The sequence below is a fragment of the Jaculus jaculus genome, chromosome 19, assembly GCF_020740685.1.
Source record: "Jaculus jaculus isolate mJacJac1 chromosome 19, mJacJac1.mat.Y.cur, whole genome shotgun sequence".
Lineage (NCBI taxonomy): Eukaryota > Metazoa > Chordata > Mammalia > Rodentia > Dipodidae > Jaculus > Jaculus jaculus.
Window position 1 is genome coordinate 61531180 of NC_059120.1, and position 72089 is coordinate 61603268.

The 72089-nt window shown below is 37.9% G+C and overlaps 1 protein-coding gene and 1 non-coding gene across 2 annotated transcripts; one reads left to right on the top strand and one right to left on the bottom strand.

The window, feature by feature from the left end:
* Positions 1-15980: 15980 nt before the first annotated feature.
* LOC123456131 lies at positions 15981-16085 on the bottom strand. Its single transcript, XR_006634349.1, has one exon. It is a non-coding gene; the product is annotated as a U6 spliceosomal RNA (small nuclear RNA).
* A 16264-nt stretch (positions 16086-32349) lies between these two features.
* Positions 32350-53858, top strand: Spaca1 (sperm acrosome associated 1). Its single transcript, XM_045138830.1, has 7 exons — positions 32350-32587; positions 39706-39762; positions 42514-42615; positions 43348-43454; positions 44306-44441; positions 48950-49070; positions 49614-53858. Exons 1-7 carry the CDS (start codon positions 32350-32352, stop codon positions 49768-49770), a joined length of 918 nt encoding a protein of 305 aa, XP_044994765.1. The 3' UTR covers positions 49771-53858.
* Positions 53859-72089: the final 18231 nt, after the last annotated feature.

Sequence of the window (72089 nt, forward strand, 5' to 3'; positions counted from 1 at the left end):
GATCAGGAACTAGAGACAAATGAGCATTGGTGCACAATTTTCTCTGTCCTGTTTATGCAGTTTAGGAACCCAGTCTGTGGAACAGTACTGTCCACATTTAGGGTGGACCTTACCACCTCAGTTAACCTGATTTAGACAATCCCTCACAGAATTGCCCTATGACTTGTTTCCATGCTAATTCTAAATCCTGTCAATTTTATAACCAAGATTAGCCATTAAACAGTTAGAATTCCTTCTTCTAGGCCTTAGGGTCTCAATGTCCCAGGGCAATATTTTTTTCTTAACATTTTATTGACAACCTTCAACATATAGAAAATATACCATGATTACCATCCCCTCTCATAACCCTCTCCTTTCCTCCAACCAAATCCCCCCTCCATGGAGTCCCTTCTTTTCAATTAGTCAGTTTTCTATTTTGATAGCATCACATTTCCCCCTCATGTTGTGCAGGTCTTGTGTAGGTAGCATCAACCACTGTGAGGTCATGAATATCATCATCACTTTGTGTCTGGATGACAGTATGGCAAAGCACTCCCCTTCTTTGTCTCATATTCTTTCCACCACCTCTTCCACAATGGTGTCTGAGCCCTGCAGGGTGTACTAGAGATGTCACAGTGCTGAACACTCCACTGTCGTTCTTCTCAGCACTATGGTAAGTTTCGAGTCATCCTAGTGGTCATTGGCATCTGAACAGAGAAGCTTCTTTAACCAAAAGTGGGAGTAGGACTAATATATGGACACAGACACAAATATTTGGAGGGAAGTTTGGTGGACATAATAAAGCCATTTATCCAAACAACAGTAGTAGTTCCCACTCTAGGTTCTATGACCTCCTGGGTGCAATGTTTAGACCTGTTTCTTGGCTTAGAGCTCCCCTACCATACAGGTAGCATAAATTTGAGTTATACACACAAACAGATTACAGAACTTATATTTTGATTTCTGATGATTGTTTTCCAATCCAAGGCTCCAGAAAGATAAGGGCTCTAGAAAACCAACCTTCTAGGGTTGCCTGGGAAAATGAAGCATTTTCTTGGCTTCATTCTTGAGAAGGGCCAGTGCTTTGTGGGTTGACCTTCATGCTCAGGCCTCTGGTAGGCTTGCGGTCTCATATGAGCCCAAGGCTAAACTCAGCCCTTCAGCCTGTGAACATCAATCCAAGGGTGTCGCTGTAGGCTGCTGCTGGTTGGGGTGCTGCTCTGGCCTTACTTTCTGTCCTTAGACTGCCTACAGTTTTATTATTTGTGTGTGTGCTTGTGTTGTTTGAAAATTGTAGTGTGTTCTTGTCCCCTTTTATTCTCCTGCATATATATGTTTGGGGAGCTGGTTGTAAGGAAGTGATGCAGGGAAGGGGGTCTACTCATCTCAGTTAATTCTTTAGAACAGTATAAAATTCTGTTTGATTATGGAAGTGGTCACAATTATTCTTGTTACCTGATTTAAGTAAATAGAAAGATCCCAAGTATGCTTCTTGTGTAATGGCACTTCTTCTCTGAGATCCAGATACTCAGGGCTCCTGCACAAGGCAAAGTCTGAAGGTTTCCAAGGACAGATCCTGGTGAGGAAAGGCTATGTCACTAGGAACATCTGGGAGAAAAGGGTCAGACCAAGAAAAATTTTATACATATAAAAATGTAGTCCATTTTCAATTAATTAGGAAGATGGCTTTTGCCAGAATATAAATAACCAGGAGTATACAGAATGGCTCAGTCAATTGGGTGTCAAAAATATTTAAATTTAAATGATAATTGAGCACCTAACACCACAATTTCATCACTTTTCATATAACTAAAATGCCTGCTATAATTAGTTAGACAAATCATTTATACTGCAGGGTTTGTATTTGTACTCAATTGTATGTTAAAGGCTGAATATGACTTTATAGGTCAATGGACTAACCATGAAATCTCAGCGAATGGCACAATGGAGAAATAACACTAGGCAGATTCACTTCTAAACATGCAGCTACAAAATACTAAGGCAACTTTATTTGGGAATACTCATCTTTTAGCTATCAGAACTATATATGTATACATAAATTTGGAATTAAAAATATCCTTAGTCTCTATAATAATAAGATGGAATGGGAAAAAAAACTGAGTTAAATTTTTAACAGACAAGGTGTGTTAACTACCAATTTCAATGAGAACAGAGAGTATTTCATGATATCAGCAAGAAGCATAAAAGTGGTACAAGATACTGAAGGAAAATGAAGGGACACCTGATTTTATTCTTTTTCCTAAAGCCCTAGGGTTTTATAGTCAGATGGAGACTGGCTGTTAAGTACAGCTCTATCTTTTTCACACATTTGGGAGAGGAAAATGATCATATGAATGAAAGCAGACAGCAGCTGGAACCCAGGCCTCTTTTCTTCCAGCTCCTCAGAAGCACATTCAGTTTTGGGCTAATTTGAGGAGCTTTTGGTAGCAGTGCTAGAAAATAATGTGCTTTTATGGAATAAATGTCTTTCTTTTGGCCTGCTTGTGTGGCTTTATGCAGATATATAATTAGTATATTTATATATATTTTTTTCTTCTATCCCTTGATTCTAACCTATCTGAATGTTTTAAACATTCTGTATAAGGAATTATACCTCATGTTTTGTAGAAATGCGTGGGTGCTGAGATATTACTTATGTGGGCAGGTTGAGGAAGCTCAAGGGGAATCAGACAATGAAAAGAGAGACACTGAGGTCAATTAGACAAGTTTTGAGATATTGTAAGGAACAAGTCAGAGTGTACCTTTTAAGGGACAGTGGGACCCTCTGGTACATTTGGCACTTCACTTCACTTTGTATCCACAGGCATGCAACTCTTGCATTTGACATTGTTACTATTGTTTAGTGTCTAGCCTAGTCTTCTAACTGAGAAGAACTCACAGGGCACTTGTCCATTGATTGACTAATTCTTCCCAGCACACAACTACCTAGTTGTGAGGAGAATCTCAAAATCTTTATTCTATAATTAAGCACATAAACAAGGGTGGAGGTATAGCACTAGACTCACAAATTGCAGAGACAATCTCAGTTTCTGCAAATATAATATTGATCTAGGAGTATTCTTAAAACATTACTATGGCAACAACCCCAATTCAGTGGTGGAAAGCAATACATTATTGGTGCAGAAAAAGAAATGAGAAAGAGTATTTCAGTTGATGCCATCTACTCTATAGATGGATGTGCCCTGACCCCTTAGCATTATTTTTACTTAGGACAGTGTCTGTAAGATAAAAATCCATTGACAGTTATACTGTGACTGTAGACGATATCATTATTTCAAACATTATGTCACAGAGAACATCTCATTTATTTAAGACTTCACAGAACTGAATACTGTAATCATACTCGGAGTCCATCAGGTTATCGTGAGAAAACCACGAAGGAACAAACATTTTCATCCAGTAGTTGAAAACTGCTGCATAGGATACATTTCAAAGATATGGCTGCAGGTGTTTGCAAATTTGTCCATACAGCATTTATTCAGCATAATCTATGGGAGAGAAAACTGCTAGATGCCAATTCTTTAAGCAAGAATTACTAGGGTTTATTGGTGCTTTTAAAACATTTACAACCAGATTTTGCCTTTATTATTAATAAGCCAAGCCTCTGTGGAGCATAGCATAACTCAACAATGTTTCATTTATTTCCTTTTCTCCCAATAGAATCTAGAAACAACAGATAACTGTTATTAATTATCTTTATTTCAAAATTAGAGTGCTAAGGAAGCCATGCTGCCTATATAGCATAAGTGTGCAAATGAGACATTTCCTCCAACTTGTTTCATGGCGCTGGTCAACATGGGTCATGTTGATAAACCTGACAGAATCCCTGTGTGTGTATGTATATACATTTGTGCAAATATATGAATATATATGAACACATACATGTATATGAGCTATCTGGATTTACTGCATAAGAACTTGCTCAAATAAATTTCTTACTCAGTTATGGTCCTTGAACCAGCAGCATCAGCATCACCTGGGAGCTTGTTAGAAATGAGGAATCACAGGTTCCACTTCAAATCTACAAAATCAAAGTCTGCTTTTAACAAGGTCCCCAGGTGATTCCTGTGTAATTAAACCTTGAGAGGTATTGCTATAACCAATTTTAACCAGCCAAGAGGTGAGACAACTGTCTAAGGGGGTATATTTCAATTATCTACATGATTTTTAAAAGTGATTATTTGAGAGGCAGAGATGGTGATGTCAGGATGTTGAATTATCTTGATAAGAATCTAAACCTCATTTCTCAGATATTCCTGCAACTGTCAACATGGTGGCTCAAGGGTAATTGTTCAAGTTGGATGATTTGGGGAGGATTTAGAAAACTTTTCTATTATATAAACAACAGAAATTTAAATGTTAGAAAGAAAATCATTGCTGTGTGTGTTAATACACACCTACAATCCCAATCGCAGCACTGGCTGGGTGGTGATACACACCTACAATCCCAGCACTTCTAAGGTAACACAAGAGAATTTTGAGCCAGGTCATTCTGGGCTACAAAATTTCAGTTTCATATGCATTCATACATAATATTTATATAGCAGGTTTTATATGCCAGTTCATTTACTCCAAGCCAAGGGATGATCATGGGCAAAGCTGTGGTAGTGAGATGGGGGAATGTGGTTCCTGGAGCTTTTGCACTCATTCCTTTTGGATAGTGCTGTGTTTCACTGATTGAATTCTATCAAACCTTCATGGAAGAACTCAAACCAATTTTTCTCAAACTGTGTCACACAATTGGAGAACAGGGAAAGCTCCACAACTCCTACAAAACTATTATCACTCTAATACCAAAACCAGGCAGAGATACCACAAGAAAACTACTGGCCTATTTCCCTAATGAAGTTAGACACAAAGATCCTGAACAAAATCCTCACAAACCGAATCCAACAACACATCAAAAGCATTATCCTCCTTGATCAAGTGGGATTCATCCCAGGAATGCAGAGGTGGTTCAACATACGGAAATCTGTCAATGTAATACACCACATAAACGAGGTTAAACACAAAAACCACATGATCATTTCAATAGATGCAGAAAAGGCCTTATACAAAATACAACATCACTTCATGACCAAAACATTGGACAGAATTGGCATTGTCAGTTTATATCTTAACATAACAAAGGCTCCTAAAGCCCAAATAATACTTAAGGAGAGAGACTGGAGGAATTCCCATTGAGATCAGGAACAAGACAGGGGTGTCCATTCTCACCTCTGCTCTTCAATATAGTACTGGAAGTCGTCGCTTAAGCAATAAGACAGGAGAAAGAAATAAAAGGGATACAATTTGGAAAGGAAGAAGTTAAGTTAGTGGTATTCACAGACAACATGATTCTGTATGTAAGAGACCCAAGAGCCTCCATCCCAAAACTCTTGAAGGTGATTTACTCTGTCAGCAAAGTCACAGGATATAAAATCAATGCAAAAAAAAATCAGTAGCCTTTTTATATGCAAATGACAATGATACAGAGAAAGAAATAAGTGACATTATCCCTTTCAATAGCAACAACAACAAAAAAATTACCTTGGAATAACATTAACCAAGGAAGTGAAAGATCTATACAATGAAAACATAAAAACACTCAAAAAAGAAATTGAGGAGGACTTGAGAAAATGGAAAGACCTCCCATGCTCCTGGATAGGCAGAAGTAACATGGTGAAAATGGCAATCCTTCCAAAGGCAATATACAGATTTAATGCAATTCTAATCAAAATCCCAACATTGTTCTTCACAGAGATAGAAAAAATGATTTCAAAATTCATATGAAAAGGCAGAAGGCCTCAGATATCCAAGCATATTCTCAGCAAAAGAAACACTTCTGGAGGCATCACTATACCTATTTTAAAGCTGTATTACAAAGCCAAAGCAATAAAAACAGCACAGTACTGGCATAAAACAGGAGTACAGACCAATGGAATAGAATCAAGGACCTGGACTTTGGGTCAAGTAACTACAGATACTTGATATTTGAAAAAGGCCCTAACAATATAGGCTGGAAAAAAAGACAGCATCTTCAACAAATGGTGCTGGACAAACTGGATAACCACATGCAGGAAATTGATTCTTGATCCAAACATCTTGCCATACACAACACTCAAATCCAAATGGATCAAAGACCTCAATATAAGACCAGAAACTCAGCTACCACTGGAAGAAAATATAGGAGGAACTTTCCATGATATAAGAATGGGAAAGACTTCCTGAACAAAACCCCAGTAGCACAGGATCTTAAGCAATAATTCAACCAATGGGATAACATGAAGCTGAAAAGTTTCTTCACAGACATGCAATAAGCAAAGCCAATAGATTACCCATAGAATGGGAGAAAATATTTGCTGAATATCCAACTGACAGAGACCTAATCTCTAGAATCTACAAAGAACTCAAAAACCTAAACAATAAAAAGTCAAACAACCCACTCACAAAATAGGGCAAATAACTGGACAGGCAGTTCTCAGAAAAAGAAATATAAATGGCAGACACACACTTAAGAAAATGTTCATTAACCATAATCATCAAGGAAATGCAAATGTAGTATGTAGGATTTTTTTTTTTTATGAGAGAAACAGAGAGAGAGGATTGGTGCATCGGGGCCTCCAGCCACTGCAATTGAACTCCAGATGCATGTGCCACCTTATGCATATGTGCGACTTTGCATGCTTGTGTCACCCTGAGCATCTGGCTTATGTGGGACCTGGAGAGTCAAACATGAGTCCTTAGGCTTAGCAGGCAAGCACCTTAACTGCTAAGCCATCTCTCCAGCCTAGCTACATGATTTTTATACGTTTCATTTATGATGTTGAGATATGTTCCCTCCATCTCTAGTCTCTAGCATTTTTTTATCACGAAAGGATGATATTGGATATTGTCAAAAGCATTTCTTCATCTATTGAAATTATCATGTGATTTCTGTCCTTGAATTTATTTATGTAAATATTTCATATGTTTATGTAATACATTCCATATGTTAAACCATCCTTGCATATCTGGAATAAAGCCAACTTGAGGTGAGCAATCTTTTTTAAAAAAAATTTTAAAGGTAGGAATGGTAGCTCATGCCTTTACTTTATATATTTATTTATTTGAAATTTGAAGAAAAATGGTCGAACCTGGAACAGATCATTCTCAGTGAATGCACCCAATCACAAAAAGATAATCACCACATAGTCTCACTCATCCACAGCTCCTAATCTGAATTTACACAAGATGTTAACACACCTAGCAAGCATCACAAGAACCAGACACTAGGGTGCGTGGGGAAGGAGGGTAAGGAAGGGTTGGGGGATACAAGCCTGGACTCAAACTGCAATGGTACCATAAAATTCTATATCCTGTAATCATAATTAGAACAATAATTCCAGTTATGGTCAGTTTCCTGGGCATGATTGGCAGTCACTTCACCATATCCCGCTGAGTTGCTGTGTGAGTACTACTTAATCACTTTATTGTATGAGCATTCAAATGATTTTATTGTATCATTAAAATAATATGGTAATATTTGGGGGCTATTTGACATTTTTTTCATATATTTCATTATACTTTTATTTACTGAGACTCAGAAAGTATAAGCATGTCATGGCCTCTTGCTGCTGCAAACAAACTCCAGACACATGCCACTTTGTGCATTTGGTTTTATGTGGGTATTGGGAAATTAAACACAGACTGCCAGACTTTGCAAGCAAGTGCCTTTAGCCACTGAGGCATCTCCTCAGCCCACATTTCATTACATTTTGATCCTGTGTACCCTACATTGTCTTCACTTATCTCCCTCGGTTTCTTTTTTCTCATCACTTACCAGTGGCTATGCCACAGTAGAAAATGACCCTCCCCTATTCCTAGAACCCCTTAGCTGTCATTAACTCATTATAGGGGGAGTGGCCTCCCAAGTCCCTGCCCTATTTATATCAGAATGTTGTCTGGCCCCATCATGTGCAGGTCTTGTGCAGTAACCACAGCTACGGTGAGTTTATGAGTTAATGGCCTTGTCATGTCCAGGTACTAGAGTTCCACAACATTCTTTCCTGTCCTCTAGTACATATATTCTTTTCATCCCATCTTCTAGTGTTCCCTGAGCCCTGGAAGAGATGAAAATTTTCTATTCTTTAGGGTCCAGCACTTACTAGTCGTTTATTTTCAAGTCTTGTCTAGTTACGATTCTCTCAATTGGCTGCCCTCCACTGGGGGAAAAAAAACAAAAGCTTTTCTGGTTAGGGCTGAGAGCAGAGCTGGTCTGTAGATATAAAGTTAAATATATGAATATTTAGGAGCATATTAAACAGCATTGATGTTTAGCAATACAGCAATAGTAGGTCCTACATTCTCCATGCTCTTAGGATTTTGATCTGGTTTTCAGTACAAGGCATGCATTCCCTCCTGTTAGAGCAGGCCTCAAATCCAGTCATTGGGCTCTTGGTTATCTCTGTAAACTTCTATGCACTTTTGCACTAGAGGGTATGTTTTGCCTGGTGGGTCAGCATTACAGACTGCAGCATTCACCCCTGAGTGGTATCACTGATGGCTTTTCTCTGCCAGCAGCTTGCATAATACCTTCTGGCACCATGAAAACTAGACAGCTTTCAAGTCAGCTCTAACTGGATTTCTCTATGTCCTGTACCCACTGGGTGTGATGTCTTTAGTCCTGGCGTCTTTCCTTTCAGTCTTGGTAGGCATGAAGAGCCATGGCCAATGCATGATCAGACGCTTCCCTGACCAGCAACTCATTTGGAGGTATCCCATGCCCAGCACTGATGTTACTGTTTCATAGCCCATGGCTGCTCCATTATCCATTAGTTTCATTATGATCTTTTCCTGTTTCTTTTTCCTAAGGATAGTTTTGGCTATCTGGGATCTTTTGTGTTTCCATAATGTGACTTTTAAGACATTTTTCATTTCTGGAAAGAATGATGGTAAGTGGGATTTCATTGGAACTACATTGAATCTGTATATTTCTTTTGGTAGGATGTTTATGTTCATGACATTAATTCTCCCAATCAATAAGTGTGAGAGATTTTTTCCATCTTCTGGTGTCTTCCATAATTTATTTCTTCAGTGTCTTCATTATAGAGAACTTTTGCTTTTTTGGTTAGGGATACTCTAAGGTATTTAACTTGTGTGGCAATTGTGGACAGAACTATTTTCTGATTTGTTTCTCAGTACGTTTGTTGTTGGCATACACAAAGAGCAACTGATCTTTGTGTTAATTTTGTATTCTGCCACCTTGCTGAAAATGTCCACCAACTCTAGTTCTTGGGTAGAGTCTTTAAGAGCTGTGTGTAGAGAAGCATGTCATTGGCAACTAAATGCTACCTGGCTCCTTCCTTTCCTATTTTAGCCTTTTCGTTGTTTTCTCTTCACTTGCTCTAGGTACTATATTAAATAATATTATTCCTGATCTTACTGGAAATGTTTCACATTTTCCTTAATGTAGTATGTAGGATTATTATTATTTTTTATGAGAGAGACACACAGAGAGAATTGGTGCATCGGGGCCTCCAGCCATTGCAATTGAACTCCAGATGGATGTGCCACCTTGTGCATATGTGCGACCTTGCATGCTTGTGTCACCCTGAGCATCTGGCTTATGTGGGACCTGGAGAGTCAAACATGAGTCCTTAGGCTTAGCAGGCAAGCACCTTAACTGCTAAGCCATCTCTCCAGCCTAGCTACAGGATATTTTTTTAAATATTTTTTGTTCATTTTTTATTTATTTATTTGAGAGTGACAGACACAGAGAGACAGACAGATAGAGGGAGAGAGAGAGAATGGGCACGCCAGGGCTTCCAGCCACTGCAAATGAACTCCAGATGCATGCGCCCCCTTGTGCATCTGGCTAACATGGGACCTGGGGAACCAAGCCTCGAACCGGGGTCCTTAGGCTTCACAGGCAAGCACTTAACCGCTAAGCCATCTCTCCAGCCCTAGCTACAGGATTTTTATATGTTCCATTTATGATATTGAGATATGTTCCCTCTATCTCTAGTCTCTAGCATTTTTTATCATGAAAGGATATTGGATATTGTCAAAAGCATTTCTTCATCTATTGAAATTATCATGTGATTTCTGTCCTTGACTCTATTTATGTAAATATTTCATATGCTTATGTAATACATTCCATATGTTAAACCATCCTTGCATATCTGGAATAAAGCCAATTTGAAGTGAGCGATCTTTTTAAAAAAATTTTTAAAGGTAGGAATGGTAGCTCATGCCTTTATTTATTTATTTATTTATTTATTTGAAAGAAAGAGAGGAGGAGAGGCAGAGAGAAAGAGAGAATGGGCACACTGGGACCTCCAGCCACAGCAAACAAACTCTGGATGCATGTACCCCCTTGTGCATCTGGCTTATGTGGGACCCAGGGAATCAAACTGGGGTCCTTAGGCTTCACAGATAAATGCCTTAACCACTAAGCCATTTCCCAAGCCCAAGGCAAGTGATCTTTATGATATGTTTTTGAACTTGATTTGCAGGGATTTTGTTGAAATTTTTTTGTGTGTGCCTAACCATCAGGGATTATTATTTGTCTATAGTTTTCTTTTGTTGCTGTGGCTCTATCTACTTTTGCTATTAGTTTAATGCTGGATTCATAAAAATGTTAGGAAATGTTTCTTCCTCCTATTTAAAAAAAATTATTTTTATTTATTTTTTGAGAGTGAAAATGAGGCAGAGGGAGAAAAAGAGAGACAGAGACAGAGAGAATGGGCATGCCAGGGCCTCCAGCCACTGCAAACAAACTTCAGATGCATGTGCCACCTTGTGCATCTGGCTTAGTTGGGTCCTGGGGAATCAAACCAAAGTCCTTTGGCTTTGTAGGCAAGCACTTTAATCTCTAAGCCATCTCTCCAGCCCCTCTCCCTCCTATTTTATGGAATAATTTAAAAAGCATTGGTTTCTATTCCTTTTAAAGGTCTGATAGAATTTTGCAGTATACCTCTCTGGGTGTAAATATGTTTTAGCTGGAAGATTTTTTATTATATCTACAATATTTTGCTTGTTATAAACCTGTTTGTCATATCTCAGTTTAATTTTGGGAAGCTTTATGCAGATAGAAGTTCATCCATTTCTTTAAGGTTTCCAACTTGATGGGAGATAAATTTTTGAAGTACATTTTCATGGTTCTCTTAATTTCAGTGGTATCTGTTGTAGTGTCTTCTTTTTAATTTCTACTCATTGATTTCTATTTCTTTTGGATAATTTGGCCAAGAGTTTGTCATTCTTCTTTACCTCTTCAAAGAACCAACTCTTTCCTTCCTTAATTCTTGTTTTTTTCTAATTCATGTCTATTTCATTGAGTTCTGCCCTGATCTTAATTAGTACTTAATCTAGTACTTTGGGGTTTGGTTTGTTCTTATTTTTCCAAGGCCTTCAGGTATGTAATTAAGTCATTTATTTGTGATATCTGTTTTTGTAATGTAGGCAATTAGAGATACAAATTTCCCTCTTAGGAGCACTTTATTTGTGTCCCATAGACTTTAGCACACTGTATTCTTATTTTCATCAAGTTCTAAGAACTTTTTATTTCCTTCTTTATTTCTTCAGTGACCCAATCATTTTTCAATATTGTGCTATTTAATCTCAAAGACCTTCCATATTTTCTGTAGTTTTTCTTGTTGTTAATTTCTAACTTTGTTGCATTATAGTTAAATAAAATATAAGGAGTTATTTCAATTTTCATAAGTGGGCCGATACTGTCTTTGTGTACTAATATGTGATCTCATTTAGATTAAGTTCCATGGAGTGCTAAGAAGACTATGTGTTCCATAATTTTTGAGTAAGAGTTCCATTTGATCTATGAGGTCATTTAGCTCTAATATTTCTTTATTAATTTTGTCTGGATGACCTGTCTATTGGAGAAAGTGGTGTGTAGCAGTTAGCTACTATAACTGTGTTGGGACTAATCTGCACCATCATGCACAATAGTACTTGTTTCCCTTAGTTTGAACAATATTTTCCAGTTCCATACATTGTCCTGCCATTTTCTTTACAGCCGAATAAAATTCTACTATATTTATATACCACGTCTTCATTATTCATTCATCAATTTGTTTTAGATTTTCCAATTTAGTGAAGCATATGCTTTTCAGGTATGTTCTTATGATAATCTGAATTTCACTGGTATCTGTTATAACAGCCTGCCATTAGAAGTGACTTGGTGTTTCCCTCCTGTCAATTTCAAAACACACACACACACACACACACATACACATACACATACATACATACATATATACATATATATATACATATATCAAATACATACATATATATATATATATATATATATATATGTAATATATATATATATTAGAAGTTTCTTGTCTTGTCTGTTTGGTGTTCATTTAGATACCTCCTGCATCTGGATTGAAATCTTTAATTTTGGGAAATTTTCTTGTATAGTTTTGTTGAAAATGGTTACTTTGACTTTAGACTGAGATTTGTCTCTTCTGTGTCTTAAAATTTCTGCCCACACCTTCTTATTAGTTTATCTTTGTCCTTGTTAAAATGCTCCAATTTCTCCACTTCATTTTTGAGCTCAGATATTCTGTTCTCTCATTTATCCCATTTATTTATTTATTTAATTTTATGTTGGTTTTTCAAGGTAGGGTCTCACTCTGGCCCAGGCTGATCTGGAATTAACTATGTAGTCTCAGGGTAGCCCTGAACTCAAGGTGATTGATCCTTCTACCTCTGCCTCCTAAGTGCTGGGATTAAAGGCATGCACCGCCATGCCTGACTTTATCTCATTTATTGATAGGACTTCCTAGAGTTTTTCATTTGACTTCTGTGTTTTTCATTCCCAGTATTTCAATTTGGCTTTTCCTTGGTATTTCTATCTCTTTACTTAATTCTTCTTTCATATATCAACTTCTTTATATCATTCAACTGGTGTGTGTTTGTATTCTCTTAGAATTCATCCAGGAGTTTGTCTTTTTGTTTAATTTCTTTTGGCCATGTTCTAATCCTTGTTGTAGTCAGCTCCACATTGCTGGGATGATCATCCAAACCAGACATAAGTTATGGGAGTAAGGCATTTATTTCAAGCTTACAGATCCAGAGGAAGTTCCATCAAATGGCAAAAGAAGCTGGCTCACATTCATAAACAAAGGCAGAGAGACATCACCAAACATTCAGCCCCACAAGCAAGCACAAATGGGCAGTAAACAGCAGGGAACTGTATCAGGGAATGGTATCAGGCAGCAGGCACCCAGACAGAGCTAAAAACTTCTTTACATACCTTTGGCCTGGTAATCAGATTCTCTCGAATCATACATTAGGGCTGTACCCCAGAATCTGCCCTCAGTGGCATTTCTTCCATCCAGGTGGTTGGAAATTCAAGTTACAAGCTTTAATAAAACAACTGAGTCTATGTGGGGAGAACAGGCATTCCAACTATCACAATCTTCTTTTGTATGCTCTGATTTGGATTTCATCTAATTCCCCCTCACTGGAGGCCATCACTATGGGATTAGTCTTTTTTTGGGTGAGTTGCTTTGTTTTTCTTGTTTCTGTTATTTTATTACTACTGGAGTTTTATCTGCTTGGATCTTTTTCTTCTTTTAGTTGAATTATTTGCAGTAGACAAATGAGGTTAGGTTGTGGTAGAGTTGAGATGCACAGTTCAGAATTTACAGACTTACTATAGGACTTCAAGATGCCTGGCCTGGGCCTCTTTTATTACTTCTAGTATTAGAATATTAATTATAGAAGAAACCTCAGCCAGTGGATATCCTCACTATGCAAATATCACTAGCCAATTAACAACAGTGGTCCCTTTCATGTCAATAAGTATTGAAATATATGGACGAGGATGTTATATTAGGCTAAGTTTAGGAGTAGGAGTAAAGTATGGTACTGAGGATAGGCACTAATGTTAGATTAGTTTGTTTTCTTTTGCACGTGTGTGTGTGTGTGTGTGTGTGTGTGTGTGTGTGTGTATGCTCATATGGCACCCCATGTTCTCATCCACTGTGGGGTGGGCTCACCTGAGCTGGCCAGAGGGGAACATTGGGTATATCCGTACATTGCGTTTCCACCCATTCGTATATAAGCCAGAGTCTCTTACTGATTCTGGAGCTTGCTAGTTTGTTTGTTTATTTATTTATTTATTTATAAGACCCATAAATTCTCTGGTTTTTGTTCCCTATGGGGCTAGGGTTACAAACCTCTTTGGCCCTGCCAAACTACTTATGTAGGTCCTAGAGATTTAATCTGAGGTCTTTCAAACATCTTCAGGCCCTCATGCTTACACAAAAAATGCTCTTAACCTCTCAGCCATCGATCAAATTTTTAAAACTCTGCATGCATGCATGCATTTATGGCATATGCACATGTACACATGTTCACATGTGTGCATGTGTGTATGTAAACCTCAACTGCTCTCCACCTTAGTGTTTGAGACTGGATTTCTCACTGAACCTAGAGCTCATTCCTTTAGCTAGACTAGTAGCCATCAGACCTTAGGGATATTCTTTTGTGTGTGTGTGTGTCTGAGTGTACTCTTTTTTATTGTTTTGGGGTTGTTATTTTTAAAATTATATATATATCTTCTATACTAACAGACAACAAACCCTGGTCGTTCCCTCCCCTTCTCTCCCCTCCCCCACTTTCTTGTTCACAGCTCTGCTCTCTATCACATCCCTTCCCTCTGCCCATTAGTCTCTCTTTTAATTTGATGACATCATCATCTTCTTTTTCTATTATGAGGGTCTTGTGTGGGTATTTCTAGGCACTGTGAGGTCTTGGATATCGAGGCCAAATTCTATCTGGACAGTTGTATGTAGAGAGTGGTACCCTTCCTTTGGCTCTTACATTCTTTCCGCCACCTATGCCGCAATGGACCCTGAGCCTTGGACGGTGTGAGATGTTTCAGTGCTGGACACTCCTCCATCCCTTCTTCTCTACTATGTTGTCTTTTGGAACATTAGGGATATTTTTGTTTTCATCTCCCCAGTGCTAGGGTTAACGTGCATACCACTGCATCCAGAAGTTTGTGTGTGTGCTGGGATCTCAACTCAGGTTCTCATGCTTATAAAGAAAGCACTTTAGGGGCTGGAGAGATGGCTTAGTGGTTAAGCGCTTGCCTGTGAAGCCCAAGGACCCCAGTTCGAGGCTCGGTTCCCCAGGTCCCACGTTAAACAGATGCACAAGGGGGCGCACGCGTCTGGAGTTCGTTTGCAGAGGCTGGAAGCCCTGGCGCGGCCATTCTCTCTCTCTCCCTCTGTCTGTCTTTCTCTCTGTGTCTGTCTCTCTCAAATAAATAAATAAATAAATTAAAAAAAAAAAAAGCCGGGCGTGGTGGCGCACGCCTTTAATCCCAGCACTCGGGAGGCAGAGGTAGGAGGATCGCCGAGAGTTCGAGGCCACCCTGAGACTACATAGTGAATTCCAGGTCAGCCTGAGCCAGAGTGAGACCCTACCTCGAGGAAAAAAAAAAAAAAAAGCACTTTATTCACCAAGGTATCTCCCCAACCCATGGGTCAACTTTGAACAAGGTTAGTATGAAGTATATGAGGGGTGTACTTAACAAGATTAGAAGAGTTGTCGGGTGGGTAAGGACAGGGACTAGTATTATATCAACTTTGAGAAACATGAAGATGGGAGCAGAATCTGAGAGTAGAAAGTTAAGATCTTGTTTGGGTCCACAGATTTTAGAAGTTGTTAAAGCTATAGCATGTTATAGTTATGAGATCTAAAGAGGACAAAATAAGGAAATGAAAGGAAAAGAAGTTAGAATAGGAGGGAAAGAATATGATTTTAGTGTGGGAAGAGTGCAAAATTGTAAACTAGATGGTGAAACATACAAAGCAACCCTAAAATCTAATTGATTAATATACTAACAAAAGCAAAACTGCTATGAATATAAAATACACTTATTTAAAAATAGACAATAAAAGATAAAAATACCAAAATGATAAAAGTTAAGCATAACATACAATCAATAAAATGAAATATAAAAGTACATTAAATTAGAAAAGAATTATATTGCATAAAATATGAATTTTCATGACATTCTTGTGCATGCACCATGCTAATCTTCTCTCTCATTACATTGTTAATATACATGCTGCCGAAGCAAGCACAATGCTTTCCTTTAAGAACTGGTAGGAAGAAAGCAAGGATGTCTGTTCTCACCACTCCCACTCAGCATCATTCTGGAAAGTCCTAATTAATGTAACAAAACCACCAAAGGTATACAAATAGTGAAGCAAGAAATAAAACTGTCACTTCACATTTTTTCTAGGACATCTGTGGACCACATCAAAGCAAAGACTTGGAATTACAACACCCAGAAAGCTTGTCTTATCTGTCAGGGCAAGAAAAATTATAGTTGATTGGCATAACAGTCCTCAAATGGTTGCACATTTTACCATTGCAAGTAACATTGCCAACTAGCACATCAGCTTATTTAGCAAAGCAAGACTGAGTTAGAGGAGCAGCACAGTTTCCAATAAAAAGCAAGAAAAGATGCATGGAATATGATCCAGGATTAAGACACTATATGAGAACCTGTAGTCACCTTGGATAGTCAGGCTAAAACAGAGGTGAGATAGAAGAGTTTCCTTCATCAAAAACCAAAATTTATGAAGTACAGAGTTACCATTATGGGGAGGAGAGAAAATGTCCCCCACTGTTTCATATGTAACTTCCAAGCTATTTATACAAGGCATCCTGCCATATACAGAAAGGTGCTTCCCCTAAAATAGAGCTGTGACCTCACTCTGAGGTCCACATGGCTACATTAGACTGCATGGAAGGCCACAGCTGGCTGTGCCTGGAGAGCTTCTGGAAAAAGGCACTGGGCACTGGGATGCCTCAGACACTTGGCCTGTGAGTGCAGCCTACAAGCTCCAGGACACTGGCTGGGCAGCCCTTCAGTGTAGCGTACCAGGGCCATACCCTTCCTTGTAACATGGCCATGGCCAACCACTGTCGTGTCCTAGGGTCATTTTGCCAAGCTCTGGGGCCTCTCTAGGCATGCAAGCCATGGCCACAGTCTTCCCTTTGCATCTCATCTCCTCCTGTTCTCTGAGTGAAATAAATGTGTAAATGAGTTCCTAAGTTAAAAGAAAAATGCTGTCTGTTTGTAGATGATGTAACTGTCTAAGTGAAAAATTTTAAACTATCAACAAGAAGCCCTGAAACTAATGTTGTAGCGAAGTTGCAAAGCATTGGGATGCAAGGTTATCATAGAAAATAAATTCTTTTCTTACATGTCAGCAATTAAAAATAAAATTTAAAAAGAAATACAGTGCCAGTTACACTGGTACAAAGAAAAAAGAAGGAAGTATAAATATAACAAAATATGCATAAGATCTATCCAAAATCAATGAAGATCTAAATGCATGGAGAGAGAATACATTTATGTGGATAGGAAGAGTCAATATTTTCAAGCAGTCAGTTCTTCTTACTTTTATCTGTAGAGTCAATGTAATCACAGTATATCTCTCTGCAAGTTACCTTGTGGATATTGACACAGTAATTCTGAAGTTTGTATGGGAAGGCCAAAGACTCAGAGTGACCAGTTCAGCCTTTAAGGGAACAGCAGACATAGAGGCTGACATAACCTTTTTTTGTGTAGCTACACTGAATAAGATAATGTGATTCTGCCAGACAAATAATTCAAGTGAACAGGAAAGAGCACAGAAATAGGCCCAATGAAGCAGAGTTAACTGATCTTGGATAAAGGAGCAAAACAATTCATTAGAAAAAGGGCAGCCAAAACTGGGTGTGGTGATGCATGCCTTTAATCCCAGCACTCTAGAGGCAGAGATAGGAGGATCACCTTGAGTTTGAGGACACTCTGAGACTACATAGTGAATTCCAGGTCAGTCTTGGCTAGAGTGAGACCCTACCTTGAAAAACAAAACAAAACAAACAAACAAAAAAACAAAAAAAGGCAGGGGGAGCAGCCTTTTGAACAAATGATGCTTGAACAATTAGCCATTCATATGCAAAGAAAAAGAAAAGGAAAAAAATCTAGACCAAGACCTGTGTGTTTCATAAAAATTAACTCAAAATGAATAACAGACTTCAATCTAAAATACAAAACTATAAAACTCCTAGAAGACAAAATTTTCCACTTAGAAGAGTCTAGGGAATTTTGTGTTTGGTGAAGCTTTCCAACAAAAGAGCAAAAAGCTGGCTAGAGAGATGGCTCAGCAACTAAAGGCACTTGCTTGTAAAGCCTGATGGCATGGGTTCAATTCTCCAGTACCCACATAAACCCAGATGTACATAGTGGGGCATACATGTGGAGTTTGTTTGCAATGGAAGGAGGCCCTGGCACATCAATTTTCTCTCTCTCATAAATAAATAAATAAAATGTTAAAACAAGGAAAATTGACAAGTTTAGCTTCATCAAAATTTAAAATCTTAGTCAGGCATGGTGGTGCACACTTTTAATTCTAGCACTTGGGAGGCAGAGGTAGGAGCATCGCCAGAGTTCGAGGCCACCCTGAGAATACAGAGCAAATTCCAGGTCATCCTGGGCTAGAGTAAGACCCTACCTTGAAAAACAAAACAAAACAAAAAACCATTTAAAATCTTTCTGGGCGTGATGACAAATGCCTTTAATCCCAGCACTCAGGGGGCTGAGGTAGGAGGATAACTGTGAGTTTGAAACCAGCCTGAGACTACATAGTGAATTCCAGGTCAGCTTGGGCTAGAGTGAGATCTTACCTCAAAAAAAATAAAACAAAATAAAATAAAAGGATGGGGTTTGGGGCTGGAGAGATGGCTTAGTAGTAAAGGTGCTTGCCTGAGAAGACTAAAGATCCAAGTTTGATTGCCCAGTGCCCACATAAGCCAGATGCACAAAGTGGCACATGTATCTGGAGTACATTTGCAGTGGCTAGAGGCCCTGACATGCCCATTCTCTTAATCTGCCTCTTTCTCTCTCTCTCTCTTTTAAATAAATACATAAAATACAATAAAAAGAATGCTTGAGCTGGAGAGATTGTTCAGTCGTTAAGGCACTTGCCTGCAAAGCCTAACACCTGGATTTGATTCTGCAGTACCCAAGTAAAGCTAGATGTACAAAGTGGCCATGCATCTGGAATTCATTTTCAGTGGTTGTGGCTCTGGCACATACATTCTCTCTGTCTCCTTTCTCTCTACCTGTCTGCTTGCAAATAAGTAAATAAATAAAAATTTTAGTCTTTTATTCTGCAAGACATGCTAGTATAAGAATTAAAAGAAAAAGCATATACTAGGTGAAAATATTTGTAAAACACATCTGTTATAGGATTAGTATCCAAAGAAACACACACATACCTCAAATTCAAATAACAAACTAACTAAAAAGTGGGCAAAACTTCTGAACAGATAGATATTCTCATCAAAGAATATTTACAGATGGCAAGTAAGCATATAAAAAAGATGCTAAACTCTATGCCAGTAGGAAATGCAAATTAAAACAGCAATGATATGCTACTATATAACTAAAATCACAAACATTAAACACCAAATGTTGGTGAAGATGTGGGGCAACAGGAACTTACATTCATTGTTGAGAGGAATGCAAAATAGCATGGGTACTTTGGAGGCAGTTTGACAATATTTACGAAACTAGGAATACTCTCCCTTGTCATGCAGCAATTGTGCTTTTTATTATTTTGCAAAAGAGGCTGAAGAACACAAAAACTTTCACACAAGCTAGGTGTGGTGAAGCACACGTTTATTCCTAGTACTTGGGAGGCATAGGTGGGAGGATTACCATGAGCTATCTCAAGGCTCCCCCGAGACGACATAGTGAATTCTAGACCAGCTTGAACTAGAGCAAGACCCTGCCTCAAAAAAAAAAAAAAAAAAACCCAAATAAAATAAAATAAAATAAAATAAAATGTGCACACAAATGTTCATGGCAGTGTATTCATCATTTCTGGCCTGAAAAATGGATAGGCTATAACACATATCTACAATGGAATATTACCAATTAAAAGAAATGCACTATCAAGCCACAAGAAGACATAAGAAAACTTTTTAAGCTAAAGAATCCAATGTCAAAAAGATACATGTTGGATAATTAAAACTATGTGATAATCTGGAAAAGGAAAAGATGTAAAGACTAAAAAAATTACTGGTCAGTAAGAGTTCAGAGGAGTGGAAAGTGGGAGAGAGCAACAGGTAGAGATCTGGTGATTCCTAAGGCAGTGAGATCATTATGTGTGGTACTGTAATGGTGAATGCAGATGGTTGTCAAAACCCAAAGACGTATTCAACACAGAGTAAACCTTTAAATGTGAACTTTAGTTAATGGTAATGGGTTCACCATCAGATATATTCAAGATGCCAAGAAATCTGAAAGGATGGGAGTGGAGTTGACAAGAGGTTTACTATGCTAACAACAGAAACAGAAATGTTCACCAATCAATAAATCTAAGCTCCTACATTATGGGCATAGACAAAATAAGCCCAAAGTAAGCAGAAGTAAGTAATAAACAGAAAAGAAGAATTCAAATACACTGGGAAAAAAGGAATTTACTAAACTCAATAGGGCTCACTCTTGAAAGACTGTGAAAGGACAGACCTCCAAAACAACCTAACAAGGGAAAGAGAAGAGCAAGATAGAAGTAACTGACAGTAAGGATGAAAGGAGACATCACTACAGGTGCTACAGATATGGAGTAATAATAAAAAAGTACCACAAAAATAATTCTGCATCCTCAAAATTAACAACATAGGCAAAAACTACCATAAGACACCCAATATAAAGTAAATCTTTTAAATAACCCTATGATGCATTGTGCAATTAACAATTTCCCCCAAAGAATATTCAGGACTGGATGGTTGTTTTGGAGAATTTTACTAAATGTTTTAAGAATTAACACCAATTAACTATATGACGTCTTCCAGAAAACTGAGGTGAATACATCCCAATCTAGCCCAATCAACTACTTTCACTCATATACTCATAAAAGACACAGTTTTTAAAAAAGCAAAACCAAAACAAATCTATATGCCAATATCATATATTTTAAAAACATTACCTCATCAGATGAAAGAATATTATACCCTTTGGTCAATTAATGTTTATTTCAAGGATGAAAAGTTGTATAAATACTTAAAATGAATCAATCAATCAAGTAGTCATATAACAGTCTAATGATAAAAGCCACATGACATATCAATTAATACAGAAAGAGCATTTGACAAAAAATCAATTCCAACTTCCAGCAAAAGGAATTTTCTGAAGGGAGTTTCTGAAACTAGTTAAAAAAGCACTTATTTTTTTTTAAAAAATCTACTATTAACATACTTAAGAGGTGGGGGATTAAATGCTTTTCTCCCAAGGTTTGAAATAAAGCAAAAATATCTGCTGTTAGCATTGATATCTAACTCAGCAATGAAAATTCTAACCAGCACACTAAGACAAGCAAAGGAATTAAGATGTATATGGACTGAGAAAGAAGAATTGAAGCTGAGCCTACTTGCAGATGACATGATTTTTTGCTTAGAAATTTCAAAGTAATTTTCACAGAAAACCTTACAACTAATAAGTAACTCTACTAAGCTCAGAAGATATTATGTAACACATGAAATCAAGTTTTTCTTATATGAGTAATGAACACATAGAAAACAAAATTAAACAAAACTATACCATTAATAATTGCTTGAAAATAAATATTTTGGTGTAATCCTAACAAAAAATATAATGCAAAACCCTAAAGAAAGAAATCAAAGATACAACAAATGGAAATGGGAAAAATACACATAGTAGAAACATCATTATCCACATATTAATAAATAGGTATAATTTAGCTCCTATCAACATTCTCAATATAAAATGGCAAAGAAGGTAGGAAGATCACTGTGAGTCTGAGGGCAGCCTGAGCTACAGAGTGACTAGATAGTCTAGGCTAGAGTAAGACCCAGCCTCAAAAAAAAAAAAAAAAAATGGCAAAGGAAGTGTAGAAGTAAAAAAAAAAAGAAAAGAAAAGAATATAGTAGGGAAGATTCTATGCCATTTCAAAATAGATTTTGTAGTTATAGTACTCAAGAATTAGATTCACCTAAATATGCCCAACTGATTTCTGACAATAAATAAATAAATTCATACAACTGCACAAGTAATTTGATACCTAAGGGAGGAAAGTCTAAGTTATTTCTTTTATATAGAAATCAACTAACAGTAGATCATAGACTTAAATGTAGAACAAAGGTATGTCACTTCTAGAAAAATTATGAGATAATATTTAGGATCTAGGGTGAGGCAAATAATTTCTACACTGGACACTAAAAGCATAATCTATCAAAGGAAATTCTAATATATTAAACTTCATTAAAATTAAAAATATCACACCATTAAAAACTCTGTTAAGCGGGTGCAAAAATATACATCAGTCTAAAGAAAAACATTTGCAAGCTTCATGTCTGATAAAGGTCTAATATTTAGAATATATAGCTTTCCTTTCAAAATAGCTAAAATTAACAAAATCACTGGTAAGGATATGGATAAACTAGAACATCCACATGCTGCTGGTGTGCACCATTCTAGAAAAGAACATGTCAAATTCTAAACATGCACTTAGGCAAACTCATAATTGTTCTGTAAGCATTTATTCAAGAGAAAATAAAAACTTAGCCTTCACTCAAAAACCCTGTGTATGAATGTTTATAACAACTTTACTTGTAAGAGTCTAAAACTGAAAGTACCCCAAATGCCCTTCAGTGGATGACTGGTTAAACAAGCTGTATTAAAAAGGAAAAACTTACCAATATACACATTATACTGAGAAATATACTGAGTTTTATAAAGTAAAGGTAATCTCAATGAGTTACCTTCTGTGTGATTCTATCTATAATTGGGAGATTATAGAAATAAACAATATTGGTGGTTGCCAGGGTTACTGGGGACAAAAGGGGGTGTGTACATAAAGGGAAGCAAGAGGTCCTTGAGTGGAGCTCATGTTCTGTAACTTGATTGAATAAATGTCAATACTTTGGATGACATCGTATTATATTTTTATAAGACTTTACCATTGAAGGAAGTAGACATAGGATTTCTCTGTATTGCTTTTCAGAACTGTTTCAAAAAAATTCAATACACAGGAAGTACATGCTGTCTACCCCAAATCCAATTTAAACTCAGAGTTATAAATGTATTAAAAGTAAAAGGAAGCTGGGCATAGTGGTGCATGCCTTTAATCCCAGCACTAGGAAGGTAGAGGTAGAAGGATCACTGTGAGTTCAAGGCCAATCTGGGCTAGAGTGAAACCCCACCTCAAAAATAAACAAACAAACAAATAAATAAAAGGATAAGAGAGATATGTTAACATTAATCAAAAGAATGCTGGACTGGCTGTTTTGATATAAAAGGTAGATTTCAGGGGCAGTGCTGCTTTAAGAGGATGATTTTAGAAGACATCACCAATCATAGCATAAAATCCTGAATGGTATGTACCTAATCACATAGCATCAAGATGAAGTAGAAAGTGACAGAGATTTAAGGGGCGATATGTCAGTACACAATATAGTTGGAGATTTCAATACCTTTTTCCAGTAATTGATAGAATTATTAGCCATAAAATGAGCAAGGAGACAGACAACACAGTTAGACAGTATCAGTCAGCTTGATCTAATTGGCATTGGTAGAGCCCTCCACTCAACAAGAGCAAATTACACATTCTTGTCATGACATAAAGTCAATATTGTGGACTATAAAACTAATTTCAACAAATTTAAAAGTATTCATGTCAGACTGGAGATATTGCTTAGTGGTTAAGGTGCTTGCCTGCAAAGCCTAATGACCCAGATTGGATTCCCTCATATCCACATAAATCCAGATGCATTGGGTGGCATATGCATCTGAAGTTTGTTTGCAGTGGCTAGAGGCCCTAGGGAACACATTCACTCCTCCCCTCTTTCTGCCTCTCAAATAGGTAAATAAATAAAATATTTTAAAAATTACTCAAGTCCTAAAAAGTATATTATTTGATCATACTACAGTTAGAAAATTAATTATCTAGAAAACTGTCAAATATTTGGAAACCAAATGACATAGCTCTAAAAAATTCATGATTTAAAATGAAATGAAATCAGAAAATGAAAATACTTTGTGCTGAATAAAAAGGAAATCATAGCATATCTGAAACGGTGGGTTCAGGCTAAAGCTTCATAACAATAAATGTATATATTTAAAAAATAAGAATGAGGCTGTATAAATGGCTCAGCAGTTAAGGTACTTGCCCACAAAGCCTAAGGACCTGGGGTTTGATTCCCCAGTACTCATGTAAAGCCAGATGCACAGAATGACTCATGCATCTGGAGTTTGTGTGCAGTGTTTGACTGGAGTCTCTGAGGTGCCCACTCATGTCTTTCTTCCTCTCTATCTTCTCTCTTTTTTTTTTTTTAATATTTTTTGTTCATTTTTATTTACTTATTTGAGAGTGACAGAGAGAGAGGGAGAGAGAGACAGACAGAGAGAGAATGGGTGCGCCAGGGCTTCCAGCCACTGCAAACGAACTCCAGACGCATGCGCCCCCTGGTACATCTGGCTAACGTGGGTCCTGGAGAATCGAGCCTCGAACCGGGGTCCTTAGGCTTCACAGGCAAGTGCTTAACCGCTAAGCCATCTCTCCAGCCCTCTATCTTCTCTCTTTGAAAATAAATAAAAATATGTATTTAAAAAACAAGAATGGCATCAAATCAATGACCTCATTTCTCATCTAAGGAACTAGAAAAAGGAAAGCAAATTAAATCTCAAATAGCCATATAAAAGGAAATAAAAATCAAAGCAGATACCAGTTAATTTGGACATCAAAAACAAGAGGGCATAATGCATGAGCCACAATCCCCATGGGGTTGACCTGCATCCCCAATGAGGAAGGCCTCTTCAGAAAAGGGGCAGGAAGGAGGGAAAGGATGGTACCAACATGTGATGTTTACATACAAAATATGTCCCTATCTAATAATAAAAAATAAAAAATAATGAAATAAAAAAATGGGCATGGTGGTGCACGCCTTTAATCACAGCACTCAGGAGGCAAAGGTAGGAGGATTGCCTTGAGTCAAGGCCACCCTGAGACTATATAGTGAATTCCAGGTCATCCTGAGCAAGAGTGAAACCCTACCTTGAAAAACAAAAACAAAAACAAACAAAAAAATAAATAAAAAGTAAAAAATAAACAAAACAAAGCAACAGCAAACAAACAAACAAACAAGGGGGAAAGTCATTGCATTACAGTTGTTTCTTAAAAATTTATCAATGAAATGGATAAGAAAATATCATGAAGACTGTTATTACTATGAATTTTACAACTTAGTTGAAATGCACAATTTCTGTGGATGATACAAAATATCAAAGCTTACTCTACAAGAATCAAATAATCTGTACAGCATTACATATTTGAAATAAATGTACTTTGTAGCTAAAAAATCTTCCCCAAAGGAAAAATTCTAGACTATTATTCATAAGTGAGTTCTACCAAAAATTTAAAGAAGGATTGATTTGGCCTTTCCAAATAATTACATAAGAACATCCCTCACTCATTCCATGAGATCAGTGTTACAGTGAAAACAAAACTAAAAAAAGGTACTATAAAAACAAACAAATAACTACAGGCTAGAGAGATGGTTCAACAGTTAAAGGTACTTGCTTGCAAAGTCTGAAAGCCTGGGTTCATTGCCCCAGTACCCACATAAAGCTAGATGCAAAAAGTGGTGCATGTGTCTGGAGTTTGTTTGCAGTGGTAAGAGACAGACCCTGGTGTGCCCATTCTCATTCCCTCTCCCTCTCTCTCTTTGCAAACAGGTAAAATTATTTTTAAAAACTACAAAGAAATACTCTTCATGAATGTAGATGTAAGCTTATAAATAGTCAAATGAATGCAAGAATATATCCAAGGTTAATAAATATATCAGGGCTAAATGGCTTTCATCTAGTGAATTCAAGTTTGAGTTATAATTAAGAAATCAATATAATTTATCATATTAACAAACTAAAAAATCCTCTATTAGCACAGGAAAAAACAACTGACAAAATTCAATATTCATTTTGAATTCTTTTCTAGAAAACTAGTAATAGAACTTCTTCAAACTAATAAAAGTTCCTGAGGTTCACACATTTTCCCTCTATGATCAGAACAATGACAAAGAATTTAGCTTATCTGCTTCATCTTAACTAAAGGTTTATGGTCATTGCAGTAAGCCAAGAATAAAAAAAATTGCAACTAGTTTGGAAGACCAGACGTAAAAACATATTTATTAGTGGATGACATTGTCTATGTAAACAATCTGAAAGAATCTACAAAAGGTCTTTTAGAACTAAAAAGTGATGTTATGAATCTTTCATAATGCAAGATAAACACACCAAAAATTTTTACTGAGAATTTTAATACATAACCATACTGTAATTTGATCATAATTCCTTCCTATTACCCTATTCCCCCCCCCATACTACCACCATCTTAGTGAAACCCTCATCTTTTCAAGTAGTCCTTCTCTTTTAATGTCTCTCTCTTTTTTTTTTTTTTTCGAGGTAGGGTCTCACTCTAGCCCAGGCTGACCTGGAATTCACTATGGAGTCTCAGGGTGGCCTCGAACTCACAGCAATCCTACTACCTCTGCCTCCCGAGTGCTAGGATTAAAGGTGTGCGCCACCACGCCCAGCTAATGTCTTATTCTTTTTGTCCTCCTCCATAATTATGCTATCATGTTGATGGGCTCAATATTGTGCAGGTCTTCTGGAGGTAATGACACCCACTGTGACATCATAAAACACCAGTCAGCTCATATCATATCTGGGGACAGTGCCCAAAAGTACTCTTTTCTACCCTCTGGCTCTTATATACTTTCTGGCCCCTATTCTGCAATGTTCTCTGAGCCTTGGAGGGTGTGGTGATGTCTCATTTAGTGTTAAGCTCTCAGCAGCCTTTTATTTTCAGCATGTTGATGAGTTTTTCAGACTTGTTAGCATTCACAACTCTCTCTCTAGAGACACTTTCCTGGCCAGCAGTGAGAGTAACACTAATATTCCTTCTGCCACCTCCTCCACAATGTTCCCTGAGCCCTGGCAGGTGTGATAGAGATGTCTCACCCAGTGCTAAGCACTCAACTGTCACTACTCATTACCTTGGTGTTGGGTCTCTCTGGTAGTCACCACCATCTTTGCAAAAAAGAAGATTTTCTAGCTGAAAGCGAGAGAAGTTCTAATCTATGGGCATAATTATAGTCATTTAGAGGACAATTTGATGGGTACAACATATCCATTTAGATTCCCTCAGTAGGGCCTATGACATTCCAAACTATAGGCTTTGAGTCAATTTCAGGACCAAGCATGAACCCACAAAACTTACCTTGATATTTATGGAGTAACAATAAATAATCAGATACTGATATAAAATGACATCATTACTTTTAATTACTATTTTATGTAAAATAATGAGGGATAATTCTGACAAGAGAAATAAAAGATTCATGATCCTTATACTAAGAACTACAAACCATTGCTGAGAAGTACTAAGTAAGAACGAGAAGTATTAAGGAAGTTATTCTGTTCATGAGTTCAAGTTATCACTAATGCAAATCAATCTATTTTTCCTAAATTAACCTAAAAATCTTATGTATTCCTAGTGAAAATCCTAGAAGAATTTTTTTTTTGACCTGACATATGAACTGTACAGAAACACAAAGACTTAGAATAGTTGGCATATTTTAGGTAGCAAAGTTAGAGAAATAAACTAGTTGGTTTCAAGATGTATAATAAAGCTACAGAACTCAAAGCAATGGCATGAAGGAGTAAGGAGAAACAAGACTAATAAGACACAGTCCTGAAATAGACCCACACTTATCCAAAACATTGATTCATCTTAGAGGTGCAACAAAGCACCCCATGGAGATGCCCCTCCCAACAAATAAACGCTGGGACAGTTGCACACCTACACATTAAAATGATGAACTCCAAGTCATATCTTCATCCACATGAAAACTGAGTCAAAAGGACCAAACATAAACTCCAAGACTTCTAGAAAGAAAGAAGAAAATTGTTGTGACTGTGATAGTTAATTTCTGGTTGTCAATTTGACAGGATTTAGAACCACCATGGAAACACATTTCAGGAAATACATGTGAGGGGCTTTCTAGATTAGGTCCGTTGAAGTAGGATGACCCACCTAATTGTGGGTAGTGCCATTGCCTGGTCTGAGCTCCTGGACCGAATGAAACAAAGGATAGTGCAGGCTGAATAGATGGCTCTGAGGTTAAAGGCATTTGCTCTCAAAGCCTGCTGTTCCAGGTTCCATTCCCTAGTATCCACATAAAGCCAGTGCACAAAGTGGTGCATGTGTCTGGAGCTCCTTTGCAGTGGCAGGTGGCCTTGGCATGCTCATTACCCCCTCTTGAGCCTTGTAAATAAATAATGAGTAAATAAAATGGTTTTCAAAAAGGATAGAGCAAGCTGATGAGTTGGATTCATCGCTCTCTGCTTTCTGACTGCAGGTGCAATGTGACCACATGCTCCTGTTATGATGGAGTGCCACCTTCAACTATCAGCTGAACAAATGCCCTTGTTAGGCATTTGGTCACAGCAACAAGAAAGTAACTGATTCAGTGACCCTGCCTGGATTTGTTAGCTAAATCACGCAGTCAAATCCATAAAAGTATGAATGGGTTAAAGAAGACTAATTCAAGATATAAAGCATTGGCTCTTGAAAAGACACAAATAAGGGATGAAAAACCTTGGAAAAATATTTGCAAACTATATATCTGGAAATAAATGAATATGGAGAGAAAACTCAAAAGTTAATATTAAAATTGTTTAAATTAATATGAAGCAGTCAGTGTGATTTTAAAAAATGAACAACAAATTTGAAGTCATTGATCATAACCATACAAATGTTAAATAAACTTACATGAGGATATAAACATCATTACGCATCATAGTAATACAAATTAAAATCCAATTTCAATACTTAAAAATACTTTCTATAAAGCCGGGCGTGGTGGTGCATGCCTTTAATCCCAGCACTCAGGAGGCAGAGGTAAGAGGATCGTGGTGAGTTCGAGGCTAATCTGAGACTACATAGTTAGTTCCAGGTCAGCCTGGACCAGAGTGAGACCCTACCTCAAAAAACAATGCCCTCCCAAAAAACAAACACAAATACTCTCTATTGATCATTCACCTACTAAGAGCAGATGTCTGTACAAATACCTATACAGAAATGCTCATATTAACTTCATTTATAAAAATGCCAAATTGGAATTGTCTTCCAAATATACTCTGATAGGTTAAAAAAAAAATAATGGACTGTATTATTTATTCAATGGAGTACTACAAGTACTTTTTCATTCAAACCTTGTAAACTTTTACTGCCTCCAGGGACTTCCTTCACTCCCTGCCACAGAATTTTTTCAATGTGTAGCAGTGTTTTAAGTGATGGACATAGTAAGGACAAAACAGGGTAAAAGTGACCAAAGTAAAATAACAAAATAAATAAAACAAATCCTGCTTCCAAGCTCTTGGTCCAAGAGAAAATTCTTTTCCCTAAAGGTTAGATATGTCACAAAAGTGAACTTGAGCGTATCTCTCTGGTGGCTTATTATAGGTAATATTTTTTTGTATCAATCCAAGGATATTAAAGCCAAGATAAGTTTTATCTCTGAGACAACCATTTTCATAAGCAGCATGGTAAATCTCCAAGCCCATAGCAGTACTTAAAATTCTGCATTTGCTGAATGTACACAGGTGTGTTTCATGTCTGTAGCCTGTGGCTACAAGACTGGAGGCATAGTTCAGTGGTAGAGCTCATGGCCTGCAAGCCCAAGACCCTGGATCCCATCCCTGGCATTGGTTTGATCCTATGCACTATAAGAAAATGAAAGAACAAGCTTTGTCTTGCTCTAAGTTCAGTTCTTGAGGACAGATACTGAACTTTTCCTTATTCTACTGTACAGAAACACAATATTTTACACTGATTTGTATGGTTGCCATTGTAGATATAATTTTAATATTCTTTACTTTAGAATTATATGTTTCAGTTCCTTTCTAAGACCTATTTGAGTTTCCTTTGAAACTGTTTATTAGGATATTAATGTTTTCTTGAGCTGTTATATTTAGGACTTATGGGACTTGTGCTCCAAAAGGTCACTATATCTTCAGAAAAAAAGAGAACCCAGTATTGAATGTAAAACATTCAACAATTTGCCAGTCACAATACAATAGATCTTCTTTTGAAAGGTCATGTTTGAAAGCACAATTTTTAACTTGTTTTTTCAACATTCAAAACAAGAAAACTTTGATTCTTTCATTTGGCCATGAAATAATGGTCTTTACTTGTCAGCATCATTTAAAATTTTCTCACTGCAATGTCCTGCACAATGCTGTTAAGTGCTATAGTACTATTTTATCTTTCTCCATATAAATTCCAGAGACTCCACACCAATACCATTTCCAACTTTAAGTACTGACCAGTTTCAGAAATTTTTGTTTTTCAAGAAATAGCTGATATTAAAATTTTTTACTTCTGCTTCAAGAAATCTCTTTGTTACACACAAGTGGTCCTGAAGAATTTGTTACCCACTTCCCTGGTAGTCTGCCAAGAGTGGATCTACAAGTGTTCCAAAAGCTAGTTTATGCCTTGAGTACACCTTGAATTACATGATTCTTTATGTCATGTGTCACATATCTTCAAAAACAACAGTAATATAACAAGCTCCCAAACTGCAACTACTAGATTAAATTAGATTTGGAACAAAATTTAAATGCATAGCAATATAATTTGTTTTCTGTGATTGAGCTTGACTTCCAGTCACCCCACTAAATAATCTCCAGTGTGAGCTCTGCATTATGAGACTCACTAAACCCTGAATGAGTACTCAGAAACTCTGTAAGATCCACCTCTGCAAAGAATCTGCGGGATCTCCTCAAGATCATCAGTCTTCGCAGTTCTTGTTTTGTATTTGATGTATTTTTTTACTTACAAGCAAAGGAAGATAGAAGAGAGAGAGAGAGAGAAAGAAAGGGGAGAGGCAGAGAGAAAGAAAAAAGAATGTAAGTGTGCCTGGGCCTCTGGCCTCTGGAAGCGAACTCCAGACGCATGCACCACTTTGTGCAACTGGCTGTACATGGGTACTGGAGAATCAAACCACCAATCCTTAGTTTTTGCAGGTAGGAGCCTTAACTGCTGAGCCATCCCTCCAGCCCAAGATTTTCTTCTGATTCAAATGGAAATGGTAACATCAATTTATTCTGGCTTCTAGTCTGATTCAAATTTAGTAGAAGACATAGCTTTTCAGCAAAACCATAGTCGTAGTTTAAATTGACATATATATGGAGGGAGCATTTGTCAATGACCTCATAGAGCTCTATCCTTGACATCTTGAACTTTTAAGTATTTCTGGCACTAACTTAAAGATGTATTTTCCAAAGTCAAATTTAGGAGAGATACCTAATCTATTAAAACAACAGAGTCAGGGTTCTAAAGATCCATTCCATGCGAAGATGAAAATTGCCAAAAATGAAGGTCAAATACCAGGTTTGTTACTTGCTTATGTAAACCAGGTCACAAACATCAGGCTCCCAAAAATAACATAGGGCAAATAGCAAATCGCTTTCCCAGATGAGCGGATAATGCTGCGCAATCTGTTAGGATGTGAATGTAAGATTGAGGTGATTTACAATAGTGCTTAAGAAGGGCTTCTCCGTATCCCCAACAGCTTGTTGGGGATCCAGGCTGAGGCATCACACTTAGCAAAACTATGATGAAGCATTTTATGCTTGGGATAGGGAATTTTGAAACCAAGTCACACGAAGCGTGCTAGAGTATGAAAGAAGTTTAGTTCGGAACAAGTAAGCCTAGGAAGCAAAAAAGAAAAAAGAAAAGAAAAAAGAAACAAATAGATGCTTTAAAAGAAAAAGGAACAAAAACTGAAGCAACATGCACACGCAGGGAGGTTGGTGGTTCACAGGCCCCCACCTGAGGTGGACTTGGTTCTAGAGAATTTATGGTTGTGCTGGAAGTGCTCTTCAGGGCCACAGACCCTGAGTCCCCGCCTCTTCAAATTCCCAGCCCTCGAATCTCCGCCCCCCAGTCCCCGCCCCCACCGCCCCACTCCAGTCCCCGCCCCTTCGGATCCTCACCTCTTGATCCTCCTCCCCTCGAATCTCCGCCCCCGAGTCCCCGCCCCCGGAGTCCCCGCCCCTCAAGCTCCACCTGCGGCCCCGCCCCCAGCCCCTTCTGCCCCCTCCCCACGCAGAGAGACGTGACGCGCGCTGACGCGTCAATGGTTGCCTGGGCCGGCACGGCGCGCACAGCGCAACGGCTCGGAGCTGCGGGAGCGCCGCATTGCGCGCCTCACCTCTCGGACGGAACCGGGCTGCGAGCGAGCGTTGGCCGCAGGCCGACAACCATGAGCGCCGGGGGCGCGGGCTGCCCCGCCGCGCTGCTGCTGGTGGGCTGGCTGCTGCTGGCCGGCCTCCAGGCCTCGTGCGGGTCGAACGTCACCGCCGTCCAGGATCCCGGCGTGGCCCATGCGGGCGACGGCGACGGCGAGTCGGACGAGGAGAGCGAGAGCGACGAGAGCGAGAGCGAGAGCGAGAGCGAGGCCGCGGAGAGCGAGGCCTCGGAGAGCGAGAGCGAGAGCGAGAGCGAGGCCGCGGAGAGCGAGAGCGACAGCGAGAGCGAGGCGGCGGAGAGCGAGGCCGCGGAGAGCGAGGCCCCTGCCGAGGCCGAGGAGTTCGGTGAGCCCGCGAGGCTCCTGAGCGCGCGCCGCCGGCCAGGCTGTCGCTGGACACGGCGCCCAGAGAGGATGCCCGAGGGTCCAGGACGTGTACAGAAGCTGCTCAATACATGTTATTTTGGAGAAGTGCAATCATATTCGTCAAGGGATGGAGTAGCTCTCCTACCCGAAGGGATCAAGTTTTGACTCGTGCAGACACCTTCCCTTTTCTTTATAGTTTTTTAAAAAATATTTTTATTTATTTGTAAACAGAGTATGGTCACAAAAGGCTTTTTGCCACTGCAGATGTATGGCTTTGTGTGGGTGCTGGGGAATCAAATCCAGGCTGCTAGGCTTTGCAAGCAGTCATCTTCAACTGCTGAGCCATCTCCTCTGCTATTTCTTTTTTTTTTTTTTAAGTTCCAGTTTGTTGACATCTTTCTTTTTCTTGAGATGAGAACTTAGTGAAAGCCAGGATTCCTCTTACTGAGACACATCTAGATAGCCCAGTATGCTGAGAATATTTCCCAGGAACCCCAAAACCTCAGTACCCGCACAGCCTGGTAGTGTCTTAAGTGTATAGCTTTCCAAGGATTGGGAACACCTCTCAGAGGATCCAGCTAATAGTTCTCATAGATAATAACCTGTTGACACCAAGATAGAATGAGACACTGGAACATAAAGTCACCTTGAGTTTCAAGTCATTAAGCGATCAAACTTGACAAACTGCTGTATGTGTTAAATTGATCAGTGACACATGCTGGTAGGTGAAAGGTCAGTGGCAGATTGGCAGTTTTCTATAAAGAAGGTTGATCCCCTGCCCACAACAAATGACTCAGTTGAGATTCTCTTGATAGCCTTCGCATTCTCATGTCTCCCTAACATAACGTTACAGAGAGCTTGCAAAGGTCCTTGACAGTGATATGATGAAGAAAGATGATTATAGAACTGAGCATGCTATTACTGCAGTCTATGCTTTGAACCATTTTAGTACTAACCTTATCAAGGTATACATCTAGTCTAGCAGTAAAATGCCAAGTATTATTTAGGTGAAGTCTAGGTAATGGTGTGACAATGTATTTTATTCATATTTAAATGAGATTAAGTTACTTTTTCTCTCAGTGTCTCTGTCTTTACATCCAAAAGACTGCAGGGAATTCATCTAGCACTTTATACAATCTCAAGCCAAGATGCTTTTTCCTGAGGAGATTGAGAATCCATCATTCTTAAAATTTGTATAACCTTTTAGCCCTGTAGAATTGTCACCACTATCTAGGATATTGGCATGGCTTGCAAGAGTGAGAACCTGTAAACATATTCATCACCATTTTCTATCTAATGGACTCTGGACTTTTTCACACTCAGGTCAGCTTTCAACTAGTTTACAAATTAATAAAAAACTTAGTGAAAACAATTTTGTGAGAAGTTTTAGTAAGAACTTAAGTAAACCCCATACATGTTACATATGTGTATGTGCACACTAAACTGGACCAAGTAATTTGAATATACCTAAATACTCAACTGTTAATTATGAAAACAACAGAATATGTGATTCAGGCCTTGTCACAAAATACTTCAGAATCAAGTCCTTTCTCTTGAAAGATGTACTGTGTGTTCTCTAGTTCTTTTCATCCGTGGAAATGCAATGTCCACTCATTAGTTCTTAGAGGAAACTCATGGAGGATCATTATCTGAGACGTCATCTGTCACTAAGATTTTGCTTATGTGATCAGGTTTATCGTTTGTGTTGCTATTTGTTTTTGTTCATCTTACAGCTGTTTCAGTTCTTGTGAAATATTTTTCCTTGTCCATTGTCCTCTTTTAGGCATTATCATAAAGAAAGAAACACATAAGCAATTTTTAAACTTCCACTTTGTTTAGTAAAAACCAGATGGATACAAGGAAAGTATCTCTAGACTTGTGTTATATATTCCTTAAAGACAATGCAAAGAAAAAAGCAAAGAGAGACTGATGTCATAACCATAGTTTATTTTCCCACTACATCATCTAAGCAATTCTAACCTTTATATAGTCTTTTAAACTCATAATTGGAAATTTGATGAATAATGATGAAACATCATTATGAGTGATAAGTTAAAATGTTTCAAGATAAAAGTAACGATAGTGTGTTAGGTGCATCCCCATATACCTTTTCTATTCCTTATGTACCTTTAAACTTTATTTTGCTTTTTTTTGTTAATTTTTATTAGCATTTTCCATGATTATAAAAAAATATCCCATGGAAATTCCCTCCCTCCCCCCCCCCCCACAGTCCCCTTTGAAATTCCATTCTCCATCATATATTTTGCTTTTTTCAAGGCCGAGTCTCATTCTAGCCCAAGCTGGTCTTGAACTTGCAATGATCTACCTAACTTAGCCTTCCAAGTGCTGGGATTGGAGGCATGCACCACTACACTTGGCACTGTTTAAAATACTTTATACATTTTATATTGATGTACTCATATTTATAAAAGGATCCAATAAGTTATATAATACAGTATAAAAATGTTTTAATATTTGTTTATTTGAAAGAGAGAAAGAGAGAATGGGGAGGTGGAAGAGAAAGAGAGAGATTGGCACACTAGGGCCTCCTACCACTGCAAACCAATTCCAGATGCATGCCCTACTTTGTGCTTTTGGCTTTATGTGGGTATTGGGGAACCTAACCAAGGATGTCAGACTTTACAAACAAGTGCCTTTAACTACTGAGCCATCTCTCCAGCACAGTGTAAAAGTTGTATAAAAGAGTTTTATTCTATAAAAATAGAACTATAGCTGAACCTGATGGTACAGGTCTGTAATCTCAGGTACACTAGAGCCTGAGGCAATATTATTGCAAATTTAAGACCTGCCTGGGCTACAGAAGGACAGTTCAGGTAACTTAGTGAGACACTACCTCAAAAGGAAGAGAGCTATGGCTCAGTAATTGAATATTCACCTAGCATGTGTGAGGCACTGGGTTCTTTCCCCAGTACTAAAAATATCCTTATTACATTCTTGTCTCCTGTTGAACTCACTTTTGAGCTTTTGGGTCATTTTCCCCTTCTGTCAAGACATCCCATACAGTACTTAAAAAAAAATAAACCTTTTTATTGATGGCTTCCATAAGTGTAGATAATAAATAAACCATGATAATACCCACCCCACCCTAATTCTCCCCTCTCAAAACACCCTCCATTGAATCCATTCTTCTTTCCAATTAACTTTTCTTCTATAGTGATATCATCTTTTCCTCCTATTACAAAGGTCTTGTGTACATAGTGTTAGGCACTGTGAGGTCATGAATATTAAGGCTATTTCTTTTTAATCTGGAAGATTGCATTATGGCAGCCTTACCCTTCCTTTGGATCTTACATTATTTCTGCCACCTCTTCTGCAGTGAACCCTGAGTCTTAGAGAGTGTGATAGAGATGCCTCACTTATTGCTGAACAGTCCACTGTCACTTCTCAACACTATGATGAGTTTTCCATTACCTCAGTGGTTACTACCATCTGAAAAGAGAAGTTTCTTTAACCAAAATTAGAGTAGCATTAATATTGGATATAAACATAAAAAAGTGTTTATAGAATGTATTTTGGTGAACCATAATATATGCATTTAGCCAGACATCAGCAGGAGTTGTTCTTCTAAGGCTCATGACCTCCCCAGCCATAAGATTTTGACTAGGTTTTCAGTACCACGCATGTATTACTCCTGTGGAGTGGGCCTCCAGTTCACTTAGAGAACAGTTGGTTTCCCCCATAAAAGACAAGCCACTGTTGCACCAGTTGGTCCACTGCTGCTTAACACCATTGGTGACTTCTCTCTCCCTAAAGGCTGCATGTAGCTTAGCTCTCTCCAGTTTTCTGACAATTAGTCAACAGGGAGGAGGCTTCCAGGTCAGCTACAGTTTGATTTTTTTTTTTTTTTCGAGGTAGGGTTTTATTCTAGCTCAGGCTGATCTGGAATTTACTGTGTAATCTTAGGGTGGCCTTGAACTCTTGGTGATCCTCCTGCCTCTGCCACCTGAGTGCTGGGATTAAAGGCGTGCACCACCATGCTTGGCTCAGCCTGATATTTCTAAGTGTCCTGTAGCCCAAGCATGTGGTCTTCAGCAATCATCTTGCCATCCAGTTCCTGTACAGTACTGTTTTTTTCAGTTTTACCTAGAGCGTTTTTGTTCCTCTGAGGTTTTGTTCTGTTAAGAGTGGCACATTCTTTCACCTTGTCAATTTTAGATCCAGACTTATCTTCACACATATTTGCTATACTTCCTAGCTTTGTAGGACCCCAGATTCAGCATGAAATCAGGGTGTTTTTTTCCCCCATAGGTCACTAATGAAACATCGAACAGTAGCCCTGTGATACATCACCACTACCACATTCAGCACCTTTGGAGCTTACAGTTTTAAGGCAAACTTCTTTGACATTCAGACCCTGTTTTTCCACTTTACTCCTTGATTCATAATCAGAGAATTTGACAACTGCTACACTAACGTGCATATACATACAAGTTCCCTGAACCCACCATTGTAAGAGTCCCATTCTTCTATGTTGCTGAGATGGCCCAGTATATGAAAGAACACTAGATCTGACAGGGCTTCACAAACTGTCTTAATGTTGGTTGTTTCTCTGAAGAAACTCAAGTTGGGAGAAAATGACTTATTTCCAATGTAGCAGAGATAGTGAATCATAGAGCTAATCAAAGATTTTCAAGAATGGTTATGTTTTAAAGTAGTCAGAACTCATTTTCTTATACGTATTACTTATTCTCAGGATTCATGTTTTAGCTCACATCCCATAATGTGCCAGTTGAAAATGTTAAGCATTTCAAGTATTGAAATGTCTTTGAAATTGATTATGATGAGCTGAGGTGATGGCTCAGTCAGTAAAATGTTTCCAGTCCAAGCATGACAGCCTGAGTTGATTGAGATGGGGAGGACATATGATGGACAGTGGAGTTTAAAAGCGGAAGGTGGGGGGAAGGAGCAAATTACCATGGGATATTGTTTACAATTATGGAAGTTGTCAATAAAAATATATTAAAAATAAAATTAAAAAAAAATTTTAAAGGCAGACATAGTGGTATGCACCTGTAATTGCACTGTTGGGGAGGGGAAGACAAGAAATCCATGGGGCTCTTTAGCTAGGGGTCTAGCAGTCAGTGAGCTGCAGGTTACATAAGAGACCTTGCCTCAGAGAATCAGGTGGAGAGTGATGAACACTCAACGTCAATCTCTAGCCCTCTTCAAGTACACTTGCACCTGAACACAAGTGTACCTATACATGAAAATATAATGCGTGCCATACACATACACAAATGATAATAATAGTCCAAATCATTTGTTTAACAATGTCAATAATGACATACTTATATCATCAGATGCTTACTGTGTCACCTGAATCTGAATTTGGTGCTTGCAAATACAGAACAAAATTGCTTGTGAAACTAGTGAAGTTTTACAATTAATGAAAACAGAAAAATGTAGTATATGAAATTAGTAACTACAAAATGAGTTTGAATTGGATAATCATCTTAAACATGTTTACAGTAGTAAACCTAGAATGTTTTCACATACACCATCTTATTTAATTCTTACAATATCAAGTAGGATAAGTTCATTCCAAATTTTACACAGGGTTAACTAAGACTGGCAATTTGGTTGGTTAAACAGCTAAAAAGCTATGTAATGGTAGAAGTAGCTCTTTGCCCTTCAAGATTGATGTGCTTTTTCCTGTGATTTGCTGTCCCAAGATGCAATGCCTGTTTTCCCTAGTGTATATGTGTGGTATGTATGGTGTATCCACATGTATGTGCTCCTACAGCTTCTCATGCACTTGCCTGATAGAAGGGTGCTTGCTTTTTATGATCAGAGGTAAATGTTCAATGTCCAGCTCTTTATTGCTCTCTTGCCAGGTCTTTGTGCTGGAGTCTCTCACAGACACCAGAGAGCTGTGAGTCGTGGTCTGGGTGATTCCCTGCTGTCTGCTCTCTGTGCTTCCTGGACTGTGGACAGGCATGTATAGCTGTGTCCAGCTATTTGCATGGATTCTGGAGATTAGAACTCAGGTGGTGTCAGGTCGATTCAGGCCTCCATGCTTGCTCAGGAAGCACTCTTTAACAGCTGAGCCATGTCTCTAGCCCCATTTTTAACAATTACCTTCTAATAGCCAATTTAATATTTTTTTTTCTGTTGAGATTTCAGCCCTAATTTGAGTTTGGAAGACTTGATTATGAGTTATAACTAGAGTATCTCATACCAAACTTCAGAATGATTAAAAAGAGAGAAATGACCTAGCATTGTAGAGTTGTGTTGGGACTCCAGGTGTGTTTCACAAGGGACTAAGGGAAGGTGTAGCTGAGTTTATGGCCAGCCTAGCCACATAGTGAAATACTGTCTCTAAATAAAGAAATACATAAAATAAATCAAAACAAGAAAATTCCCCCAAAAAACAACAAAGAAAAAGGAAATGACATTTAGAACCAAGACTACTAAGCTTCTCAAATAATTGTATGTTCCAAGATTACCCTGCTAAATAGTGTTGGAATAGATTCTCTGAAACATCTAGATTTATCATTTAAACCTGGAAAGTGAGTAAAGCCACCTTGTAACTTCTATAATTTTAATGCACACTTGGTATGAAGACTTCTTTTTGGACAGAAACCATATACTACATGTTTTTCTTAACAAAAGTTAAAATGGTCTGACAATTCAAAGGTCATATGTGTGTGTGTGTGTGTGTGTGTGTGTGTGTGTGTTTGCTTTCAGATGAATATTAATTTATCATGCAATAGCTGATTAAAAAAACTTCTATACACATTTCAAAGGTAAACCTTAGAAGGTTATTTCCTCACTTAACAAACATTGTTAAAGTCTTCATTTCCTTTAGTTTAGATACCAGTGGTGTGTATATGAGGGATAGCTTTGCTTTTCTGGTTTACATAAAATATTTTTAATCTGTTGCCCAGGTAACAATTGTTTGTGCCCCTCATCCCCAAGTAAGATTTATCACTTAGAAAAGTTTTCATATGATTAAATAATGTGTTTTTTACACTTTATATTTAGTTCCGAACAAGACAATAGTCAAAGAAGTAGAATTTGGAATGTGCACAGTCACATGTGGTAAGTAGCACAGAGCAGATAAATAACTCATATTGCAATTTTAGTGGAAAATTTATATGGTGCTTTTTTATTTGTATATGTGGTATACTTCCATCACATTGATTTCTGTGTTTAATAACCATAATTTGTATACAACACTTATCTAACTGCTTCAAAGGTATATTTTCAATTCTTATTCCTAAGTTTATTTCAAGCCAGCTTCTTATTTTTTGGCATATAAAAAGTGTCTTCACTAAACTAAAATTTTCTCCACCTCACAGCTGTTCAAAGATGAGAGATTTTCCAATGTATCTCACAGATGTCTTCCCACATACTGTGTTGGCAAACCTATCACGAAATATGCTTATTTGTAAGAGTCTATTACAGATTCTCTATTTCTCCCATTTGTATGATATAACTTGGAGAAAAGAGATGTTGACTTTGTGAACATAACAATGCTGATCAATGAATAGGAATTTTAATATAAAGTTTCCTATGTGGGGTTGGGATGCAGGCTTTATGTACTGTAACAAACCATTGATTCTTAACCATCTACCCATAAGGGCCTAAAAGGCTTGTCAAGGCAGATTGTTGGACACAGAGTTTGTAGTTCCTTAGGCCTGTAGCATGGCCTAAGAATTTGTATTTCTCACCAGTTTACAGTGAAGCTGATCTTGCTAGTGAGAGGAACTTTGGCTTTGACAACCCTGCCTTAGAAACAATGACAGTCATACGAGGATCAAGGGGAATGAAAACTAGAGGACAAGAAAACCCATGAAGAGCAGATCTAGGTCAGAAGTTTTGGAGGTCAAATTTTTGGTCAGAAATTATATATGACTTGTTTGAACTTCAGATAGCTTTTTGTATCTGTATAGTATAATGTGCTTAACACAAAATCTACCACTTTAACCACCATAACACATACAAATCAGTGGCCTCAAGCACATTCACATTTTGTGATCATCTCTAGAATTTTATCAGCATTCCAAACTAAAACTTCACACTCATTAGACACCCATTAGTTCTTCACATGTTCCTTCTTCCCAGCTCCTGGTAGGCATATTCTTTTGTATATAGTTTTAAACCTGGTTTTGGCCTTAGCTTTGTAGTGAGTTGAGTGGAAATGAGAGGAGGAAGTAACACAGTTAAGTGCTTGTCTTGAAAACAAAGAGGACCCAAGTTCAATCCCCAGAACCCAGGTGAAAAATTCTGGATGTGGTAGTGCACACTTGTATTCTCAATTCTGGGATGCAGAGACCAGGGCTTGCTAGACAGCAGATTTAGTCCATTTAATGAGTCTGGGGCCAATGACAGAATTTATCTCTAAAAGAATGGATAGCATTCCTAAGGAAGGACACCTGAGGATGTACTTGAGCCTCCATTTGCACATATGCACACTTGGAAGATTTCATAATAAGACTATGCCTCTACAGAGGTTCCTCTCAAAAATTCAAATGGAGTCACAGTAAAGCCATGCTCAGCCATCTTTTAAATATTTATTTATTTATTTAGCAGAGAAAGAGAGAGAGAGAGAGAAAGAGAGAGAGAGAATGGGCGCATCAGGGCCTCTAGTAACTGCAAACAAAATCCAGATGTGTGCGCCCCCTTGTGCATCTGGTTAACATGAGTCCTGGGGAATTGAACCTGGGTCCTTTGGCTTTGCAGGCAAACGCCTTAGCTGCTAAGCCAACCCTCCAGCCCTGAGCCATCTTTTAAAACTCAAAATACATCTTTCTTTTTCCCGCTGTTCATCTCATAGTGGTCCTCTTCCTTAGTACTCAAAAGTGTAGTCCACAAGACAGCTGTGTCACCACCATTAAGTTTGCAAGCCACCTGTATTCTCCAGATTTTCTTCCCTTGAGAATGGGTTGCTGGCTTACACCCTGTAGAGCCGGAGGAGGGGGTCTGGTAGATAAGGAAGCAAGATGGAGTCCTTAGCCAAGAACACCAGCACAGGACGTGGTTCTGCATTGTTGCTAAGCCAGTACTTTGTCATCTCCTCCATGCAGCTTCAAGAATTGCAAGACTTGAGTTCTTGTTCCAAAAATCTCTGATAATTCTAAAACAGTATCTTGCCAAAAATACAGATGAGGTCATTAATAGAGTATTCTGTCTATATTTAGTAGAGACTTTTTCCACCTAAATATTAAAATCATCATTTATGGTAAAATATGATTTTGGAATTTTTCCAGAAGCTCCAACCCCAGTTCTGAAAAGTGTCTTAATAAATATTTCATCAAATATGATTTTACTGGCTATAAGAAGCACATTTTATGTACTTTAAAAGGAAAAATGCTACCAATTTATGAGTTGCCACAACTAAGTTAATTCTGATTTCAAAGATGTGGAAATGTAAAATTTTGTATCTTAGATCAATGAAAATTTATACATGATAACATATCAATTTACTAACATATTGAAAGCTTCCAAACACTTCTATACTCGAGGAAGTCCACTTAATGTACCATTTTCAAATTCACATTGGACCACAGAATCCTTTCTGTGATGGTAACAACCACAGGAACTCATGTCTTAGGCAACTCACTTGAGAAAATACTATGTTAAGAAATGACTAGAATGAAGGTCCCATGAAAGCTCTTAAGTCTTAATCAATTTGAATTTAGCAACTTAATTTCTGAAATGATGAAAGTCAAAAGAAAAGGGAAGGGATAGACAGGAACAGAAAAGGATGGATAAATCTGGATGGTAAAATTAAGACCCTCTGCAATTTTTTTTTTCCTGAACATTTGCTCTTCCCCTTTTAAACCATAGGTGTTGGTATTAGAGAAGTCATATTAACAAATGGATGCCCAGGAGGTGAATCAAAGTGTGTTGTTCGGGTTGAGGAATGTTATGGACCCGTAGATTGCGGCTGTGAGTTGAATACATATTGAGGGGTGATTGGGGGAAAGTGGTTACCCTGGGGAGATGCCCTGAACCTCAGATCACTAGTGACTACAAGAGGGCAATCAACTGATAAAGTGAAAAGAAGTAATATGAATTTAAAGCCCTCTTCTGTAGACATTGTGTGGGCCTAGTTAATTTTTACTTTTGCTTTATTTTTTTCAGTGACTTTTTAAAGGATAGGCAAGCATATTCTCTGTTCCACACTGGAACTTCGCTGTGTTAGAGAATCTGTGCTTGAGCCTATCCTGTAGTGAAGTAGGCTAGGTTTTAGTGATGGCATTTTATTGGTAGATAAGCAAGTCTTAAATTGGGAACTTTGAGAGCTGTTCTGTATAAATTTCGCTATTCTGATGTCATAGCTTCTCTAATGAGGTTACCTAACCAGTAAATTAGAAGCCACTGGCAGATCTCAAAGTTCAGAGTAACAGATCACTAAGTCAAACACCCTTGCCTCTTCTCCATAATTGATTCTGCACAAGAAGTGTAGAGCCATGGTATTTCCCTACCTGCTTCTGTGGTGATTTCATCTTTACACACATCTTCCTCTCTTCTACTACACTCCAACTCCCAATGAGAACATTTTGTATTTCCAGCATATAATTGACTTCTAAAACTAAGGGTGGCTTTGTAAAAGTTGTATGGTATGTAAAGCACTTTTCTGCCATTGGTATATAAGTATATAATTTTCCTTTATTTCAGGGGGGCAGCCAATTTCAGAAAGTCTTGAAAGTGTTAGGCTGGCTTGTGTTCATGTAGCTCCTGAAAATCGCTTTAAGTATATGTGGAAACTTCTGAAACCAGACCAAGTAAGTAAAGAAGCACATGCTCTGGTGCTTTGCTAGTTGGTTGAAGTATTTGCTTCCAAGTTCCAATGAGGCTAACTCTCTTTAAATACAATTTGAGGGGCTAGAGAGATGGCTTAGCAGTTAAGGCGCTTGCCTGCAGAGCCTAAGGACTCATGTTCAACTCTCCAGGTCCCACATCAGCCAGATGCACAAGGTGACACAAGTGTACAAGGTCACTCATGCACACCAGGTGACACACATGTCTGGAATTTGACTACAGTGGCTGGAGGCCCTGGCATGCCAATTCATTCTCTCTCTCATGCATTAAGCAGTAAGGCCAGTCTGTTGGGCTTGCCTCAAAAGATATTTTTAAAGAAAAGCAGTTTGAAAAAATGAGCTTAAAAAAATCATTATAACACTATAACAGTATATGTGTGTATTTATATATGTGCGTGTGTGTGTATATACACACATATACACACATTTATACACTATATAACAGTATCTAACATTTGTTAAATATTTTTAAAGTATCAGACATACATTGAATGCTAGAGTCCTTTTAAAATATATATAAAAACAACACTATAAAATACTTTTTGCAAATAGGTAATTGAGGTATAATATCCATGGTCATCCAGGCAGGAGTGATAGGGTTGATGTTTGATGTCTGAATTGTCTGACTCTAAAATCCATGTGTATCACTAATTGTACACTAGGTTAAGAGAATCAACAACTCTTCTTTTGTTAAAGAAAATGATTTTTTTTTTGCTAGCAACTAGTTGCACTTACAAGTGATTCACCAAGTTTCCATTCCATTTTTCTCTTTTCTACATCCATCTATAATCATTGATTATACTTTTTAAAAATAGCAACCTGTTATACTTGCAAATGATTCAGCAGTCCTGGAAGTACAAAGAGATGTTCATCCCATGGCTTTTGAGTGTGAGACCCTGGATAATGGTGAAACAGTAGCATCTATTAAATTCACAGTCTACACAATAAATGGTAAGTGTTCAACAATGTTTTGTTTGCTTATAGCTTGAATTTTAAACAGCATCAAAATCACCTGAATGGCTTGAACAACACAGACCTACATCCAGCTATACTCAGAGTTTCTGATTCAATAGGCCTGGGTGGGTCAGCACATGAATGTGCATTACTAATAAGTTTCCAGGTCAAGTTGGACCTTTAAAACCCAGTCTTTCAACTTGAAATATATTCTTGATATTACTTTCATCATGAAAGTAAAGAAGGATAAATGTAATACTTACAAACACCTTGGTAGAGAAAAATAAATCCAATTAAGAGACATGAAATCAAAGCATTTCTCCTTTAAAATTATTCATTAAAAATATTTCTGGTATATAGTATTAAAGTTCTTGGTATGTGCAATAAGAGGCAAACCTTGCCATGAATATAATTCTATATATTATACCTCATGTTTCCCTTGTGAGATCAGTGTGTGTCCACATCCATCCAATTTAATCTATGATGTCTTTCAGATAGGTCATTTTTCTTGACTATCTTTAATTTTTGCCATTTTTGTTGTTAGAAATGTGGGATAAGTGGTCATATTCTTTTAAGAAGGTAGTCAAGGCTCTGAAACTTTCACTCTGAAAAAAAATATGCATCTATACAGACTGGTCAAAAGTACTATGTAATGTTAAAGGAGCAAATGGATTTCTTAAAACTACTTTTGAATCTTGAGTAAAGAGTTTCTGCTATAGTGTGAATTACATCACAACGCAATTCCCTTTAATAAGATGAAAACAAGACATAAAGGGTTTGGGGTGGTTTTTAAAAGTAAATTCTTACTATTAAACTTTCTTTGCTGTGCTTTCTGGTTGGTAACTTAACACAGTCATCATGGTGAAAGCATTTTTTTCCTGCTGTTGAGATGTCATCAGAAAGGGAATTTCAGTAACACACTAATAAAGATATAAGAGGATTAAAACAGCCTCAGATTCCCCTGGTATGTTATGGTTCAGATGCTGTCTGGGGACTTTGTCCTTACAGTCTGGCCTCTGGAATGGACTATTCAATAGTTAGTCCCTCCATTAATTAGTAGGTAAGCTAAGGGCTGGAACACAGACCCCAAAGTGCCTGCCTGTCTTTTATTGAGACAAAGTTAACTTTCTCCCTTGTAATAACTCAGGGTGACGGGTGGCCCTTCCATTTTTAGTACATGCATACTTAAACAATAGAGTACCTTGAGAATGTTTCAGTATTGCAGTCAAGTTTGCATTGCTGGCAGAAATCACCTGACCAAGAGCAGCTTATGGGAAAAAGGGTTTATTTTGGCTTACAGACATGAGGGCAGGGGAAAATGATGGTATGAGCAGAGGGTGGACATCACCTTCTGGCCAACATCAGGTGGATAACAGGAACAGGAGAGTGTGCCAAACACTGGCAAGGGGAAACTAGCTGCAATACCCATAAGCCCATCCCCAATAATACACTGCTTCCAGGAAGCATTAATTCCCAAATCTCCATCAGCTGGGAACCTAGCATTCAGAACACCTGTAACAAGGGAGAGATTCTTCTTCATAGAGGTGGAAGGCTGGGACCAGCTCCCCACAGTTGTCCTCTGACCTCCACACTAGTGCTGTGGCACAAAGACACATATGCACACACATCAAAATAAAAACCAAAATCTGAAATATATTGATATAATTTCTCAATTTTACCTTTAGCCATTTAGTGAAATAACTAAATTGCATTTAAATTCTAGAATTATTAGGAAAGACAGTTGTCTCTATCTATGGGCTTAAGAGGATAGGAGAAAATAGCCAGAACAATAAGCATCTGAGAGTGCCCATATAGGAGGCTACTTCTGATAGAATGAAAGTTAGCAAAATTGAAGCACTAAAATAGCCAAAACGTAGCTTGCACAGATAATTAAACCTCCCCCTCTCTTGCTGTACTTACCTGTGTAATTCAGTGTTTGAATTAGATGGTCTGTATAGTCTTTTTCTGTATAAAGGCTTTTATGATTCTAGAATTTGGGTAGCAGAAAAGCCACAGGGATGCTGTATTATTCTGGACATCTGTAACACTGATGTAAGCTGTTTTCTTATAGTTTATATGTGGCAGTGCTGTTGCTATCTTTGCACACATGTTACCATAGTACAGCTGTTACCATGTCACATGTATTACCATATCACATGTATTATCAATCATATCATATGTATTACCACATCACATGTATTACCATATCACATATATTATTATATAACACCTATTATACATATTACCATATCACACATATTATCATTACATGCATTACTATATCATACCTACTACCATATCACTTGTATTACCATATTACTCATATTTACATATCACATGTGTTATCACATCACATATGTTGCCTTATCATACCACAGGTATTATTTCACATTTTATCATGTCACATGAATTACATCACATATATTACCATATCACAACTGTTACCACACACCTTACCACATCACATGTGTTATCATATTACATATATTATTGTATCACAGGTATCACCACACATGTTATATCACACGTATTGCCACAGCATACATATTACCATGTCACATCACATATACTATTATATAACACTTATTACCATATCACACATATTATCATATCACATGTATTACCATATTACATGTGTTAGTCATATCACATGTATCATGCTACAGTTATTATAATATCACATGTGTTACCATGGTACACATGTTATATTACATGTGTTATCATGTCTCATGTATTATGATAGCACATGTATTCCCGTAGCACATGTATTGCCAGGTCACAGTGGCTGTGCTGTCACACATATAGTAGGCCATTTTGTCTCTAGAATCATAGCTGCAGAAAGAGAATTCTGATTTAAGGGTGCTGTGTGGTATATGCATGAAGAGCCATGACCTCAGTCCACAGAAGTGAGAGATGCTCACAACCCCCAGGGTAAAGGTCGAACCATGAACCTTTGAAAAGGAAACACAGGAGAAAGCCTGCATGGCTCAGTTGTAGTCAGAGCCTTCTCAGACATGACTCACAACACAGTTACCATAAAAGGAAACACTGAATAAAGTGTCTTCATCAAAATTAAAAACTTCAGCTTACTAAGATAAGTCACTTGGAAAATCATAGGCAATCCAAAACCTGAAAGAAATTCACAAGACATATAGGCAGAATAGTTGGTCTGAAAAAGACCTCTCCATTTGTCTAACTGATCACACCCCTGCCCTCTTACCCTGCAGTGTCGCTCTTGTTTATCTCAGAAAAGCTAAAATACATGTCCACACACTCACACAGCAGTGTTAACAGGCTTTATCGTAGTCCACAACAAGGGTAGATTAAATATCCACTCCCTGGAGAGTAAATGGGGCTGGGGAGCACAGCTTAGAAGTAGAGCACTTACCTAGCATGTCCAAAGCCCTTGGTTCAAGTGTCAGCAGTGTAGAAACAAAACTTAAGTCTCCCCATATAACAAACAAATGCAGAAAAATATAGTTGTGTGTAACAGTATGAGTGAATCTTTAAAGAATCATGCCTTATGCAAGAGTGCATAGTATGTATGCATTCACATGAAGTTCTGGACAGGCAGAACTAGTCTATGCTGGAAAATAAAATGAAGTCACTGCATCTGGAGGATTAACTGGAAAGTTACTTCCTGGGCATAGTAATAATCCACATTTGCTTACATATGTGCGCCTCATTTGCCAAAAGTAAGTAAATGTACATTTAAGATCTTTCTGCAGTTCGCTATATGTAAATTTTATCTCCAAAATGTTCACTAGTTTATGATATGGCTGCTGAAGAATTTTATGGGAGATGTGAAGACACCTGTCTGGGGGTGATATAATGTGGAGGTAGGACACTCTTTGTGGTAAAGTTGTTAAATTTAATGCTCTCAATATTTATCATTTCAGGTTATAGCTTGGGGACATTTATCCAAAAGTGTGCACAAATATTTTTAATCATTTAAGGTCTTTTACCTTTTCCATATTAAGTAAAAACAAATGTAATATAAAGATGCATTGGATAGTAAACTTTCTCCTCTCTGAGAGCACTATCTTGAAGTACATGAAAATGTAAGATGATAGATATATAGAAGAATGAATAGGTAGAGGGATGGTGGAATATTACTGGGACTGTGTCTTTTTTTTTTTTTTTTTTTTGGTTTTTCTTTTTGGTTTTTCAAGGTAGGGTCTCACTCTGGCTCAGGCTGACCTGGAATTCACTATGTAGTCTCAGGGTGGCCTCGAACTCTCGGAGATCCTCCTACCTCTGCCTCCCGAGTGCTGGGGGGACTGTGTCTTATGTGGTGGTAATGTAGGTGTTCATGGTCAGGTTCTTTCAATTTTACTTTGTGTTGACAAGAATATTTCAAATGCAGAGCAAGTTCACTAATAATTTTCTTTCTACTCATTCTGTTTATATTTTTCTAGAATTGTACTCCAAACACACAATTTCCACTATACATCCATTTCCTTTTTACTTCTAGTAGAAATAATTGAGTTTTTTTGTATGTTTAGAATTACAGATGAAAAGATCGGGCCGACCAGACACTGATGCTGTCCTGGTGTTTGTGTTGACTGTAGGAGTCATAATCTGTATATTTGTGATCTTCGTATTGATCTTCATCATTATCAATTGGTAGGTGAGGGGCTGGGATGCACTGTCACCCTCCTTATCCTCCCATCCTCATCCTACAGTACAGAACTTACCTGTGGTGTCTCCTACATGTGTCCTGAGACTTTCAACTCCCTACCTTCCTCCTTTGACTATCCTTTTCAGGATACCCTATCTCTTATGAAAATTCTTTTTAAAAATACCATATAAATATAACTTACTTCCCAGTTTTACAATTTTGCAAGACCTTTTTTGTTATTTTGGCGAGAGAGGGAGAAGAAAACATGTGAATGAATGGCTGTGTTGTCTCTTGTTAGGTAGTTCTCACAGCTTTAAGACTTGGTATTGCTACCTTCCAACTTATATACCTGATATGTATGTCTGTGTGAATATTATACCTTCCAAATCTGAGGGCTTGTCTATCACAGTGCAGTTGGTGTGTGATAAGCTAAGCTAAACTGGGAATAAAAGGCACTTCTGTGTATTGGAATATAACCATAAACCTCATTTTCTTTTGTTTTCATTTCATAGTATTGTCTTTGTTTTCACTTTTGTTTTTTCTACCAGGGCGGCAGTGAAATCTTTCTGGGGGGCGAAAGCCTCTACAACGGAAATACATTCTGAGATGAGTTCTGTAAGATACAAAGATTCAACCTCTCTTGACCAGTCACCAACAGAAATACCGGGACATGAAGATGATGCCCTAAGTGAATGGAATGAATGATGTATGGATGACACACGAGAAACCAAAGACTATTAGAGCATATAAGGTCCATTTTTATAAAAGTAAAATATATTCTGATGTACTTGAAGGACACTGAGATGAGTCTGTTGAAGTCTGGGGGTGATATAATGTGGAGGTAGGACACTCTTTGTGGTAAAGTTGTTAAATTTAATGCTCTCAATATTTATCATTTCAGGTTATAGCTTGGGGACATTTATCCAAAAGTGTGCACAAATATTTTTAATCATTTAAGGTCTTTTACCTTTTCCATATTAAGTAAAAACAAATGTAATATAAAGATGCATTGGATAGTAAACTTTCTCCTCTCTGAGAGCACTAGATTGAACTGTTAAAGCAAATCACGCTTCAGAATCTCTGCATGGCATGTGACATGTAAGCATCACTTGTAAAACATGAAATAATAACAAGCAAGACTTAGTGACTGCTTTGTGCCAAGTGTCTCTCACAGCATGCACATATATTAGGTAGCTTAGTTATGGTAGTATAAAGGAGATATGTACAGAGGACTGGAGAGATCCTTGGAAGTGGCTGAGGAAATGGCATGAATTCAATCATGTGTATTTCTTACAGAAACAAGAGTGAGGAACTCTCGAATGAGTACTGACAAGTACTTTGCATGCACTGGTGAGATCTCAGGACATCATCATTGACTCTTTCTGTTACCTACTAACAGGATACCAAGCCATTAAGTAACTTGGTTGATTTGATTCAACAGGTTTCCCCAAACATTATTTTTGATAATAGTACAGTTATATATTGAATATCTTCTACTTAGATTAATTTTGTTCCAACTTTATTGCTATTATTTCAGGATCTATCTCATGATACCATTTACTTTGCACACCTATGCTGAAGACATTGTAAATGGGCAATTATGGTATACCTCCCTCTACTACATAGAAATAGGTTGTGTTATGAAATTATCCTTTTTTCTATTACATAGCATTTGTGTTTGAGAAATGCAAGGATCAACTAACTGGAAAATGGTTTTGTTACCTGATGTGTGAATTCCACTGCAGAAGATAAGTGAAAAGAAATAATTTCTATGAAATTTTTCAGAATAATTTTTTATAACACCTACTTCAGATACATGTTTAAACAAAAATCAGTATAGATGCTGAAAGTCCTTGAATAATAGTGACCAGTCCTTGTTTTAAAGCCACATATAGCAGGAGATCTTGATTATACTTCAGTGACCACTAGCACTCAGTGAACACTGTTGTTCTAGGTGCTGCTCACTGGCTGTTTATGATGGCCTACTTTCCAGGCACAAATGGTAGGAAAGTATTTCTTCAGCCCACTTTGTTGGGTGGGGTCATGTGCTTGGCCAATAATAAGTTGTCAGCCCAAATTTCAAAGTTTTTAGTCATTTTGAGGCTGGGATATTTGCTTGGGAAGACATTAAGAGCTCATTTTCCTCTAACACAGCAGAAGCAGAGCAGCTTCCCTGACAGTTTGGCTTTGAATGAGGGCTGTGGGCACAGGCTCTCTAGCCAACCAGTTTTAATTATGTGGGCATACATTACATCTTGTCATTTTAAGCCACTGAGGTTTACAGATTTTGTGGCATAGCAGTTATTCTAAAACTATCTGTGCCTCAAATTAAGTTCTCATGGTCAACTGGCTTAAAGATCCTCCCTGGGATGTCTCAAAGCCACCAATATGATACCTTTATTTCCCAATTTCATTGGTATCTGTGCAACACAAAAGCCATGCATATTTGTAAGGAGTGTGCTGTATGCACGTATGAGCAGGACTGTCCTGGAAAGTTTGTCTCTGAGGACACAGGGCTCAGTCAGTGAATGAATCTTCCATGTTTAACACACAGAGCAATACACATTGGCAATATTCGTGCTTTCCCTTACATCTAAAGTTACTTAGATAATCTCCTCCAGGTCCACTTTGATGGCCTGTCTTGAAACCACTGTATTCCAATGGCTCCTTGTAAGAGATGTGAAGTACATTATATTGGATTAAAATAGTTATCAACCTTTGAAAGTAAATGACAATATCTGGGCCACTATGAAGTCTCCAGGGCTTGTGAAGACCAGCTGCCATTTGCCTTTTGGAAGCAGTCTGTGTTGGGAGACTTCTCTGTGCTGTGGTTGATGAGGTGTCCATTGCATACTGCTAAATGTTAATGGAAATCCACCTTCCTCTCCAGGCAGGCTGGGCCAAAGAATTCCCTGGTTCCTATCTTCTCTTAAATGCTGGGATAGATGCTTTCCTGACCACCTTTCTTGATCTCCCATATACCTCAAGGAAACCATACAGTTGTCATCTGGATGCAGGACATAAGTCAAACAATGCTGTTCCAGAAAGAGCTCTCCCATTACACACCTGGTCCCTGGAGGAGCCTCTCCCCTTACATACCTAGTACCTAGAAAAGCTCTGCCTTTATACACCCAGTCCTTGGAAGATCTCTCTCCTCACACACCTACTCCTTGGAAGCACTCTCCCCTTACATACCAAGTCCCTGGAGGAGTGCTATCTTTACACACCCAGTCCCTGAAGGATCCCTTTCCTTACCCAGTTCCTGGAGGATCTCTCTCCTTACACACACACTCTCTGGAAGAGCTCCCCCCTTACACATCCAGTCCTTGGAGGAGCTCTCCCCTTACACCCACAGTTCCTGGAATAGCTCTTTCCTTACACACCCAGTCTTTGGACAAGCCCTCCCCATAACTCACCAAGTCCCTGGAAGAGTTCTTCCCTTACATACCCAGTCCCTGGAAGAGTTGTCTCATTAGAAACCCAGTCCCAGGGCTTGCTATGTAAAAGGACTCTATTCTTTAGATACTCAGATTCTGGGCTCCTCTGTGCAGCAGTAGGGCTTTATGGTGTTCAAAACAGCACTCTTTCCCACGAGAATCCTTCATAAATTCAACAGATATTGACTTAGTTATTCCTATGACTAGGTAGTATGCTGAACCGTGGGATAAGGCATGTATAGAACTACCCTAATAATAGGGTCCATCTTTTCTTGGACTTTGGATATTTATTTACCTATGCCATTCCATGTATGGTATATTAACCATAGCCAGTAGTGAATACCTTGTAGTATAGAGTACAAGTTAGTAAATACATTGAAGAAAATCTTCAAATGTCTGTGAAGCTCTAGTAGGAAAGATCACATGTAAAGTGGACTTAAGCCCGAGAGTCTAGGGAAGATCAGGTGAGAAGGTCTAAGGAAGGAACGTCATATCTCCTCAGAGAAGGCTAGCAGAGCTGGAACATGGAGGTGAAAAGAATGATGGAAGGTAAGCCAGAGTCAGGAGAACATAGATTACCTCATACTCACAATGAATATGTGTGTGCTACAGTAACGTAGCTGGCTGGCTCAAGACTACATATCAAGAAGTCAATCTCTAGGGTCCTTTACTATACTATAATGATCATGCCTTGCTAGAATTCATTATCACTGGCCCTTTGACAAACCATGACTGTTGAGTCTCACTCAAATAGGGCAGTCTGTGCTTTTACCTAACTTATGTTCTTTTACATGCTATTGGGAATTCAAACCCTTAATGAGAGCTCTTTTTTCTTCCATAATGATTCCTAACTCACTCTCATGTTACACAGCCAAGATAGAGACAAGGAGATTAAAAATTCCCTGGAATAGCGATGGTTGGTGGACACACCACAAGGCCAGCACCTGGGTAGACATAGGCTGCAATTTTCTATAGTCAAGGGCAAGACATGGAATGAAGCACATGGTGTTAGTTACCCTGTATTACATCCCTGTTGCCTTCTGTTAACACCAACATAAAGCTTCCAATTCCAAGTGATTTTCTTTCAAGTGTGGTTCTCATATAATCTGTGTGCCTATATGTTTTAAAAATTGATGGAATTTTTCTATTTTGATTCCACTTTGTATTTTAAGTCTGCTTCTTCAGTCATTTTTGCTCTATTCTGAAAAACCATGTTTTTGGGACTTATAACCCATCATTGTTGTGATCTGCCATCTGTTTCAGAAGAGCGTAGAACCCATTTACATGGTTATTCAGGCTTTGAAGTTTGCATGATTTTCTTATCTGTGATCAAGTTGTGTTTATGATAGAAAACAGTTTCTGGTTCTTGTTGAAATATCAGATGCTAAATATCAACTTTTTTCATTATTTAAAAGAAAAACATGGTAAAATGCCGAAAAGGCTTAAACATTTCTTTGATATTCAAATTCTACATTTTGTGATCATATCAAGTTTATATAAATAAATGATATATACAAGGTTTTTTTATTATGAAAAAAATCAGAATTCAGCAATTATTTATACCATGCTTTTAGAGGCATATATGCTAGCGTATTAGTTTTTGTATCTAGCTATGAAAGCCAGGTGTTGTGCTTCATACCTAGAATCCCAGCTCTCAGTTATGAGTTCAAGGCTAATCTGGGCTACAGAATGAATTCCAGGTTAGTCTGGGGCTCTCTGAATGAGCCCTGTCTCAATATTTTTAAATGAAATCAGAAGCTTGTATACGCCTATGCTTTTCTAAATATAGACCTTATGTGGAATTAATCCTTATTTGATAATGTGTATTTTCACCCAAAGTGAAATATGTACATACAAGTTTGTTTAGTGAACCTGGAAGGAGTAAGGTTTATAAGTGATGATGCAAACGGTTGTATTCTACAATGACTGTCAGATGTGTTCCTGAAGAGTGCATATGAAGCAGAATTTATATTGAGTGACCCATAATGCTCTCTGGATTTGTTATTCATTCAAACATGCATTTTTTTCCCATAAGCATAATTTGCTGAGTATAGCAGAAGCTTCGCTGCTTCCCTCCTGTGCATTAATCTCCCTTTCTTAACAGTTGTGGTTTTCTTCCGTGCATTAGCAAGACAAAACCCAAGGATGTTTCGGACAAGCTGGTTGGGTTTAAGCCCTCTTGTCAGAAAGCCATTGTGTTTGTATTATTTATGCAGTGCCCCAAGGTAATACCACATACTTTACAAGGATCAAAAAAATCACCTGACAGTAATGAAATGATGTCTTTCCAGAACAAACAATATAAGGCCCTAGAGGTAAATAGGGACAGGAAAGACACAGTATAAACTATACTTTTTTGTGTGTTCTGGGGGATAACAGCATGCAGCACGCTGCTATCAGAGCTAGTAAGCTTCCTATGGAGTGCATGCACTGGGTTTTGTTGCAGCAGGAATAGCTGTGTCAATGTGAATGAGTCAGAAAGTCTGGGAGGGGGAGCATGCAGGGTACTGGCCTCAAGTTCTCAGAGGCTGAAATGGTTAAAGATGTTAGAGAAAATGAGATGGCCAGAGGCAGGGGCAGGGTGAGATAAGGATGGGGGTTGTAGTAATGGTAGGAGAAAGTGGTAAGCAGGTGCAGAGTGCTGGGGAGGCTGGAAGGTGACCGGAGGCCAAGGCAGTGGGAGAAACAGCATCTGAACAGCAGGAAAAGAAAATGGAATTGGCAGTAACATTTGGCAATGACTAGAGTGGGAAATTGATGAGAGAGAGGCCAGTGAGAAGGAGTTTGTGTAAATCAAGGCAGCATGTGATGAGTGTCTTGGCAGCAGAGAGCAATCGAACAGATTTCAAGGGGAAAAAGATTTTAAGAAACTGGATTTGAGGCTATGCAGATACAGAGAACATGAACCTTGGAGCCATGTTTAATTTCTTCCTATGGCTACTTTCCCTCTCACCTGCTCCATAGTCAGCTAGCTCCTATTTGTCAAAAATCTCCCCCTGGTTTTTAGTTGCCTTGTTTTCCAGCCACTTCTTTGCCGTCCCTTCCCTATGGCTTTAATCTTTCTTTCATAGTCTTCTAATTATATATCTCCAACCTGAACCGATTCCTGGAGCTTTAATTTTGCATTTCAGCTGAATGGATTTTCCTCATGAATGCACCATGAATGTATAAGACTGAAAGTCTCTGGATGTATACATAAGTGGGACCTCCTTTGTAATACTGCTCTTCTATCAATCAAGCTCAAAACCTCATCCTTTCATATCACAATAGTAACCAAGACCAGCAAATATCTCCTCCCAGCCCATTTCTCTTTTCATCACAACTGAGGTTTACCTTCCCTCAACCCTCCTGGCTGGTGTATCTCTGCCAGCAGCCTATATGCCCCTCAGACAGCTGGTACATCTGGCATAACATTGGTCCAATGTCCTATTTAAAGAATTTCACTTTACTTAGCTTTTACTCAATACTTCTCAAAGATGGCTCAAACGTAACTTCAAACTTGTCTTTTCCTCAGCCATTTCTACTCAGGAATAGTATATAGTAAATTCACATACTCTTCTCATTGTTTTTCTTTAGAGGGGAATTCTCATTTTCTTTCTCCTTCTGTCTTTTTTTAAAAATAAGACTTAGATTTTATTATGTTAAGAGAAGAATAGAGGAGAAAGTACAAAGAGCTCATAGCCTGGAGTCTCCTTTTATTCTTTTACTCTTCAGTTGCTGTTTAAATTCTACCATTGAAGGATCAGTTATAATGAAGCTCCCCTTTTACCACTGTACATATTAAGCCATTATAAAAAAGAGCACTTAATGACTCAAAATACTTATATCCCTCTTTTATACAATAGTATAGAGATAGGTAGGCATTTCTGGAATGGATGTTCACTCCCATCCAAGAGATTAGAGATCCTGATCTGAGAGATGGCTCAGCAGTTAAGGTGCTTGTCTGTAAAACCTAAGGACTCAAGTTTGATTCCTTAACACCCACGTAAAGCCAGATGCGCAGAGTGGCTCATGCATCTGAAGTTTGATTGCAGTGGTTAGAGGCCCTAGTGCACCCATTCTGTCTGTCTGTCTGTCTGTCTCTATCTCTCTGCTTGTGAATAAATAATTTAAAAAAAAGAGTGGAGATCCTTCATTGCATGGCTCTGCTCATTCTTACATGGAGAGCTATGGCACAGGTACCAGTGGAGGTCACATGCCAGTGGGCAGAGAGGCCAAGAGGAAGTCAAGGACGATTCTGCTTCCTTCACAGGCTGTGACAGCACTCACCACTCACATTTCCTGTCACTGCGTACATGGCTACAGTGGATGCTAGGAAATGCACTGTTTATTTGAGGGGATGATCCCAGCTAAACTGTAGTCTCATTACTGAATGGGAAAGGGAATACTGGAGGTGAAAGGTACAGAGAAAGCTGTGGAGAGAAGAGGGGTAGTTTAAATCTTGTTCAACAACCAAACCTCACAGGGAACTGAACTACCTCTAACCTGTACTGATCTATTATCTCTGAGTTTATGCTCCCCTGCTTTCTTCCTGCTTCTTTTATAGCTTTTTAAAACCCTATATACCTAAATACATAAGCTTCCTCAGGGCTCCAGCATCTCTCTTTTTATTCTTGCTTCTTTTATAGATTTTATTACCTATACACCTAAATACATACTTCCTCAGGACTCCAGCATCTTTGAGTCTTTGTCACAGTGTCTAGGAGATGCATAAATTCGGCATTCTGACAAATGATGGGGATGGTGCCTTTTGATCCAGATATGGTTGGAGTTTGTCGCACAGGGTGTGCAAGAATAGCATGTTCCTCACAGGACATTGACTTTATGGGGAGAGCACAACAAGCTCTATGATGGCAAAAGAATGGGGATTCTACTGCTCTTGAACACACGTTATCTTTTTGCCTTTCCAATGGGTCCTGGGGATGCTTGTTATGAACAGACCTGAGAAGTCTATTCACTTGGTTTATGACTTCACTGAGTCTTTGCAATGTCTGCATGAGACCAACATTAGTCTTCTTCCCAAGTTAAAGAAGCCAGCTCGAGAGAGGTTGAAGAATTCACTCTCATAATATTATGTGTCTATCCAGTGATGGGTTTTAACCCTGGTTTTCTTATTTCACATCTAGCTCCCTTTATGTGAACCACCAAATGGTAAGTACAATACATTTCAGATGTTAATAAAAAGGGATCCTGAACATAAATAGTGTTTATATTTTAAGACCTTAATGGCAAATACACACAACCAAGTAAGATCATGCAACTAATTTTATCTAACCAACAGGTTAGAAGTTGGGTGAAACCAAACAGAAGCTGTGATGTAGTGTTTTAATGTGAATAGAGTAAAAATTTGCCATGGTCCCAGAAGCTTGAAGGTTATAACTCTAGATGCTATATTGCTAAACACAAATCTCAGATCTCTGAGGTAACTCTCTCAGCTATCTGAAAAGCTAAAAGGATGATAGTTGGAGGGTATCAGAAATAAGGATTATTGTATGTAAGCAAAGTTCTGTGAACCTTATCTATAAGGACTAGATTGGGATGAAAACCACATGGAGAAAGGCCAGGGATTATGTAGAAAACATTATATAAATACAATGAAATGACCTTCTCAATATGGTAAATGCAACCTAGGAGTATAAGAAAATAACTTAGTGCAGATGGCTAAGAAGTCACTTACATCACTAATAAATATAGACACAATATACAAAATTGGCAAAACCCAGCTCCAAGCTGGCATCATAAAAATGAAATATGAGCACTATAGAGAGAATTACCTAGTGATTTAAAGGCTTCTGGCAATATTTTGAGGTGAAAAACACAGAACCATGGCTTTGAGTGCTGCTGACTTCCCCAAGGGAAAAAAAAATGGGCCTCCATTTTTCTGTGGTGTTAGTCAAAGCAAAAAAGTGTCTCACTTGATGATTAATGATGGCTTATATTCTTCAGTGTGTTCACGAGGGAAAAATGTCATGATGTTATTAAATTAACTATGAATTTATTGATGTAACTCTATCATGATATCACAAATGATATTATTCTGGCCCAAGGACCTCCTGTAGAGATTTTCTTTTCTTTCCTGAAAGGAAAATGTTATGAGAAATACAGACCCTTAATTTTTTAATCTTATGGACAAGATCACCTACTTTGTGCTTTGCTTCAGCAATGGAGATAACATGTAATATTGACTATGTATTGTCTATACCTTGTTTAACAGGGTGCTGTACCTAATACTCGACCCCCGACTCCCAATATTCTTTTATAGAATTGGGGATAAAATATGAAATATTGGGATGGAGAGATGGCTTAGTGGTTGAGGTTCTTTCCCAGGAAGCCAAAGGACCCAGGTTCGATTCCCCAAGACCCATATAAGCCAGATGCACTATGTGGCACATGTGTCTGGAGATGGTTTGCAGTGGCTGAAGTCCCTGGCACACCCATTCTCTCTCTCAAATACATAAATGAATAAAATAAAATGACATGAAATATCTATTCTAGTTCTGCATCCAGATAACATTGGCTTTTTAAGATTAGGAAAATATCTTTACTTTTATAATTAAGCATTAAAAATTGTGATAAGACTGTGGGTGGTAGGCTTTATAGTCTGATTACAAGTTTGTTCCATTATGTGATGCACCAAGTCCCAGCAGAAGCTGTTGAGAACCTGGGAGGGAGGAAAGTCTGAGTGCCAAAAGCTGGTGTTCAGTCATATAGATAAGGCAAAATTAGCACTGGCATCTAAGAAGCAAAACAGGACACAGAGAGACACCAGTATGGAGCCTCAGTGTGTCAAAGGACTTTGAACACATTCTAACATTATGTCATTTTGAAAACTTTCTATACTTCAATTCCCTTTTATGAGTCCTAGGCCAACAGTGAGATTTGTGCAAGCATGCTTGCCTGGTCTTCACTGCGTTTTGGAAAATGGAAAGATAGATCAGTGGCTATATTTGGGGAAAGGGACATGAGAAACAGGGCAGTGTGAGCACACAGGAGCACCGCCCCCCCTCCACCGTATGTCTCTCTTTCCTTGCAAAAGACTTCATAATAACTGAAAATAGATATTAATTTTTGTTGTTCTATTGATTGGTTTGCACCAAGCTATGAGACAGTACATTTCCCATTGTCCCCTAAGTTTTTCCTAGCATCTCACTTAGGCATTGATGGGACTCAGACTGTCCTTCACTTCTCTGTGGCTAAAACATCTTTCCCTAAAACTGGGTGATATGTTTTGGTTAAGCTAGATATTTGGATGGCTGAGACCTCTGCAACCAGATTACCTCTTCACCCAAATCCCTCATTCAATTCCATTCCCTCTGCCATTGCTTTCACATCCTAAAGGATAACCTGAGATGAATAGCCCAGGAAAGTAGTGCAGGACATGTTAGACTCCCAAAGACAACACCACTTTTAGTGGTCATAACATGAGGTAAAATTTGAAAAGTCAACATCTCTTTGGTGAGTGGATCTTGGGAAATGCCATTGTTCAGGTAGCTCCTTCCATTTGGTACTGTAGCTCAAGGGGAGGGCAAGGAAAGTTAACCAGAACTCATTGCCTTGGGATCTCAGCTCATCATTCTGTACATCAAATGGGTTGGAAGAAAGGAACTTTCTGGCACACTTCCTTGGTCAATAACCTTGTTCTCTGATCATCTGATTTATATAATCACAGATGGATCCTCACTGTATTTTGGAGAAACTTGCTAGGTAAGCTTTATTCACCAGAGGGAGTAGAAATCTTGGGAAAAACAAACTCATTCTAAACTAATTAGTTGAGATTAGCTGGAAGAAAAACATAACAGGAAGAACATTATGCAAATACCAGGCAACCTACTAAATTTGAGGCAAAAAAAAAAAACAAAACAACCCTACACTGCCTTAAATGCTTTTCTTACTCTAATAGTGCTGCTACTACTGTAGGGTTTACTTCTTATAATACCTGTCATTTTTTCATAATAGAAAATAGCAGTCCTCTAAGACCTTAGTGCTTCTTTTTTGGGGGGTAGGTATAATATAGGATTTAAGGATAAAGGGATGTGGAAGTGTAAGATCTCTGACAATTTCTGTATGACATTGAGAAGAGCATACATAGTCGCAGGACTTTCAATGCCTATAATTATATACATCTCAGTGGGTCAAACTGAGGTAAATAAGATCCAAATATAGATCATCTGTCTGGCACAAATTGACCATAATAATGGCAGATATTATTAATACTATAGTAATTTTGTAACTACCGTAGCTACTACCTACTTTCACAAAATTAGAACAAAATCTTTAATAAACTGAAATCTTGGGACCATATTTGCCAATTCTAGCAACTTTTAAGCATTTTATTTTCAGGGTTCAAGTTCATAGGGAGTAACAACATTCCCAAGATGTTCTATGTAGGCTTTCATATTCACAATATAACTTCAATGGACAATTGAGGTTGGTACTCCCTAAGAAATCTCTGAGGTCAGTTTGATACTTTCTGCCCTTAGGAAACTTGCTCTTTATGTTTGTCAACCTAAGATTGCATGATTGTTTATGAAAATTCATTAACTTTTCCCCAGGATATAGCTTGGTGCTGATTATTCATACAATGTTTTTCTAAGTTTTTCCTTTATACATTTTTTTTTTAAGTTTTGGGGGTTTTTCTTATATGATGCTGGAGATTTAACCTAGGACTTTGTACCTGCTAGGCAAATGCTATATTAATGATCTAAACCATCAACCCAGAGGTTTTTCTGTCAGCTTATGGATTTAATTTTATCAGTTATTCTAGAAGAGCTGTCTTTTATGGTACTGTTAAATACTTTTTTTGATTGATATTTTCTGTATTCTTCAAAGCTGCCATTTTGAAATCCTGTGTTATTTCCTTCATTTGGATCTTAAGTCTTTTAACCTGTCAAATCACATTACCTATTCTTCTTGTAGCTGCTCCAGCTATTTAATGTATAGTCAAATATTGATTTTTCTAATCACATCATCCTTACATGAGTCTTTGTGGACATGATACCTATCGGAGCTCATCTGTATGTTTGTTACTTGTCTAGTAAAGTCTATGTCAACCTTGTGGTGTACTCATTTATTTCAACCTCAATTTTATTATGTTTTTCCTGGTATCTTATAGTACGTAATTCAGAGATGTTGCCCATTCCATGTTGATTCTTTTTCATTACTTTGGAAAAATTTTGAAATAAAGAAGCTTTGTTTTAGCTAAAAATATCAGAGTTGTATTTGAGGATTTGCTATGCATTCCTGACTCAATGATGGTATGGTTGGGTATAATGATTTTCTCTGTCATAACTGTTTCATGACCCTACTTTATATGGTATTCATGTGTTTGGTGGGGGTATGATGACCTCAGTTTCAGGGCATGGCATATTCTAAAGTATGAGATTTGCTCAGAAACAGCCATATGACATTTGAAAATCTTCTGGGAAATATTTTAAGAGTGAACATAGGAAAGAACTTTAAAAAACAACTTTTGCTGTTGTCCTGTATAGATTTGCCTAGAACTCATCCCAAGGATGGTATGTCAGAGAGAAGGTACCAGTGATAAAGAAAGTGATGCACTCAGTTATACTAATTTTCAAGGTGGCCTACTTCTGGACATCCAGATTGTGTAGGCACTGCCAACACATTTCCTTATTGATCAAACATGATAAGTTTTTGCATGTGCTATTGCTATTCTCTCTTAGAGATCTGCCCTTAGAAATATGTCAAAGCATTTCACATAACTAAGCTGATTCTCTTTTTTTATTTTATTTGAGAGAGAGAGAGAGAGAGAGAGAGGGAACGAGAGAGCAGTCCAAGGCCTTTCAGCTGCTGTGGATGAACTCCAAATGCATGTGCACCTTTGTGCATGCATTGCCTTCTTGCATCACTGTGTCTGGCTGCATGGGACCTGGAGAGTGGAACATGTGTTCTTAGGCTTCACAGGCAAGTGTCTTAACTGCTAAGCCATCTCTCCAGTCCCCTCTCATTTTTCTTTTTAATAAAGGCCATGCTTATGCAGGATGACTTCAGGCATGTTGTATACATCCAAATCCCAAAAACTATTGCACTTCAGTGTAACAATTACCAAAGTAATCATAGATTAAATGTATCATTGGCTCTTAGCACCATAGTTTTTACTAACAACTGAATAAGCAAAATAATACATCCAGAAACAAAGCCTTCATTATAAAGTATAAACTATCGATTATAGTTCCAGTGGAAGTGATGTTGTATACTCAGGATACTTGGCAATTGCAGAATGATTGAAGAATAATGATACAGAGCTAGAGCTTTATGACTCTTCTGTGGTCAGACCAAAGCAACTCCTTCCATTATACCAATCTTTTTACTGAATCTTGTCTTATCTTCTCTTAAATAAAATGATTTAACAGGGCTGGAGAGATGGCTGAGTGGTTAAGTGCTTGCCTGTGAAGCCTAGGGACCCCGGTTGGAGGGTCGATTCCCCAGATCCCACATTCACCAGAATGCCCATTCTCTCTCTCTCTCTCTCTCTCTCTCTCTATCTGCCTCTTTCTCTCTCTGTCTGTCCCTTTCAAATAAATAAATAAAATAAAAACAAAGTTAAAATACTTAAAAAAAGAAATCCTTTAAAAATTATTTAACAGGGCTGGAGAGATGGCTTAGCGGTTAAGTGCTTGCCTGTGAAGCCTAAGGACCCTGGTTCAAGGCTCGGTTCCCCAGGTCCCACGTTAGCCAGATGCACAAGGGGGCGCACGCGTCTGGAGTTCGTTTGTAGAGGCTGGAAGCCCTGGCGCGCCCATTCTCTCTCTCTCCCTCTATCTGTCTTTCTCTCTGTGTCTGTCGCTCTCAAATAAATAAATTTAAAAAAAAAATATTTAACATATAATAAAGTTGATGTTTCTCAGTATGAATGCTTTTCATGGTTTCACTCCTGAATTTTTAATCAATAAGTTATATTGCTATATTTAATCACCATGTGGTTTAATAGTCATCTATTAGGCATTATTTGCTTGTCACTCCATCAAACTCTAAGGCATTGAGAGATGATAGGGACAAGAGGACCAGGGGATGAATAAGGAAATTCATGGACTTTCAGGAGCTCTTGTTCTTTATAGATACACACACACACACACACACACACACACACAGTTAAAAAGTAGTAACAACAGAGTTAAGAACCTCTTACAATTTGCATCTGAAATGCCTCCCACAGGCTCATATTCTGGATTCTTGTTCCCCAGCTGACGATGCCACTTTAGTAGACTATGCAACAGCCTTTAGAGGGTGGTACCTCGATGGCCTGCTTCTTGTCTTGCTCTCTGTTTTTTGGTCCAGCATGCTGTGACCAGCTTCCACTACATGCTTCTTCCGCCATGCTTCTGCAGCTATGTTAGGAAACCCTGTGAGACCATGAGCCAATAAAAGTGTTTGTGTCATGTAGTATAATGGTTAAGTTCTATTGTTAAATTGATTGGTTTAGGAATCATTAAGAGATACGCCTCATGGGCAGGTCTGTGAGGGTGTTTCCGGGAGGGATCAGTGGAGAAAACTCTTCCAATGGAAGACTATATATCAAGAAGCTATGGGAGAACAGTGCCTTTTGCCTAGCTTCCCATGCTACTCACTGGTGCATACATGTACCCTGTTGCTGCCATTCCTTCGTGGACATGGAAACTTAGCTCCATTAGCCTTTTAATATACGCTGAAGACCAATGGCTCTCCAGGAATCCTCCAGGCCTTCTGTGTCAGATTGGGACTGCTGAGGCATCCAGCTTTGTGGACTGAGCAGCTACTGAATTCTCACTTTCCAGCCTGCAGACAGCGACTGTTGGACTGCCAGCCTATAACCTGCCAACTTCTCTAATAAATGCCTTTATAGTAGATACTCATTCTGTGGGTTCTGGTCCTGTAGAGAACAACCCTTACTGATATAGATAATTTGGTCAAAAGTAACTAATACAGAATCTAAAGAAAGTCCAAAGGTAAAAGTGCTTTTATTCTACTCAGCCAAATCAAGCTAATACACTAATGCTTTATTGTACTCCATGCACCATTTTTGACTTGTATGAAGAACTTCTTGGATATCCTGTCTTAATTCTCAACAATGATGAAAAATGAAGAAGTTTGAAACGAACAAGCTCCAAATACTATGATAAAGAGAGCCACTTCCTCTGCCCAGGTACATTAAAGACATTCACACTTATATTTAGCAACTGGAAGTAGCAGTGGTTTGAATTCAACTTATATTGATAGAGATGAGCAGCTAAACTGGATTTTCCTAATATAAAACATTTGTGTGAGTGTGTGTTTGTGTGTGTGTGTGTGTGTGTGTGTGTGTGTGTAGTGTGCATGCATTCAAGTTTTGTGGGGGCACATGTATGTGCAGGTGTGTGTGCATGTGTGTGGGCATGTGTACACACAGGTGTGCATGTATGTGGGTGCAGCTGTGTATGCATGTGCATGTTGAAGCTGAAGGCTGATGTCAGGGAATCTTCCTAAATTGTTCTCTGTCTCTTTCTTTTTTTCTTTCCTCCCTTCCTTCCTTCCTTCCTTCTTCCTTCCTTCCTTCCTTCCTTCCTTCCTTCCTTCCTTCCTTCCTTCCTTCCTTCTTTTCTTCTTTCTTTCTTTTTGAAACAGCATCTCACTTTAGCACAGGCTGAACTCCAACTCACTCTGTAGTTCCATGCTGCCCTTGAACTCATGGTAATCCCCTTACTTTAGTCTCCCAAATTCTACGATTAAAGGAGTGTGCCTCCACACCTGGCTTTCTACTTTATTTATGTATTTATTTATTTATTTATTTTGTTTTTCGAAGTAGGGTCTCACTTTAGCCCAGGCTGACCTGGAGTTCACTATGTAGTCTCAAGGTGGCTTTGAACTCAGTGATCCTCCTACCTCAACCTCCCAAGTGCTGGGATTAAAAGCGTGCACAACCATGCCTGATTCCATCTTATTTTTTAAGACAAGATCTCTTACTAAACCTGAAGCTGATGTTTTAGATAGATTAACTAGCCACCTCTGCTTCTCTAGAGTAGGGATGACAGGTGCACAGCCACACTCAGCCCATATTGCACAATTTTTCTCTATCCTTGGATAAATTTAGTTGATAAAACCATTCTTTAAGTTAAGTCTTTTTCAATAAATTAAGGCTGCCATGCTGTACTAAAACACAGGATTCTGCAGGCATTAATTCTGCTTTAAAAAGTACTTGACATATTCAGGAAAGCATTCACGATATATAATTCATACTTGTGAGTATGGTTTGCAGTTCTCCTTGACAATCTGAAATATGTTGTCAAATTCATCCTCATGAATGAAATGAAATTTACAGGAAAATGGTTATTATATTTCTAGCTTTTGGGTTATTTTTATCTAAGACCTTGCACATCTTTACCTCCCATAATTAGTGGTGGACATAAAGTGATGGTGTTCTAGGGAGGAATTAGCATATCTTTTGCTGACATCTTAATACTATTCCTGACATTTGTGGTAAATCATCCATCAACAAGGAATTTTGGAGAATTTCACTTTAGGGATGTAGTTGAGCCATTATTCATAAGTCATAATGCCAAAATTTGTTAGATGGCTGTATGTTGTTATAGCATTTTCTATTCTATCCTAAGATTTTTATATTGAAAGTGAAAGCTCACAGAGAGAATGTAAAGTTAAAGCTTGGATAGTTCAAGAGTATTGAATTTGTCCTCCTTGTGGCTAGGCTCACAGTCCGGTGTAATTTCTTGCTTCCATAACATCAGGTACAAGAGAAGATTAGGTTGTGAGGGAGTTGATGCCCCAATCTGATGATATATATTCATATATATCATATATGATATATATTTATATATGATATATATTCATATATTCATATATGATATATATTCATATCTCTTCTAGATGAATTTGTATTTTTTTTATTTTAGAGAGACTGAGCAAGAGAGAGAGAGAGAATTGGTACCCCAAGGCCTCAGCAACTGCAACTGAACTCCAGACACCTGTGTCACCTAGTGGGCATGTGCAACCTTGTGCTTGCCTCACCTTTGTGTGTTTGGCTTAGGTGGAATCTGAAGAGAGATTGAACATAGGTCCTTAGGCTTTGCAGGCAAGTGCCTTAACCACTAAGCCATCTCTCTAGCTCTTCTAGATGAATTTTAAATGCTTAATGATTTACTACCCAGAATCATCAGCTCTAGTCATAAATGTACACAGAAGATGCTGTTGAGTGTTAGTAGACATCAAGTGGTACACACAAAACATAGTTGACCCCCAACTTTCTATATGTGGCCCAATATTTCAAGAAGCATATATCAATTAAGCAATTCATTTCACCTTCAGCACCTCAATACAGGCTGTCATTAGGAATCCCTGTTACATTGACAAGTGAGTAAAGTTTACTACTTGTGACCCCAGGGAACTTAATTTTACTAACAGATACCTTACCTTGGTCCTATTTGTCATCAAAATTTTGATACAGAGGGCAAAGAAAATCTGGTTTATCTGAAAGACTGTGGAATAGAAATCAATAAGTATCTCCATCCCTCTGCCATGCAGAGCCTGTGTGCAAAAATCTTCTCATCTTCTGTTTTGCACAGGAAGATCCACAGGGATCATCTTGCCTTTGTGCTAAAGCTTAGGAGAGTGAAGGAAAATCTATTAGAAGAGCTACAGATACCACTGTTTATGGTTTACGAACAAGCACTTGGGGAATACCCAAAGACTGGGCATCCTTGTCTTACACTACCCCTCTCATTATACCCTATATGTCCAGGGACAACAGTGACTTACCCCTGAGGCTTCTGAAGCATACAGTTACCTCTAAGAACTTTATGCACTCATCTGACTTACTCACTTTCATGTTTACTGTGATGATATACCCAAGAATAATTTTAGGGGAAAAAAGGTTTGTTTTGACTCAAAGTTTTGGAGGTTTCAGCCCATGATTACTTGGTTCTTGAATGAATAGTGGGCCATTAAAGAAATCAGGGAGAAAAATTAAGTATCCTAGAATTAAATAAAAATAAAAACATGACATATCAGAATGTCTAGATACATCTAAGACTGGTCCAAGAGAATTCATAACTATGATTGCTTACATTAAAATAGCAGAGAGATCTCAAATAAAATATGCACTTAAAGATCTTAGAAAATAAAGAACAGGGCTGGGAAGATAACTCAGTAGTTAAAGGCTCTTGCTTGCAAAACCTGAAGCCCTGGTTTGATTCCCCAGTAACCATGTAAAGCCAGATGCACAAACCGTCACATGCATCTGGAATTCATATGCAATGGCAAGAGGCCCTGGCATGCCCACTCTCTCACTCTCTGTTTCTTCCCCTCTCAAATAAAATTTAAAATATAATTAAAAAAAGAAAAGAAAAATCAGGAGCAAAACCAAAGGCAGTAGGCAGCAAGAAATAATGAGGACCAGTGTTAAAATTAATGAAATGGGGGAAAAAAAGGAAGATTATGAGAGATTCTATTGAAAACCACAGAATTATTTGAGACAACTTTGAAAAAAAATTCCAAATATCTGAAAAAACTGGAAGAAATGGATCAATTCTTAGAAACATGCAACCACTCAATATTAAGTGGAGAAGGTATAAGCAACTTAAATAGATCTGGAATAAGCAACAAGATTAAAGCAGTAACTAAGGGACTCCTAACAAAGAAATGTCCAAATCTGGATAAATTCATAGCCAAATTCTACTGAACATCTAAGTGAGACCTAAGCCAGTGATCCTGAAACCTTTCCATAAAGAACAAAAGGAAGGACCACCACCAACCTCTTCTACATCCCCAAGCCTGAGGAGGACACACAGTAGAAATAAAAGAAAGGAAAGCTATAATTTTCCTGATGAACTCAGATCTAAAAATTCTTAAAACACTTGCAAACCAAATTCAAGAACACATTTAGATCATACACTATGATCAAGATGTCTCCATTCTAGGGATCCAAGAGTGGTTCAGAATACACAAATCAATAAAAATAATGCAGCACAAAAATAGGCTTAAAAACAGAAATCACATGAATAGCTCAATAAGATGCAGAAAGGCCTTTGATATAATTCAACACAGTTCATGATAAAAACCCTAAAGAAACTAATAGAAGGAATATACCTTGACATAGTAAAGGTTGTATTCAACCAACCAATAGCTAGAATTATGCTAAAAGGAGTTAAACTGAATATATTTTCTCTAAAATTAGTAGACAGATAAGAATGTCCACTCTGTACCCTTTATTCAATATAGTAGTTGAAGTTTTAGCTACAGTAATATAAGAGAAAAAATTAAAAGGACACAATAGGAAAATAATTTATTATCCATATTTGCAGGTGACATGATCCTGTTAATTAAAAGACCACCAAGACTCCACCAGACATCTGATATCTGATAAACATCTTCAACAAGGTTGCAAAGTACAAAATCAACATATAAAAATCAGTAGTGCATCCCAGCATTTGGGAGGCAGATGTAGGAGGATTGCCGTGAGCTTGAGGCCACCTGAGACTATATAGTTAATTCCAGGTCATCCTGGATCAGATTGAGACCCTACCTCGAAAAAAACTCAGTAGTGCACATGTATGTGTGTGTGTCTGAGTATGTTTAACTTGTTGAGAAAGAAATCAGGAATCTATCCTATTCACAAAACAATCATAAAACCAAAATACTTGGGAGTTAACCTAACAAAGTAGGTGAAAGTCCTCTATAATGAAGTTTGAGACACTGAAAAAAGAAGTTGAAGAGAATACAAATAACCAATTGGAAATAGCACCTTTATTTAGCTCTAAATACTCTCCAATTTATTTAGTTTACATAGAAAATGTTAAGAATATTACAAAATAAACACAAGTATTAAAAGCTATTTCTTATTTTAGGAATGTTAAACTGTGAAAAATAGGTTTTTTTAAGAATTCAAGAAAATATGACATTAATTCAGTCACCTGCATTGTGCTTAGTGAGGGGAAATCTGGGAAGCAAATTTAGTGGTTCTACTAGAAAAACAAAGACTCATTACTGAGCTACATTTCTGGCAAAATAGTTAATTGTTTATAACTTGATTTTCAGAATTTAGATCTTTTCTTCAGATTACAAATCATAGAAGTGGTGACTAGTAATGAAAATTTTAAACATTGAGGAGGAACTACAGAAACAAGAGCTAAAAGAAGATATATTTAAAATGGTAAATCAAGAAAGACATGTACTTTCAACTGATCTGATTTTGAAATTCAGTCTTTTTTACATATCTTTAGACCAAATATCCCTCTCAATCTCTCATTGAGAGAAAGATTTAGTTATGCTAAGAGCCATATAATGAGTCTAATACAGCAATCTGTAAAATAATTTTTGTCCTCAGACAACCATTAAGACATAGAAAATGAGGTTTTAAAGGAACATATTGAATAAAAATCTCATTATACACACATGGACACACACTCATAAATACACAGACACATATGTGTCATTCTCCTTCCTGTGTGTTCTTTTTCCCTGAAAAGTAATTAATTACCAGGACTTTCAGATAGTTCTTACTCAGTATATGGCTACATATGTTCCCTTGGAATTAGGCCATCTGAGAATCACATATGTTCTTAGGGTACTGTAATTTAGCTATATTTCAAAGTATTTTTTTGTTTCTCTGTAGCCTACATTTTAAAGTAATAGTTGCTAATCTATTCAGCATGGTGCTTAGTGGTATAGAAAACACACTAGTCAAGGCATTTGAGCGGCTAGAGGTAAGGTTAGGAACAATTCCATCTAAAGGCAATGAAATGTCAATGCTTAAAAGTCATTTTGAATTTTTTCTGTTCCACTAGACAGAAGCACCTTTGCAGCCATCTATCTCCCTGTAGTCTACACAGTCCTCAGAAACTGCTGCTTCTCATAGAAACAGCCAATGAAGCCATTGGAGGCAGAGATTTTGTCTGTAGGAAGGATTTGAACTATGAACTCAGTTTTAAATAGATAGCTATTCGTTACCATTTTCTTTCTTGGGGAACTCTGATAGTTGGTACCTTTCAAGAAATTTATTTCCCAATATTTTGAATTTATGGACATAAGATAGATCATGACAGCTTCTCGTTATTCTCTTTTTTTTGGTATGTCTGTGCATGGTATACATGTGTGTATGCACATTTATATTTATAAGTGTATGTACATGTGAAGGCCAGAGGTCAGCATCAGGTAAGTTCCACAATTGCTCTCTACCTTACTTTTTTTGTGACAATGCCTCTCATTGAACTTGGAGCTTCTCAACAAGCCTCAGGGATTCTCTTTCGGTCTCTCTAGCCCAAAGATTTCAGATGCACACCACCAAACCCAGCTTTCCTATGGGCACTGGGGATCAAACTCAGGTCCTCAAGTTGCATAGGAAGCACTTTACCTACTGAGAAATTAATTTTCCCCAACTTCTACTGCACATTCTCTTGATAATAGCGTATTCTTTAATAACAGTCTGTCTTCTGTTTCTGACATTGGAAAGTCCTCTTATGTCCCTTAACAATTCTGACTAGAAGGTAAAAGGTTAGTAATTCTAGTCATCTTTACAAAGGTCCATTTTCTAATTTCACTGGTTTTCTAAATTAGTTTCATTTCTCTCATCTTTTTTATCCTTTTATTTACTTCACATTATTTTTCTCTTATTCTAATTTAAGAAGTTTAACTCACTGAGATTTTGTTTCTTTTCTAATAAAAGCATTTAAACCCACAAATTTCTGTTTAAGCACTACATTCCAGACATTTTGATATATTCTTTCTTATTTGGTTAAAATATTTTGAATTTTTGTGCTTTTTTTAACCTAAGAACTTTAATAATTATGTTGTATAATTTCCAAACATCTTAAGGGCTTAATGTATTTTGTGATATTAATTTCTAATTGAATTCCATTTTGGTCACAAAACTTATTTACTGACTTACTACAACTTGAAGACAAATTTTGGAGGTTTGTTTTGGCAAATCTTCCACATGTACTTGAAAAGAACATAATACTTTTCAGTTGTCAGGTAGTGTAGAAATTCCTAAGAAAATGTGATTTAGTAAATCAAATCCAGAAATATAAAAATGGATATATTTCTAAAATCATGCAAAAGTATGTTTATAGTAGGAATGCAAGTTGGGATTAACATAAATAATTAGGTCAAGTTGGTTCATAATGCTGTTAAAGATATTTATACTCACAATAATTTTCTGTCAGTCTATCCTGTAAATTACAAAAAGAAAAAGGAGAGTTAAAATGCTATACCTTGGGGCAGTCCTCCAGGGATCAAATAACAAATACTATTGTCACCTTTGGGTGAGCCTTGGTGAGGTTGAGATCTGGTCACAGACATTGATCCCATCAATGCATGGGCCTTCATGAGCTGGGCTATGTTGCTGGGTGTACCTTGGGCAGTCTTTCAGACGTCTGTTTGGGAAAACTGCGGGTCCCTTGTAAGGCTGGATCACAGTTGTGAACCCCGTCCTCACAGATCAGGACAGGGATTTTGACTTGCTACTGAGCATCCTGTCTGACATCTAGTGCTCAGCTTCAGAACCTGAGTCTGTTTCTCTGCAGACTGTGTCTGCAAGTAGGTTTCACCTTGTTGAATACTGCATGACTTTGACTCAAACACTCTTCCCTACAGTCCACAGGT

What these genes read in the sequence shown, in the direction of transcription:
- Spaca1 (XM_045138830.1), top strand. Translation starts at nt 32,350, where the DNA reads ATGAGCGCCGGGGGCGCGGGCTGCCCCGCCGCGCTGCTGCTGGTGGGC. An exon ending in TGGACCCGTAGATTGCGGCT is followed by an intron (nt 42,616 to 43,347) that starts GTGAGTTGAATA and finishes CCTTTATTTCAG; the next exon opens with GGGGGCAGCCAATTTCAGAA. An exon ending in AACTTCTGAAACCAGACCAA is followed by an intron (nt 43,455 to 44,305) that starts GTAAGTAAAGAA and finishes TTTTAAAAATAG; the next exon opens with CAACCTGTTATACTTGCAAA.